Source organism: Rattus norvegicus, chromosome 2, assembly GCF_021556685.1.
Source record: "Rattus norvegicus strain SHRSP/BbbUtx chromosome 2, alternate assembly SHRSP_T2T, whole genome shotgun sequence".
NCBI lineage: Eukaryota > Metazoa > Chordata > Mammalia > Rodentia > Muridae > Rattus > Rattus norvegicus.
The window spans coordinates 70,779,971-70,852,059 of record NC_141535.1 but is presented as its reverse complement, the minus strand read 5'-3'; the positions used below and the strand labels follow the sequence as shown (position 1 = coordinate 70,852,059).

At 36.6% G+C, this 72,089-nt stretch overlaps 1 long non-coding RNA gene across 1 annotated transcript; it reads left to right on the top strand.

Moving 5' to 3' along the window:
• The first annotated feature begins 14,577 nt into the window (after window positions 1-14,577).
• Window positions 14,578-54,058, top strand: LOC102553734 (uncharacterized). The gene is made up of 3 exons (XR_015671186.1): window positions 14,578-14,771; window positions 21,037-21,079; window positions 53,839-54,058. It is a non-coding gene; the product is annotated as an uncharacterized LOC102553734 (long non-coding RNA).
• The last annotated feature ends 18,031 nt before the right edge of the window (window positions 54,059-72,089 follow it).

The following is a 72,089-nucleotide window of genomic DNA, read 5'->3' as shown; positions in this document are numbered from 1 at the left end:
TAATCTTTGCCTCTCTCTTCCCTGCCAAGGGTATTCTTGTTCCCCTTTTAAAGAAGGAGTGAAGCATTCACATTTTGATCATCCGTCTTGAGTTTCATTTGTTCTAGGCATCTAGGGTAATTCAAGCATTTGGGCTAATAGCCACTTATCAATGAGTGCATACCATGTATGTCTTTCTGTGATTGGGTTAGCTCACTCAGGATGATGTTTTCCAGTTCCAACCATTCCAACCATCTCAAAGTTTTTAACCCAGAAATGTTCCTGTCCAAAGAAAGAACGGGAGGAGGGGTGAATGTAACAGATACTGAAGGAAGGGCCAAGAAGGGACTGCCCCACCTGGGGTATCCTTTATTTCTGCAGACACCAAATCCAACACTGTTGCCATGGTCAAGAGGTGCTTGCTGACAGGAACCTAGTATGGCAGGTCGTGAGGAAGTCCGGCAAACAACTGAACAATGCTGATGTGGTTGCTTGGAGCCAACCATCAGACTGAGCTGAAGATCTGGAGGGGCAGGTAGGATTGCAACCCCACTGGAAGAACAGCATATGCTGGTCTGATCACCCAGTTCTCCAGCATCTAGGCCACCAATCAAGGAGTTTACCAAGAGGGATCCATGGCTCCAGATATATATGTATCAGAGGATAATATTGCCTGACAAGAAAGGGAGGGGAGGCCCTTGGTTCTGAGAGGCTTGATACCCCAGGTTAGAAGAATGCTGGAGCCATGATGCTGGAGAGTGTGGGTCAGTGTGAAAGCACTCTCATACAAGCAAAGTGTAGTGGGAAGGGCCAATAGGAGATGGGAGGGGCTGATGGAGGATTAACTGGGAAGTGGGATATTATTTGAAATGTTAATGAATGGAATGATTAATAAGATGATCTAAAACTACATTTTAAACGGAACAAATGAAGATTTGCAGCTTTCAAAGGGAAACTGTGATATTTATGAAAATTATAAATATACTTTGTACTTCATTTATAAAATTCCATATGGAGAGTTCCATTATTTCAAGCAGTTAATAGTTTTTACCTTCTGATTTCTTTTCTAGTATGGCAAATAGGCAACTGTTTTGCATCAGCCTGTTGCTTCTGAGTCATGGGAGCCTGTATCTTCTGAGACTCTTTTGCATTCTTAAGAATGTCCAGTTTTATAGCAATGGGCTTTTTAATACTTGCTTTATGTCTCTAAAACCATTAGAACATCAATGCTTCTTTAAATTGGTTTTTGCACAAAATGTAATATGCTTGATGAATTAAAGTAAGAAGTTGGAAACGTAACAGCATATTGGATTATGTCTTAATTTTTTTCTTCCCCAATGTTTTATATTGAAGGGGACTGATTTGTGGACGTATATTCTAAAGCAATTTCACCTTTGCTTCTTAAGAAAAAAAACCCTACATTTTGTCCTAGAAAGCTATTGACATTTCATCAGAGGAAACAGATTCAGATTTGCTGCCCAGTAAAATCTTTCTTAGCTCTACTTTCCTATCTTTCACCAAAGACAATGCAATTGACCTTGGGTCGGAGGATAAAAAGCTGCCATTATGAAGTGACAGAATAAATGGTCATCTTCCTCTGCGAAGACTTTCAGCATTCCAGAGATGCTTGAGTCATACTTTCATATATAAGAAGAACAAATCCAATAACCACAAAGACCCAAATTATAAAATTACTTCATCTCTGTTGATTTAAATTGGTAGACTTATCAGAAACAAAAACCTAACATCAAAAAAATGAAAAAAATAAAAGCCAAAAGAAAAACAAAACAAAACAAAACAAAAACCAGAGATCACAAATATGAAAAAAAGAACTTTCAAGTATCTTACCCTCAAACAACATCTTAGGTCAATCTCATACCACCAAACTGTTTATTTTGCACCCTGCCTAATTTAAGAATAGGATATTAGATCTATTTAAATTACTTACACTTCAAAATAGGAATTTAAAATTGCACCCATTAATATTCTCTTTCAAGTAATTATAAGAAGTAAACATTTGAACACCAGGAGCCACTTAATTCCTTCACAGAAGTAGAAACCTTAGTTTGATATGACCATAGATTTCTATACTAAGCAATCAGGATTATTCTGATATTTTGAATACTAGTGTAATTTCTTGTGGTGTCAGAAACTGAATTCAGGTTCTACCCCAGATCAAACAACTCTACTTCTTACATCTCTAGCCATTGTTCTCATATATTTTATATCCTAATCTTGCTAACACAATTAAATAAAGATGTCCAAAATAAAATAGGTACACGTGGAAAGAAAATGCTAAATATCAGGATATGTTGACATGTTTTCCATATATTCTTTATAGATATTGGCTTTAGCTTGATTTCAGGACATGATTTTGCAGATCAAAAATACAGCAGAGGTGAACCCTAGTTCTTCTGTGTACTTAGACACAGTATGCTACTTACATAAACCTGTGTTTCTCCTGATTTACAGGGTTAACTTATTTCTCCCAAGAAACCTCCCAGTTTTAATTATACTCACTATTTATTTAATTCTCCATAGGTACAATAATTTACATCAGCAGTTTATATACTCTATTAGTCTGAAAATGTATATAACCTAAGTATGCATCATGTGAAATCAGTATTGTTAACTAATATAGTAACTTCAGGATAAATCAAGAATTTTACTGATCTAATAACCTATTCTTAAATGAGGCAGGGTGCAAAATAAACAGTTTGGTGGGTATGAGATTGACCTATGATGTTGCTTGAGGGTAAGATACTTGAAAGTCATTTTTTTTTCATGTTTGTGATCTCTGGTTTTTGTTTTGTTTTGTTTCTCTTTTGGTTTTTATTTTTTTCATTTTTTTGATGTTAGGGTAGTGAGCAGTTTGCCATGGCAATGCTCTAAAATTATACGACTATTTTTGGTGCAAGTAATAGGCATGCTTTTATAGCAGGCAGCAAGTGACTTCCCAAAATATTTACATAATAATGTAGGAATCCATGAACTAACTAACTTTACATTAAAAATCTTTTAGATGGTAATAATTTTATAGATGGTAATAATTTAAAATGTTAATTTTAAAGTGGAGAGATATTGTCCTCATCCAGGTGGGACCAATGGAGTTGAAGGGCTATTATGTACGCTACCATACAGCAGCAGGCACAGAGACATCCATTTAAAAAAGACAGAGGACTTTTGGGAGATTTGAATATTTCCCATGAAAGCATAAAGGGCTGTTGAACCAGGAGCCTGAGCAGACTCAATAATTTTGAATGGAACAAAATGGGTTTAACATCTCTCCAACTCTCTCTAGTGCTGCCCATGGGATTTTCTTCCTCTCTTCTTATCCTTTAGTTTTCTTTAACAAACATGGATAACCCCCTTAGTCTAATCAATGCTTTGCATACATCTATATGTGTGTTTGATCATCTACTGAGGCATATGCCTGTGGTCAATTCACCAAAGGAGAATATATTTTCCTCCCTCTGCATCCATCACTTGTCAATAGAACATAAATTATATAAATGTATGACTCTTTTATTTGGAAAATGTTATTCGTATAAATTAAATTGAAAAAATATGCCAACTGAGGAAGTCAGAAGAGTCCTCAGAATGAACCTGGAGAGTGTACAATTAGAAGAACTTGTTATTGCTTTTTTGCTTTGTTTTGATTTGGTTTTTGCCCTATGAAACACATTTGCAAGCCGTTTTTTCATTAGGCTTATTTTATAATTACTTATGAAGATGTATGATGTACTATATATGCACATTAGTGTAGATAGTGTCTAGGAGAAAGCCTGAAAATAAAGTTACAGGTGACATGATTATAAGCCTCCTGACATGGGTGTTGAGAAATGATTTTGATGCTTCTGGAACAGCATCATGCATCCTGAACTGCCTAGCCATTATTCCAGGCCTATTTTGGCTTTCTTCCTTCAACACAATTTGTACATTAAAATTGATTCAAGCCATATTAGCTGTCTCATTTTTATTAACTCTCAGTAGTTAACTGATATACATGTTTTAACAACTAATGTTATTTTACTCTACCTGGAAACAATGAAGAGAAATATTACTACTCAGTTGAATTTCACTCTGTGATTGCTGTTTCATAGTCCAGTATCTCATTATTTTAAGGTTCTCAATGAGCATAAAGAACAGTACATGAAAAATTAAAAAAATAGAAATAGATATGCAAATTAATTATTACTCCTGTCAAATATACAATGTGAGTAAACTCTACTCCATTGTTGTCTATGCTCTTGGAGCTACAGTTTACCATAGTATTATCTTATACCTAATTTTAAAAATACATTTCTATAAACCTTCAAGTTATATATCAAATTCTATATCCTCTCCTTTACCCATAATATGTAAAAGCCCCCTGAAAGTGTTATCATGGCCAACCGTAGACCATTTGCCACCAGTTTCAGTCTATAGTAAATCAGCTTAGAATCTCAGATTTCCAATTTGGGTATCCATCTTAGAAATTTTAATACAGGAGTCACTGAATTGTTAAAAATGAAGAGAGTAGAAATGAATATTGTTGATATATACATTTCTAATCAGAAACACCTCTAAGACAGCTATTTCAAAATGTCTTACAGAAAGAATAGCTTACCCAGAATGTAAAGTTGGACATTTAGTGGTTATACTTGAGAAAATTATTAGTATGCATCCTGTATTAAAATTAGATAATAATCCAGAGAAGATTACCTAGTGTCCAAGTGAGGGTTACAACTGCTTTGATGAAAAACCATGACTGATAAAACTTGGAGGGAAAAGGGTTTATTTGGCTTATAATTCTACATCAGTGTTCATTGTGGAAGGAGGACAGGGCAGGAACTCAAAAATAGCAGGAATACAGAGGCAGGAGCTGATATAGAACCCAGGGAAGAGTTCTGCTTACTGGCTTGCTCCTGGGGACTTGCTCAGCCTGCATTCTTATAAATCTTAGAACCATCAACCTAGGGATAGCACCATTAATAATAGGTTGCACACTTTCTCGTCAATCCCAAATTAAGAAAATACCCTACAAGTTTGCCTAAAGCCTGATTATATGAAGATGTTTCCTCAATTGAGGATCAATCCTCTCTAATGATTTTAGTTTGTGTCAAGTTGATATAAAAGTATCTAATGCACCTAGTTAGGACTTGTAATCTAAAGAAGATAATTTCTTGGCCATAGGAGGGTTGGCAGCTTGAGGTTATGAAAAAGGGCCAGCATGGAGCCTGTGACTTAGCATCTGGTGAAGAAATAAAGCATTAGGTATTGAATGGACCAATCATTTTCACTGATGGTGTAATGAACAACTGTCCGAAATGCGGACAATGAGATAAAACTCAGTCTTGACCATAACTTATTAATGTAGAATTTTAAAAACCAAAGATACAACAAAACATGTAACATATATTCATGGTAAAAAATGAAAAGCAAGAACAAAAAGCATACATTGAAGTAAATGAGCCATGAGTTTCGTTTCTCTGGTTGTTGCTATTGTTGAAATAAAAGAGTTCCTAGCTTAGTGTTGCTGCCCAGTTGGTAATGAGAGGAAAACATCATTTCTAGTGTGAAGACAGAGCTGGAAAGACAGAGCATAACCACTGGTTAAAACCATAATATTTCAAGAATTCTAATTATTCCAAGAATTCTAAGAATTGTCAGTGTGAATGAAAATTTATGTACAATTGAAAGTGTGCGTGTAGAGCAATTGAAAAATATTTTATATTTATCTTTGATTTTTCAATTAAGAGTACTTTTAAAAGTGATGTAGGGATCCAAAGGCAGGCAACAGAGTCAGGGAAAGCCTTTGCTCCAATCGTTAGGAAATCCACATGAAGAACAAGCTGTGCATTTTCTACATATGTGTAGGGGGCCTAGGCCCAGACCATTCATGTTCTCTGAATGGTGGTTCAGTCTCTATGAGCCCCAAAGAACCAGGTCAGTGTACTTTATGCGTTCTTGTGATGGCCTTGATGCCCCAAGCTCTGTCATTCCTCCTCTTTCCCAGGATTCCCAGAGCTCTTCCTTTTCTTTGTCTCTGGGTCTCTGCATTTGTTGCCATCAGCTGCTAGATGAAGTGTGGAGAGCTCTTGGTGCCACTCCAAGAATATTGGCCAGAATATTTACATTTGGCTATGACAAGGAAATAGGCTCAAGATAAATACAGATGAGAAATGTGTTCCTTGCTATCTGGATCATCTTGATAAATTCGTAGATACAGTGACCAGAGGACTTTCTTTATTGCGTTATTTGTTCCTTGACTATTATGTTTATGTTTTGTTTGCTTCTTGATCTAGAACTGACCTGTTCTTTGCATTGTACGTAGAATGGTATAAAAGCAGACTGGGAAAGAGTAAACTTGCTATAGCACTTACTGGAGCATATTATAGTGTTGTCTAATTGTCTTTTCTGTCTTTAATCCTCATTCACTCCCCTGTGACCCTGTTGACTGACTTGGTCAGTGAAACCTCTCCAAAGACTATTATGCTAGACTCCTTTCTGCAAACATAGAAGAATATTATTAATAATGTCAGGGCTTGGCTCTCTCAGTGGGGGAAAATGAGCCTAGTCCAGCTGTATCTGGAGGTACCACGAGGAGGCCCTCCATTCTCTGAGGATAAGAGGATGGGGAAATGGGTGAGGAAATGTGAGGGTAGGACTGAGAGAAGTGGGAAAGTGGGAAGGGAACTGCAATCAGACTGTAAAGTGAATAACACACACACACATATAAAGAGAGAGACACAGGGAGAAAACAATCAATAAATAAATTAAATTGATATAAGATTAGGAAAAGGGGAAAGCTTTTGCGGGTATGAAAAGAAAATCTGAAATAACTAATGAAGAACTCGGGAAAGAGATTGTAGTAGAGATCCAGCACAAAGCACATTATGAAGAGTTATGAGCCATTCCTGACAATTGAACAAATCTTTATCAATTAGCAGAGTTCCAGGTGGGGAGCAGGCAAAGGGTAGCTTTTTCCCAGAACATATTGTCAGTAAGCAAATCAAAACGGAAATGAGTGTTGGAGATGTTTGCTAAAGCATGTCTCTTCTGGCAAACGTACCTAGATAGGAACTTTTCTTTGTCTACAAGTGTTTGAAGAGAGATGATAAACCAACTGTAGCCTTCAACCTGCTCATTCTGATTCTATTCTTGTCCCTCTAACATCGATATCCAACCCAGTAGCTCAGACTCTTCTGTCAAAATTTAGGTCATATCCTCCTGTCCTTAATTCAAAGCCCTGCCTATACCACTTTATATAACATGGACACCAAAGATCTGTCTCTTTTTTTCTTTGCTCCAGTTCTCGCTTTCTGTTCACTTTAAATCTTCTGCATATGTTTCTGCATTGAAAAATATTTTGGACCATATCCCATGCGAGTAGGTAATCTGACAATTATTCCCTTTTCTAACCAAACAATTTCTTCCATTGTTCTGCACAAATGTCCAGTGGTGTCTACCCAGTAACCTGTGTTAACCTTACATCTATCCCTCTTCTAAATACCAGCATTTCATATCTCTAAACTTGTACTTCGCCCTTTCATGTGTTTCATAGGTACTTGCCTATTGGGATACTTTGTAGACACTCTTATTTTCTATAATATCAGTTCTAGAAAAATCAGGTCTTTATTCATTAATAATGCATCTCAAGTGAATAGACATTAGAATGTGAAAATACTTAGCACACACTACTGTATTTTTATTATTGGGTATTACATTTTCTGCCCTGTAGTAGTTTGGCCTCCTCGGAACTGTTTTGTTAGAAATCTATTGTTTTGATACCATGTCAAAAGTCTCCACCCAAATTATTATCCCATGATTAATATCCTTCTAGAAGACCATTGTTCTGACATAACAAATTTTTTTATTCAGTTTTTTTTTTACCAAGGCTGATGTATGCATAAATTATCACACTTCAGTTAAGTTTAGGAGGTTGATGTGATTTGCATTCTCCTAATATACATGATTCTTAGTGCTTAGAAGTGTTTTAATCTACCAAGATTTGTACAAATGATATTCTTAGCTATAATAATTTGTACAATATGATATACATTTAAGGAATATTGAAGGATTATACAAGATATTTGCCAAACACTTAGGTGCAAAGTACCGAATCTATTTACTCTCCTCTTTATTTTACACTAGTTAAGGTAATTCAAATGTTTAGTCATCTTTAGCAAACATGCAAATATTCTGCATATAAGCTCCTTTTCTTCTAACAGCCATTTGTCTATAAAAATTGAGATAGCCTCCTAGTATAATAATGTCTCCCAAAATACTGGATCAAGGTAGATATTCTTTGAACTCTAAACACATACATTCAATTTAGTACTAACATTTTTTAGTTATTAATTTTTTTATTTACTTACATTCCAAATATTACCCCCTTCCAAGAACCTCCTCCTCAGACTCTTCAACCCATCTACCTGTCCTTTGCTTCTGAGAGGGTGCTTCCCTCAACTAACCCCTCCAACATCCTTCTTCCCTGGGGCATCAAGTTTCTACAGGATTTGGTATATCCTCTCACACTTAGGCCATACAAACTAGTCCTCTGATATATATGTGCAGGGGCCCCCAGTCCAGCCCATGTGTGCATGTTGGTTGGTAGCTTAGCCTCTGGGAGCTTGAGGGATCTGGGTTAGTTGATGTTATTGTTCTTTCTATGGGGTTGCAATTCCCTGCAGCTCCATCAATCCTTCCCCTAAGGCTTCCATAGGGATCCTTAATTACTTAGGAAGACCAGCAAACTCAACTAACCTGGACCCCTGAGATCTCTGACACTAAGCCACCAGCCAGGCAGCATACACGAGCTGGGTAGAGGTTTCCTACACATATACAGCAGAGGACTGCCTGGCATGGACTCAGTGAGAGATGAGGTGACCTAACCCTTAAGAGACTTGAGACTCCAGCAAGTAGAGAGGCTGGGCGGAGGCTGTGGGGAACATCCTCTTGGAGATAAGGAGGGGGAGAAGGAAGGGGATGAGGAATTGTAAGAGGGCAGACCCTGGAGAGGGGTAAGGATTGGACTGTAAAAAAAGTTTTATTCTTTACCAAACATTACATTAAATTGAAAACTACAGCAAAAAGAACAATAACAATAACAACAACAACAAAAATAGCAATCAAAGCCATGTCATGGCATCGCAGGAAGTTATATTTACATTATTTCACTATTTACTTTTCTTTAAATTTTATGTATTCTTTACATATATGTCTGTGTGTGTTCATTACTGTGCCTGTGTATACATATATATATATATATGTGTGTATATATGTGTGTGTGTTCATTACTGTGTCTGTGTATACATATATATGTATATATGTGTGTGTGTGCGCACACCTGCGCATGTGCATATGTGTGTATGTGTTTATTTGTATACACATGTGTGTGTGTGCTGATACATGAGCATACCTATGTGCATTGTTTCATGTGCGTGTGCATGTGTGTTGGCACATGGGTATGTGTTGGTGAGTATGCCCATGTTTATGTGTTGGTATATGGGCATATGCGCATTTGTGTGTTGGTGAAAGTGTATGTGTTATTGGTGAATGTACACAAGTGTGTTGGTTGCTACATGGGCACATGTGTGTATTTGTGTTTCTGTGTGTGTTGGTGTACATGAATATGTGTGTGCTTGAAGTCTAAACAGTCGTTTCAAGTATCTTCAACTGAGCTCCATCTTATTTTTAAGATAATCTATCACTGAGACTAAAGCCACTCATTGACTTGGTTCAATAACAAGCAAGCTTCAATAATTTCCCTATCTTTGAACACATAGCAGTGGAATTACAGGTACTTGATTCTTTATATAGTTACTGGAGCTCTGACCACAGATCCCCATGCTTACACAAGAAGCATAGTACCAGTTGAGCTATTTTCTCAATTCAATATTCCTTGTCTTTAAAATTTTGTATTTGGTAAATTTGAGAAACATTAGGAAAGAATAAATTATTTCCCACAACCTAGCACTGACATTTCATATGAAGGCTTAAAGGATCTTTCCAAATTAACTTGTCAGGAAAACATACATCTTACTTCCTTACTCTAATTTTCTTTTCTTCCAAACTTACTATCACTTCTCCAATTTAACAGTTTGTATCTCAGGAAAGAACACCTCAAGCCACTTACTAACAAACATTGAGGCACAGAGAATGTTTATAAATTTTACTTCTCTAAATAATCATACATACATCTTATCTTTCAATAATATTGTATATGCTCCCTCATAATCACCACAGCATAATTTTCTCCTCTTTTCATCTATTGTCAGCGTCTTGGCCTTGACTGAAACCTGGCATCCCCTTTGTTACTTCCACATTTTACTCCCTGCAACAATTGATTTACTCTTTCCCATTTATTCCCGAACTTTAAAACTGTAACTTTCAGAAACAGGTAACTAATTATATTGCTCTGCTTCAAAAGCATGTTTAGAGTAAAGTGAGAGCTAACGTTGGAATGGTGGCTTACAGAGAGCGAGGAAAAGACAGGACGTTGGTGACAGACATAGCAAAGTGCAAGCATTTGTGCTTTTCTATCATGAGATATAAAGATGTTCTCTGTGTACCACATATTATTCCAGCTGTCTTGTCAATTCTAACAGTGACCCCAAGAATAAATATTTCTCTGTCATTACCTGATTTTTTTTCTCTTTGGAGGTTTGTTTAAGGGTAGTTTTTTATCCATAACAGTTAAGGTTAACAACTTAGTAGTAATATCCAAAGACCAGTTTGAATGATGAGCCTATCTTGGTGTCTTTTCAACTTGATATCATTTGGTTTCTTTGGGTAGATTGTTAGCTGACAAATGAAGAGACAGAAAGGAGGTTTCATCTGTGTTGGTTCATCTAGGAAGACCCACAATAATGCTGGCAGAGCATTCTAATGCTATGGGCATGGTATTCACTGGAAAAGGAACAAATAAAGAGGGTCGTGGATAAAATACAGGCAGGGAATAAAATAAGGAAAACACTGTTAAAAAGGAAAAGAAAAGGGGGCACCTCCAATTTCAAGTAGGGTCAAGGAAGCTGTTCAAACAAGCAGTGTTCAATCTTTGATGAGCTATAAATTAAAAAGGAAAGGAACACCAAAGAACTCATGAAAGGAAACGCCAAAAAGGAGACAGCAATTCAGGAAAAACATCAAATGGCTGAGTGGACAGCAGGCACACTCAGAGCAGTGTCACGACAACTAAGATGGACAGCTGGTGAATATAAATGGCAGGATGGACACGGGAAAATGGAGCTTTCTGAGAGCACAGGATATAACAACTATCAGTGAGCGACCATCTGTGGGCCCCACTGTAGAAGCTTAGCTACCATCAACCCCCATCTTAAAGGTCTAATTTTTGCCTCCGACTTCTACTCCAGAGTGGTGTAGCATTTTCTTTTTAATTCCCCTTTTTGTAGTAGTCACCGTAGTTACTTTTCTATAAATTTACAAGGAATTTATCTTTCTTATAAAACAGCCAGAATTGGAAGATATCCTACTTACGCTGCTTTCTCTTCCCAGAAACCCTAATCCTAACCTTTTTGTCTAGCGTTGTCATGCTTGTCTGCTTTAGTTACTGGTAATATTCTTTATTTGCAGAAAAAAATAAGAAAAATAAAATGATTTGAAATATCCCTTTAAAAACTCAGCACATCACTGTTTTATCATTAGGGCTAGAATAAACTTCAGACTCTGTCACTCTGCTCTGAAGGTCTCTCCACACTCTCTTCTTTGTTGTCCCACAAAGGATTATGGTCAGTTCCCTACGTGCATGCCCCTGTTCTTCCCCCAGGGATTTGGCACCTGACATTTTCTCAACCTGTAATTCTCCCGGTCCTCAGACATGACTTGAACAACACCCCGTTCATTAGATGATATGGAAAATAGCATCTCTTCAGGAAGAGGCTTTCCCTTACCAAGCTGCCTGAAGTTGCCCTTGACTCTTTCAGGCTCAGCATGCTTCACCGCGGTCCTCTGCGCCTTTAAAGTATTAATGCAGCGTGTCAAACACACTGCAGAGCTTTTTCCTCAAGGTGACTGTGCCTGAGAGACACCTTTCAAACGAACAGAGTTTCCATAAAAAGAAGCAAGCTTCTGGTGCTCTACACGTGCTTATCAAACAAGACTTAATTCCTAATAGACAGGTAACCAACGTTAGTAACAATAGTACATTTTATGCTAAAATTCATTAATATTATTATTTTTTAAACACCTCCTTTTAAATAATAAAAACGATTTGACTTTTTAAAACATCATCTTTATTTTCCCTGAGGGTAAGGGCTTGTCTCTATTAGGATTTGAATTCTCTTACTGGATGCACTCTTCCACTGATCAGGATAACAAAATTAAAATGTAAGTATGTTTCTCTGATGTCATACACTTCAGTGGCTTTACTGGAATGAAAAGAGTGCTTGCGGCAGAGTAACAGACTGTCTTACATCTGTGCGTTTTCAAATTTTGACCAATATCAGTGTGTCTGGAGGCTGCTGGACATCTGGCAAGTTTCACTCCTCCATCTTGGCATACTCTTCTTTGCTATCTTTGGAAAAGAATAAATGTTTGCAGCACAGTCTACACATGTAAATTAGAATATTTGTGAACATCCTTCAAATATATTTAACGCTTTTAATAACTTAGTATCTCTCATTTTATTTCATTAAAATTATAAAATACTTCACATAGAGCTGTTTAACTGCTATCACCAAAACAGAATTTATGACAAGGGGTAGATTAATAAACAAATTAGATATTTTTCCTCTTATTTTTGTGTTAAAATGACTACAACATTTCTCTCTTTCCTTGTTCCAAATTATGCCATATACCCTTTCTTGCTCTTTTTAGTTTTTCAAATCCATGGCCCCCTTTTCAGTAATTGCTATTACATATGTAGATTGTGTGTGTGTGTGTATGTGTGCACGCACGCGCATGCACGCACGTGCATGTGGATGCACACACGCACACACAAGTTTGGGTGTGTGCAATTGTGCATGCATGTATGCTACATATATTTTCTGAAATATAACCAGGAACCAGGTCAGTCTATACAATATTTCTGGTATGTATGTTTTAAGGGCTGACTACTTGACATTGGATGACCAGTTGTGATCTTATAGAGAGAATAATTATAAAATAACCAGGAAACACAATCTCTTAGCACATATCTGGCTCTTAAAATGTTTTGGCCCCATGTTTTGCAACGTTCACTGAGGCTTCCAATGCGGTTTATATCCATTCTGACTGAGCTCCACAAGGTTGCATTTTGCTTAGCTTTGGTGTGGTTTTCTTTAATTGTCACTGTCTTTTCCAAAGAGGAATTTCCTTTTTCCCAATCTAGTTATAGTTATCTTGCACTCACAGCCTATCTAGTTTGAGTATTTTGCTCTGAAATGTAATGTTTTCTCAGGCTCCAGGTTTGCATTTGCAAAAGTTGGTTAAATTCTTTCCACTTCTGTTTTCTCTTCTGTTGCAAATCACACATCTTTTCCCCTGTTCAATCTACAGGTACCATGTCTGGATAACTCCAAGTACCACGTACACCGACTAACCTATTGGTATTTCAAGAATGCACTCTCTATGCTTTAAGGTTTTTTCCTTTGGCAAAGATCTAGATACTTCCTCCAATTTCTACTTTGATATGAATGTATACCTGAGTATAGTCTCATAATTCTTGTGTGTAGCTCATGAACTGATCCTTTTAAGCCATATTCTGGCCACTATGCTGACACATAAGATTGAGTTACTATATGGCCACTATGCTGACACATAAGATTGAGTTACTATCATTGAGTCTATGTCCCATTTGGACATTTGTTTGATTTCTGATCCTCCTAACTCATGCTGATATTTGGGTCATTTTGCATGAAATTTTTATTTTCTGTACAAGTACATGGCCTGGATTCACATCGAATATACTGCTAGTCCATAGGCATTACTGTTATATGTTATCCATTGTCTTGGGAGGCACTGAGTATTTCAGTTTTCTGCGGAAAAAAAAAAGTAAAAAAAAATCATAGAATCTTATATACCTTAACAAAAATCCTTTGATGTGCTCTCCTCTCCCTCCTTTCCACACAAATTACAGTGCCTTGGATAAATATAAAACTTCTTTAAAATGTATTAGAACTCTGACCTCATAGGTAGCAATGAATATCCTAGTAAGAGCACCAGTGGAAGGGGAAGCCCTGGGTCCTGCCTGCTAAGACTGAACCCCCAGTGAACTAGATTGTTGGGGGGAGGACAGCAAGGGGGGGGAGGGTGGGGAGGGGAACACCCATAAAGAAGGGGCGGGGGGAGGGGGATGTTTGCCCGGAAACCAGGAAAGGGAATAACACTCGAAATGTATATAAGAAATACTCAAGTTAATAAAAAAATGTATTAGAACAATCTACAATGCCTCAGATTCTTTCACAAATATCTAAGTGCAAATATCTACTATTAGTCTCTTTACTAGATTACCTTTTTTACCTAGATATGTGGTTCCTCTATAATTTTAACAATTAACTGTTCATGCTTGATATCATGGAACTTGAGGAAGGATTCAGAAATATGAGTAGAGGCATTTCCCACAATTGTGATGTCACACTGACACCAACCATCAGTGCCATGGCAACAGCTGCCACTGTGACCACAAAATAAATTATTATTTTAGATTTTTGGCTTAAAAATCTTACTTATTCATCTTTCATGGATTTACTGTGGGTAAAATTCTTTTACTAAACTGCTGGAAAAATCCCTTTTTATCTTTTTTTTGCATACCAAAGTGTAATCTTTCTGAGAAAAGTGTCATTACCCAAATCTTCACTGAAACAGATCAGGTAGGTTCTGAGGTAGTATGTAGCCCTTTGAAATGCCACCAATTTTACCATTCAAGTGTGTAGCTTATCTATAAATTTTCCAAATATCCAAACTACTATAACTCTTATTTCATTTATATGATGTCATTATTGTTCAAGATGGTCATGAATAAAGTATTCAGGTAACCAAGGGCTATACAATAAATTGGAATTTTAATGAAAAATAATAGTTTTTTGTACAATTATCTTTTAAAAATACATTTAAAATATTTCTTCAAGGGAAATCTCTCTCTGTCTCTGTCTCTGTCTCTCTCTGTCTCTCTCTCTCTCTTGCTTTTTCTCTTTCACACACACACGTATATAATTTCCATTTATTTAGAACTTTGATGTACATAAATAATGCCAAGCTTTCTTTATACATATTTTGAACTCATAGCTACAAAAGAACACTCTAGAATAGAAATAACATCAAAAGAAAATAATAGGTAATAATAGAGAAATCGCTTAATTAGCAGGTAACTAATTGTACTACAAAGATTATTAGGACAAGTTGGCAAAATTTTCATGTGCCTTTCATATGAAGCAAGCTTTTGTACACAAAGTTAATTTTCTCTAAATAAATGACTGAGAATTCTGAGAAATACCATGATATTAGGAGAAAGTCAAATTTATCCTCCACTCTTTCCCAGAATGGAAAATACAAAAGGTGAATAGAGGTTCTTATATCTAATCATATGCTACTTATTTCAATAATCAGGAGACAGCCATATGAACAAAATGAAAACAAACTTTATCTCATTTCTTTCTTTTTTTTTTTTTTTGGTTCTTTTTTTCGGAGCTGGGGACCGAACCCAGGGCCTTGCGCTTCCTAGGTAAGCGCTCTACCACTGAGCTAAATCCCCAGCCCCTATCTCATTTCTAAAAATGTTTTCTACTTCAAAATCTCAAATAATCTTATTTAAATATGGGGAAATGATATGTAGAGAAGACGGGTATGGATTGCTTTTGAAATTCTGCTTTAAACTTATTTATAAATTTTGTTTTAACAGTGAAATCAGGTTATCCATGGACAAGCATATGGATACCCTAAAAACAGAGACATGTAGCTATATCAATTTTTATTGGATATTTTATTTATTTAAATTTCAAATTGTCAACGAGGGTGCACAGGGTACCTGAAACAGAATGGGAGACAAGAGACATGAAGAATGACGCCAAGAGTCTGATCAAGGCGACAATTTTTTTTCCCCAAGGCTGAATTTGTACCATAAAAGGGGTAACAGAGAGAGGGGGAAAGTGGAAAACATTTATGCAGGCCAAGGACACAGTATTCATGTGGTCAGTTGATAAAAACAGTTGTTTTTTTAGAAAGGTTACAGGTTATCACATTGGGCATCTTGACGTCAGATGTATTTCTCAGCAACGTCACAACTTTATCATATCATTATTCATCCTGACCACCAGATTTGTATTAGTCTTCTGCAGCTGGCTGGGGATTTACCATGAAGCCAGTCAAACTTAACTCTACTATACTATTAACATCAATAATGGAGAGTTTTAAGGGCATGACTCCCAACATCAAATGTTATCCCCTTTCAGGGTTTCACCTCCTGAAACCCCCATTCCATCTCCTGTCCCCTGCTACTATAAGCGTGATTTCTCACCCACCCACACCCCTGCCTCCCTGCTGTGGTATTCCCCTACACTGGGGAATCAACCCTTCAGAGAACCAAGGTTATCTTCTTCCATCCATTCCAGACAAAGCTATCCTCTGCTACATATGTAGATGGAGCCATCAGTTCCTCCCTGTGTATTCTTTGGTCTGTGGTTTAGTCCCTTGCAGCTTGCTGACAGGAGCCTGATATAGCTGTCTCCTGAGAGGTTCTGCCAGACCCTGACAAATACAGAGACAGATGCTCACAGCCAACCATTGGACTGAGCCCTGAGATCCTAATGGAGGAGTTAGAGAAAGGACTGAGGAGCTGAAGGGATTTACAACCCCATAGGAAGAACAACAATATCAAAAAACTGAACGCCAAAGCTATGTAGATTTTCTATGGCTTGAATTTTCATATTAAATGTGTGAAGCACTTGAATTCAAAGGTCTATCTTGTAATAGTCTGATTGTAGGTATAAGTGTGGTCTCCTTGTTAGGTACAGAATGCTGCTATTTGAGAATATTTTCCTATAAAGAACCTTTATATAATGTTGCTTGTATAAAAATGATATACCTCCATGATGAAGAAATATTGTTAACCAATCTTGGTGTGATGAATTTGAATATACTTTACCATTACCTAGAAAGTAAAAATCACTTTATAGAGTTAACAGATTTCATTTCATCTACTGTTAGGAGCCTCTCATATAAACAAGGATCAAGGAAAAAACTCAATTGGAAAGGCTGCCACCTACACATTAATTATTAAGAGTCCTTGACAGGCCAAGAGCAAATGCAAGTTTCATAGACTTTTACCAAATGCAGAGAAAAAGATACTCTAGGAAGAAAAGTAAAACATAAAAACTCATTACCTATATTTAACTCATGTTTTGCATTTCTTCAGTTAAAGAAAGATTAATGTAAGCTGGTATAGAAAGAGAAACAAATAAGAAAATACAATTTTTAAAAGACAATGGCTATTTTCCTCAGACAATGAAAAAGCTACTTACCTATTCAAAGTCTTTATCTTTTCATAATATGAACGTTAATTTAATGTGGTTAAATTTTCATATTTTCTACATTGTCGTAAAATATGGAAGCCATGGTTTTATCAACATTAAAAAATGGTCAGACTGAATTCATAATAAATATGTAAATTGATATATTTATATATTTATTAACATGGTATCCACAACACTTATTATTTAAAAATCAGAGAGTACAATTATGAAAATAATGAAAAGATTTATTCCTAATAATTTTATATGATATATATTAATTAAACTGATGTTTCAGCAGGTAAATATGTCTGCAATGTATCCACCAGAACTGAATTCAATATGCAGCTCCAATAATGGGGGGGGGACTTCCAAGAGTCACTCTCTAGCATGTTCCTTCACATAAAAGTGCCCAGCCTCCCTCATCCCCACTCCCCGCACACACACAGGATAACACCATGGCTAATTCTTCTAAGATTGCAGGCATGGGTCTTGTTTCCTACTGACGTGAAAAATGAAAAGTCAAGAGAAACAATGTATCAGCACTCAAGCAAGTTTTATTAAAAATAGTAACACACCCCAGTGAGGAACAGAAAGAGACAAACTCTCAAGAGAGAATTTAGATACTGAAAGGAGAGGGTCTCCAGGGCATAAGGTAATGCCCCTTCCTCTTATTTTGGATTTATCATCTTAAACAAAGAAGAAGGAGCTGATAGACCCAGAGCTTCATGAAAGCTTGGACATGCCCAATACCATTCTTGGCAGGTCCTCAGTTATCGGGGTGTCTGCCAGTCTGGAGTAGGGAGTGAGGGCTTGCCAAGCCTTTATCCAGCATGAAGAAGTGGGAAGTTTGCCATTTTACTGTTTGTCTATGGACTTTTTCTCTATCTGTGTGCCTGCCAGAGCATTTAGCTGCCTTCACACACAATTTAAAAAAATAGAAATGTCAAAAGAACTTAACGAAATCTCTTTAAAAATATTCACATTTCACCCAGCAGTTTTTTAAGCAGTGGACAAGAGGAAAAGACAAAATTTTTTGAAATGTTCTTTTATGTTTCTCTTTATGTCCAAGACACTTAGACTCCTAGAATTGCAGGGTTGACAAGAGCAAACACAGCAGAGCCCAAAGCATTGTCAACTGTGTTCACACAGTTTATGCACACCCAGGCTTCTTTATGGTGACTATCAAGATTGGCTGCAACAACTGAACATAATATAAATACCATTCCCAGAAATAAATACTTACTTCTGAGAACAAGAAACATACCATTCCAGATTGAGCTTTTTATCCTAAACAAGTTTTAAAAAAATTCCGTTTCATAAAGTTTATTCGAACAGTGCCATTTGATCACTATATGATATTCAATGAGAAATATAAATTTGACTACCATAAATATAAGCACAGTAAATTACAAATGAGTGAAAATTTGAGAGGAAAAAATATTAGGCAAATAAAATATTCTCATCTACACAAATCTTCTAGTCTTTAGTTTGGTAGTTCAAATGATAAAATTTTGGCATTTGCAGTTTCTTTCTTCTGAAATATATTTTGTGAATAATCTACCTTATGGGTAAAGAATCACGAATCAGACTTTGATTTCTGGAGTCTGCCATGATAGCTACCCCACTTGTATGGATAATTATTTTCCAGAAGATATAAAACATGCCGCCAGCACCCATTCACTCTTCTAGTTTAAGACTCTGAACATCTTTTATAACACTTAAAAGAGCTTGCTTTACTTCTTATCCAGGATCACTCTTTCTTTCTTACAATAAACTGATATTCTAATTTACATTTCTAAGGGTTTTTTTTTACATTTCCCCTGAACATTCATTCTATAATTAATTCCTTTCTTATAGTAAGATGTTTGGAGTGGTGTGAAGGATAATCCTGTACAAAGTATGTACATGTTCCAGTGATAAAGGTAGAAGAGGAACACACTAAGTTACTTCCCTCTCATTGTGGCACTCTCTGACTGATAGGAATTGCCCAACTACACCCATACTCATACTTACCCATCATTAGAGAGACATCAAGAGACCTGAGTGCAAACAAGGCACAAGTCAAACCCTGGAGGTAGATGCTGTCCATGAACTAAGGATAGCATTACACAGACTGAGCAGTTTACATTTAGGAATACGTATGTGTACACATATACTTATGTGTATATGATAACAATTAATAAAAAAAGGAGGCTGTGGATTTGAAAAAGAGCAAGAAAGGATACTGGGAAGGACTGGAGTGAGGAAGGAGGAGGGAGGACAGTAATTATATTGTAATCACAAAATACAAAAAGAGGAACTATGGAAAATTTTAACAGTGTGGTGCCTCTTCCCAGATTGTTATTTTTTCCTTTATTCATGTGCTCCTCATATTTAGTCAAATGTGGACCAAGTGATTCCTCAGTAAATTCTGCCTTTCCTGCTTCTTAACTCTGCAGACAGGGAAGACACAAAACTCATCTAACAGGCTTGGGGTCTCCCTGATCAAGCATTTCATTTCGCCACAGTCAATTCTCCTGAGATGGGCTTCTGATATTCTCATTCCTGACAGCTTCTGCACAAACCATTCTCCAGGACTATTTGTCAAATTATTGCCCCTAGCTAGTTCATCATTCCTAACCACTCCAGAAGGAGGGAATAGATTCCCTCCTCGGCTTCCATGTATCCACACTAGGTTGGGTCACAGGGGGACAATCATCCATGCACCTCTTTCCAGCCTCTAAGACCTCCTGCTGCAGAGACCTGTGGTTCCATGCTTTGAGAGTGTTGATTTGTCACCTGCAGATTTGCTTAGCAAATGAGACTGCTGCCCTACTTCCCTGGGTACTTCCTGCAGTCACATCCAGCAGCCAGACACTTTTTAGAGCTGTAAAGGTTTACCATTAGGGTCTCAGTGCTTCTAAATATTCAGACCTGCTTCATTTAAGTCCTGCACTGCAAACCATTTCAGATTATTTCACACCTTTAAATGTTGCAAATTCTGAATTTTCAGAAAAGTGAATTTTCAGGAAAATGTATCCCTTTTTATTTTTTTTTCTGTTTGACCACTCTATTCTTCGAGTAAGGTAGGGCAAGATTATTCATGGAGTTAGGTGTCAGCTATTTGCCAGCCCATGGATTCTGGGAAACTATAATTGTGGTTAAGAATCTGACATAATTTTCTAGACAATTACAAAAATCAGTGGCAACCACCCAGCAAGAGGAAGGCATGAGAGGCAAAGAGGGTTCACATGGTGGTGGAAACTCAAAGGATATTTAGAAAGTCAAAATGCAAAAAAAATATCTAGAACCACCGGAAGCTGAGAACAAAAGCAAGTACTGACCCTAAGGTGTGAACTTGGCCCTGACACTACCTTTATTTTGGTTTTACGGCTCTGGAATGATGAAAGGTTTCATTCATGTTATTTTAAGCAACCGACTTTGTTGTAATTTCTTAACAAAAAATACAGCATTTATTTTTCACTTCATAGACTTCTATAGTCTATGCACTGACAACTTTCTGATCTCTTGGATGAAGGGAACAAATGCATTTCCCAATTCAACAAAATAGATCCAGTAAATACATTGTCTTTATTGATATTGTCTTTCCTCTCATAAATTAACTTACTGTCTGATTTCTAAAATACAGATCAACTTAGAAAACTCCCGTGATGAAGGCACAGAAATAAAAGGTGAGGTTTCTGTATTTTAGTCAACTATCATCTGTCTCTATAAGTTTGTAATTTAAACAAGAAGAAAGGCAGGAGAAATGTAATTACCTATTAATGAATTTGCATGGACTAGGTGGCTGAAAAAATGCAAGACAAGAAACTTAAATATTGCTTTTGGTTTGTATTTCCCAATGATCCTTTTATTAACACTACCTACTGTATCTATATGATATCTCTGTACTACTTTACATCTGATAGGCCCATAACCACAATCCTCCGGACACTAGTTTTGAATTTGGTTTGACTATTAACCCCATGATAATGATACTTATAATTTACTAATAATATTATCCTATCAACAGTAAGATATTTAAGTAATATAGAAGGCTGAGTGACAAAATGATTTAAAATATCTCTGCCGGATCTAGAAGCATGCCTTGTCCTGAACAGTCAAGCAAACTCATAATTCATTCATGAAAGTTCCAATGCATAATTTCTACTTAGCTGTATTAAAAGACGTTGAATTCTGTTAGAGTAATTACTTTTCAGCGATTTAATTTCACATGTCAGAACATGATTCTAGGGTGCTTTGTGGAAGAGGATAAAAGTCTAAATCAAAATGATCATGAAATTACTGCCTCATGCAGGCCTCTTTGTTGAAATTCATAATTTTTTTTTTTTTGTGCCCAAGAGAAGATGAAGCGGATGTTGATGCCAGTTGTTGTCTAGCTGGAGGAAAATTGAAACCGTGACCTTTTGAGTACTGTCCACAGATCTGTTTACTTCACTGGTCTGAGGCAGTTTGAGGAGAGAAATCCTAACAGTGAATTTCTACTTTAAGAAAAAGTAGGGCTGGAGAGATGGCTCAGCCGTTAAAGGTTAGGCTCACAACCAAATATATAAGAAAAAGTAATATGTACTAATGCTCAAAGATTTTAAGCTTTAATGTGATGGTATGCATATAATTGACATTTAGGACAACTATTAATCACAATACCATTTGATATAAAAATGTACTGTTTTGAAAATAATCATGTAAATCCAACTTGTGTTAAATTTAAAATAAGATTTTATTTCCTATTAAAGACCCAATTAACTTTAGAAAAAAATAGCGAAACTTACTTATATTTATAAAAAGTAAATTATTTTTATCTTAAGTGATGTAAAAAAATATAATTATTTTCCTCTTTGAGGTAGAATAAAACATATTTTCAAAGGTTGTAAGAAGCTGGAAGTAGAGCGATAACACAGCACTTAAAAGCACTAGCTACTCTTACTGAGAACCCCATTTTGGTTGCTAGCATCCACATAGTGGAGTGAAACCATCTGTACCTCCAGGTCAAGAAGATGAGATGCCCCGTCCTGGACTACTGGGGCAACAAACATACATGTGCCACACATACACACAGACAAAACACTCATATCAATCAAATAAATACATACATGTTTATGAGTAGATTATGTAGAATATAATATTTGATATATTTTTACTTGAAATTCTTTGTAAAACCTTCGTGACACTCTTTAGATATATTCCCTATAGTACATTAAAGTATACAAAAGATGGGAAAGCTTTCCAAAGTGTAAATGACTTAGCCATTTAAATGTTTGGAAGTATATTATCTTCTCAAACTTCTCTTAACTAAATTATACTTAGTTAAAGTAAAAGAAAAAAAATATTGTCAACATGTTTTCATAACATATATAGTAAATCAGGTGCCCAAAGTATTCAAGAGTTGATATGACCTATAAAAGAAAAAAAACCTGTAATTACATTATTTTCAATTATTATAAAAATCTTGTAATTAAGAGTACTCATAGAAGCTATTTATAAAAATATCAGTAGGAAAGTTACTGTGAATAGGTGCATATTACAAAAAATTCTGTTTCATTCATATGCATATTGGATGTTAATGGTAACCATTAGTATACAACAAATAATATTTTTTATATTTTGCAATTATTAGAGTAGAAAGTTTTATAAATGGCAACAAATGCACAATTTTCAAAATTTTATTCTATTTTATTCCAACTCCTGCAAGTAGCTTCCCTTTCCCCTCTCTCCTCATGAGAGTTGGGCACAACCTACCCTGTCAAATCTTTCTCTGATTCATCACTTTGTTTGCCACTCAATTAGGCAAGCTTTCAAAGAAGGCTGCTTCCTTCTACAAAGTAACTTTACTTTCATTGTTTGGGATCAAAGGTGTGTACTAAGAGTGTGTTTGTATTCCAGACAGAGGGATTAAAGATGTGTTTTAAGGGCTGTTTTATACCACAAGTAGAAACAGTTTTGTTTTGTTTTGTTTCCCCCAGTAAAGAGCGTATCTTAAAGTTCATCCTGGGATCAAATAGCTAAAATAGGTATGCATTCTGATGTTTCTAAATAATTATTTATTTTTCTTTTAGGTATACAAGCATTTATCTGAATGTATATATGTGCACATCATGTGTATGTTTGGTAATAATATAGGTCAGAAGAGGATATTGGGTCCTCTTAACTGTAATGATAGATGGTTGTAAGCAGCTATGTGGGTGCTAAGAGTTGAACTCAGGTCCTCTGGAAGAGTAGCTTGTGCTCAACTGTTGAGGCCTCTCCCATTATTTGGCTTTGTTTTTCTTTTAACCATTTACTTTAATCATGTTATCTCTTTTTATTCATTTGCATTTCAAATGACATCCCCCTTCCTGGTTACCCCTCTACAGACTCCCATCCCATCCTTCCTCCCCTATTCCCTTTGCCTCTGTGAAAATACTTCTCTAACCATGCACCACTCCCACCTCACCACGCTACCATCCCATTATGAGGGATCATCAAACCTCCACAGGACCAAGGGCTTCATCTCCCATTGATGTCAGATAAGGCCATCCTCTGCTACATATATATCTGAAGCCATGGATCCCTCCATGTATTCTCTTTGGCTGGTGTGGTTTAATCCCTGGAAACTCTGGGTGCTGGTTAGTTGATATTGTTGTTCTTAGTATGGATTTGCAAACCCCTTCAGCTCCTTCAGTCCTTCTTTTAGCTCTTCCACAGGGGGCCCTGGGCTCAGTCAGATGGTTGGCTATGATTATCTGCATCATTATTGGTCAGCTGCTAGTTATCTCAATATTTCCAAGTCATAACAACAACAGCATATGTGACTGATGTAAAGCACAGTTAAAAAGAGCATTTGGCAGTCCATTATTGTGTCAACAGTCCTTAATGAGTCAGCATAGTAGTCATTACATATTTCCTAGTTGACACATACACTCATGGTTAAAAAATAGCAACATCACTTAGTAATGACTTTATGGCATGCTAATTCATCATTGAACTCAATCTCATAATTTTACATATGATTCAGTATTTTGTAAGTCAATAAACAATTATTCCTGAAGGTTTTTGCTATCTAGAGAAATACAGAATCTGTCTCAATATGAGGCATTTTTCTTTTCAGTTGCAAGCTCATCTACCAATGTTTTTCAAGACTACATTTTGTAGGAAGATGACCAATCAAAACAAGCAAACAAGGAAACAAACTATGCTTCCTTGGATTTATTTAGTTGGCAGGATTTCTCCAAAATTTTATGAAGTGAGGTTGTCACTTCAAAGAAGATGAGGCTCATATCTGATGCCAATGATAAAATTCAACTCCCAAAAGAAAATTGTAAATCTGGAAAACTTGTCTCTGTCACTGTGAACTTGGCAGCTTCCAAACACATATTTGTCTGAGGGGATAAGCCAGAGAAGTTTAAAATCTGGGTTACTTGAGAGCATAAGAAAATGTGTCAAACTAAAAAAATGTGTACATTAGAATAAATAAATATTTTCAAATTAATAATAAATACATGTATTTTAAAATCATGCATGAATAAAATATTCCCCATGTCTCAATGTTTTAGTGTAGCAGGGGTAAAAAAAAGGAAAAAAATTCAGATTTCACACTGTAATTAACCTTTAAGAAAGTGTTCCTTGCCAAAATTGCTGTAAGATCAAAATTATGTATCTGAAAAAAATCTACTAAAACACTTTCATTTTTCAAATACATCCATGTAAATTCTGATTTCGTTCCTATAAGTCAAGTCAAAGTCATATCACAACACCTGAAGTTCATAAATACAGAAATTCATCTCCTTTTTGTAAGACATATATTAAATAGAACTACAAAATATGCAAAACAATGTTACATTTTTATTTCATGTATATAAGATATTTGCCTAAATGCATGTTTGTTCACCACTTGCATGCAGTGCTCTATGAGGCCAGAAGAGCTAGTTATCTCCTTGAACCAGAGTTCCTGAGAGTTGTTAGCAACTGTATGGGTGGTGAGAACAGAACATAAAGTCTTTCCAGTATTATCAAGTGTTCTTAATTGTTGATCCACTTCTCCAGCACAAAATGATGCTCATTATATCATTAACTTTTTGACATTGTATCATGAATTAATTTTCATTAAATACTATTGATATTAACATGGATTGTTTGTTATCATTAATTTAAATGAATTATTAAATGGCCCAAGTTGTTTTAAGTCAATTTCTACAATCTCTATAAAACTCATAAAGAAGTCAAGCTCTAGCCTACATAGAGCCTTCACTCTTATACTCTAGTGTCTTTGGTACAGGAAGGTACTTTCAATGGTATCAAAGAAGAAATATAAACACCAACCCAGCAAAAACCATTTGAAAGACTATGGTATCCTGCCTACAAGATATGCTAGGATAACAGTGGCACAAACTTGTGGATGTAACCAATTACTATTTGATTACTATTTGACTTAAGGCCCAATCTATGAGATAGTACCTATATCAAACCTGCTTGGTTGGCCTAGAACCAGAAACCAAATAACCTAAGAACTTTGGGCAAAAGCAAACAATAATTGCCTAAAATAATTCTTTTTAATGTACTGATAAAATGACTCCTAATGACTGCTAATTTTTTATAGTCACACATCTTGTTTAGCTATCCTCAGAGAAGCTTGCTCTTGCAGGAGATAGGAAGAAAATACAGAGACCCACAGCAAGACATTATTGATTCCTTCCCTTAGGGTTCAGGGAATTCCCAAAAGAGAAGGTATGAAGAGTGTAAAAACCAGAGATGATGAAGGACATCAAGAAAGCAAAACCCTCTAAATCAACATGATTGAAGTTCATAGGACCTACTTGGGTCTGTCCCAGGAGATCTCTCTCCCTCCCTCTCTCTCTCTCTCTCTCTCTCTCTATATATATATATATATATATATATATATAGATAGATAGATAGATAGATAGATAGATATAGATATAGATATAGATATAGATATAGATATAGATATAGATATAGATATAGATATAGATATAGATATTTTTACTGGATTTCTGAATTTCTGAATGAATGGGTCTATGATTCTTATGCTTTTCCTTAGATTCTTTTCCTTCTGTTCATTTGTCGTATTCCATTTTGATAAAGAAGTGTTTGTTTTATCTTTTGTTGTGTTTCATTATTATCCCTTTGAACCCTATTTTTTTCCATGAGATAGAGAAGGCCATGAACATGGATGACAGTGATGGGTGAGGAAGAAATAGGGAGAAGAATCTGTAATCAGTATATACTGTGTGAGGAAAACAGTCTATTTTCAAAAGAAGGAAAATTGTGTAGAATTACTGAGTGGTAGATAATTTTAATATTATTTCTTTAAAAATTTATTTTGGTTTCCTTCTTCCTCATAGATAATTCTAGATAACAATGCTCCAAGAGTCTCAAAGTAAACAATGAAAATAGTTAGAAACTGCCTTTACTCTATTTTTTTCTCTAATTGCTCTACTATGGTTGTTTGATTCAGTGATTTTTCTCTCTTCTCCAAAGATAGGAAATTCATTTGCTGATTCCATGGTGAGAGGACAGAGACAGGTTGACTACATGACAGGCTTCAAACTGGAGAATGTTTTAGTTCAGGAGACTAAGCCTAAATTTCTTTTTCCTAGAGTTGGTCTAGTTTGGGAAAGTCAGATACTGGAAAAACATAGACCAGGGGCAACTATTCAGAAGCTCCCCCACCGCCTGACCTAAGGCAAGAGCAATGAGTCTGCAACAGTTTCCAAGCTTCTCCAAAAAGAGTTTCCAGTTCCTCCATCCCACACACTAGCAAAGGTTCTAGAATGTTTCCAGAGTACTGCCATAACCCTAGAGATTAAACAACCAATCAAGATAAACGCTATCTATCCCTCCTAGGAATTTTAAATGGGCCTATGAGTTCATTTGGGTATCTCCATCTTGGTAAACAGTAGACTCCCTCCCCTGCCTTCTACCCCCATGCTGAATTTCTGCACAATAAAATGCTCTTTGATTTAACATACTCTTTTAATCAGGGCTATCATTCTTCAGTGAATCATGGATCCTTACACTGGAGAAATGGTTCAAAACAATTCCAATTTCTGTACTTTAGCTTTTATTATATAATCTTTCTTTAAAACAGTGTTAGTTGCTTGGCTGTAGTACACTCAGGAGGAAAAAGCAGGTGAATCTCTGACTTCAAGGCCAGCCTAGAGTGAGTTCCAGGAATACACAATCTCGAGAAAATGAAACAAATAAAAGAAGAAGAAGACATAAACAAAACACAAGCAACAATAATAAAATACAAAACAAAAATCTGGGCTACTTTCCAGGTGTTAATGGCAATATTTCTTTAGCTAATAGCCAAATTATAAATGTACTTAAAGCTTATGCATATTACTCACTCAGAATAAAGTAAAAATTACTCACTTTTGCATGGCAAGGGAAAAATAACAACTGCTGAAAAATAAAATTTGTAAAATACACTCATGCGAAATATGTAGAGGAAGCAGCTAAGAGTGGTTATATGAAAATATTTGTTTCAAAGTGCTTATTATTAATGAGTTAAAAATAATATTTCTGTGAGATTCATATTGCAATTCAAATCATGAACTTTACGTTTCAGTTCAGACATTGGCCACCTATTCACAGATAGCCCTTACTAGTGTTAACTTTAACTGTCTAGGAGCCTTTTGTTCTACCTTGATTGGATTAGAAACAAAAAGAAATATTTCCGGTAGTTCTTTTGGTAGTTTCTACAATGTTACCTCCTAGTGACAGGAGCAGGCAGATGCAATCAGCTATAATGTAGCTCTTACACACTCAACAAGTCCTAGGACTGAGTTCTGTAGTAGCCCATGTTTTGTAACATTCCTTGCACTGTGGGCTGTAAAGATGCCCATCCCTTCATGTTAGCTAAATATTAGCTCCCAAGAGCAGGATGTCCTTAGTGCTTAAGGCTTGGCAGCTCTTGGAACTCTAATCTTTCCTCCTCTTTATGGCAGTCCACTAATCTGTAGGACCAGTATTCTTCCCTGTAAGGTCTTCTCTTACTTCCGCATTTCCTCCATGTTTCTGCTGCTTCTACTTCTTCCTGCACGGACAGCTTGGGCAGAGCATCAAAGCTTTGCTTTCTTGCATTATTTTCACCTTTGTCCCCACTGCTGCTTCTGTTGAGTTTTCTGCTGATGCTTTCTTCAGCCTCAGGGTTATCCTAGCCCCCATTCTATTAAGAGGAACCTTAAATTCAGAATGCAGTGTGGAGGTGAGCATTGGTGGCTCACAAAGGAAGGGAGAGAGACCACATTAGATATGCTAAAAGAAGTGCCTGCACCAGTTACAAAGACAGTGAATAGTCTATTGTCAAATATGAATTTTAACAAAAGGCGAACTGTAGAGTCATAGTATCTTTGTCTACCACCCTCGCAAAGTGCATAACCTTCTCATATTGGAATGGCAGTCACTCTAACGGACTAGAGTAAAACCTTAACTCATTAAATCAATACCATTAAAGATTAAAGTTTAGCTTCCATCAGAAATTTATCTGTGGCAGAAATCAGAATAGGCAGAGAATGTGGCAAAGAATATCTGATTCTCAGAGAGGATTCCAGCTGAAGCAAATTGATCTTCAGCTGTGAAACTATGCAATCAAATTAGCAATGTTCTTCTAAAAACCTGTGGTAGGACATGAATGGTATAGATATTGCCATATCAAAAAGGAGAAAGAAGTGAAGAGTGGCCATCATTAACAAGTCTTAAACTTAGCACTGGACAGTAATCTTTTCAGATTCAGTGCTGTTTTGTGGTACGGTCTCCCTGGAGCAGAGGCTCAATTGATCCAATCAGCTTCAGTTCCACCAGGTAGAGGTTGAGATGATAGGTCTCTTGGATGTACATCCACCTTCCTTTGCTGCCCACAACACAATTCTGCATTGGTTGTAATTGTACAAATCTGTCCCTTTCAATTTATAAATCAGATATTCCAGATACTGTATAGTTTATTGAAGAGATACACCTTAATAACTTGACTAAGTTATTAAACACAGCTTATGAAGGGCCTAAAGAGTCACAGAGATATAAAACTAAGACAACTGAAACAATAATGAATGAATACATGAAATAATACAGTTTCTGGTGGTAATTGCTACTGATTAGTGCTTAGCATTGATGCATTGTCCATATTATTTGGAACAGAATATATTTATACTTCCCCAGTGTATATTTTAATATGTTTTAAAACACATTATTTGACAAACAGCAGGGTATTCTTTTTTTCCACATAGGGAGAGCTGTCTGTATTCATAAGTTATTCCCATTTGCATAGGTTCAGACAGGGCAAGGTTAGCTCCCAGTAAGAGGAGCAATGATAACCAGGAATCTTCAAACCTTGTGCTTTTCTTGGACAAATTCCCCCTAGAATATTGAATTTTCCACTTTTTGATTGAACATATAAACCTAATTACTACAATGTCGTTGTTACAAAAGCACTTCAGCGGTTTCTCGGCCACCGAGGAGGATTAAAACATTTGTTGAGGACAATAATCTCCACTAACTCCTCTACGAAGCTGCAGATCTTGCAGGATCATTGTCACCGGAGAGAAACTGGAATTAGTTTTTAGAGGCACAACGTTTGGTTTCTTGGACTGAATTTGCTCATTCTTCTACAAAGAATCTCACTAAGGATGCTGCAGCACTTGTCAGAGGCTGCGAAATTTCCAGCAGGTATAACTCAACACGCCACAGAAACCTCTTTCTTAATCATAACTCACGCTTCGTTCCCTGATAAGCACCTGACAGGAAGTACATTTGTGCCCCTCCTGCAGCTGCACAGACTAATCACCATGCGAGTCAAGACCCTGTGATTTTCAGAACATCGGAAGAAACTCTGGAAGATGAAATTGGCTTTGCAAATGTGACTTTAGCATCCCATGATGGGCAGGCCATTTGCCCTCCTGAAGGAACAGAAGGTCACCAGGGATTGACTTCAGCAAGTGTTATCTGTACATAGCTTATGGGATAAGAAACAAGGAAGCGACTTCCTGAGAAAAAAGTTATTGCTAAGTCGTGAGGCCAACTCCTGTGCTGTGGGGCTCTGAAATGAAGGTTTCCAAGGAGAAACCTCTGAATATGAAATTTCTTTGGATTCTCCCGAAGGCCAGATTTGGCCGCAGCTTTGAATTTCTGGACATTTTTACGTATGTAGCTTCGGTCCAGCTAATTTTTAGCACATGAATAAAATATTGCAAATCTCAACTTTTGTAGATTATCAAAATCAATCTTAGAAATGATTTGCCATTACTTAGGGGTAGCATAAAGTTTAATTTTATGCTGTTTAATATGTTTAATAACTCAGGAGGAGAAGTGAGAGGCACAGTCAAAAAAAGATATTAAAAATTTACAGCAGAAGAAATTTATAGGTTTTCAGTAGAGTCATTTCATGCCTTAATGTGGCAGTGAGTACCTTCCTTGTATATTTATTCTAAGGGAGGGGAATTCATCTTTCAAAAAAAATTTAAATGATCATGTAATGGTTACTATTTATCTCTATTATAACACTTTTATCTATAAAGAGACAGTCATGCAATCTCAGTGTAAGTTATAGTAGAATTATTTATAGCAAAATAAATATCATGACCCATTAAAACAAATGAAAAAATAAAACATTACTGGAATTGCCTTCCTTCCCATACTTAATCCTCTATTTCCTTCTCGAGCACCTCTGCTTTTACAACTTTCATTTTCATTATTTCCCATATATTGGTTCCTGTAAACAATATATTATTGTTGTTATTACAGTTGATTATATTTAAAAATATTCGGAGATGGATCTATTTACAAGTCCTCAGGGATCTGAGATCCCATTCTCATTTACAGACTTTACTCTCTGTCTGTGATCAGAACGAAGAGACAAACCCCTTCTGACCCAAGCAAAGCATCAGAGGCTGTGAAACATCCATGGAATTTGACACTTTGAGGTGGAGCTGAAGACTATGTTTTAGGAGATAAAATGGAGACAGGGGATATGAGTTTCATTGAGTCCCTTGACAAGTAAAATTTTGCATGGAGAAAAATAGTGATTTGTTGGAATGATTTTATTTATTTAACAAAACTTATCACAACAGCTTCTCTCATATGACATTTTAATTCCAGTACTCAAGGCAAAGGCAGGTGTTTCTCTGTGAGTTTGAGAGCTGTCTGGCTTGCAAGTTGAATTCCAAGACTCCCAGGACTACCTAGAGTGACCCTGTCTTGAAAAAAGCAAAACAAAACGAAAAATTACAGTGAAAAGACTTTAAGAAATTTTATTTCATTACATATTTCTATAGAATTCTTCGATATTGATGGAGCTACAATCCGTTCCCTTTCTTAGCTAAATGTAATCCGCTTTTCTTTCACGTTGCACTACTAGAAACAACCTTGTATTTTCAGCTGGTGAACATCGGGCCGTGGTACTGTTAAGGTGAAGCTTATGAAAATACTCAATGCAATTTCGATTGTCCATGACAATTCATTTTCATATCTATTTTGTATAAAGATCTTCTTTGTTCCATTCCCTTGCCAACAATGTGACTGTTACATGTTTTCATGACCTAGAGATCAATTAGATCTTGTTAAGATTTTTTTCTTTCTTCAGTACAAATTAGTTTGGGTAAATTTTTGGATAATACACACACACACACACACACACACACACACACACGCGTGCACACACATGCCTATTTTTGTGTTATAATAGAATAGTAATATAGAACCATAAGGAGCTATTCATGCACCTTGATCGTTAATGATGTATTAGATTTTCCTCATTGAGGTATGTTCCCTCATATACTATAAATGCTAATCTTTGCTTCATTCAGCAAACAACTTCCAGTTCTTTCTGTTTTACTTTTAATTATATTGTCTGATGTAAGAAAGTTAAGTATATTAATAGTTAGTGCTTTTATGTCTTGGTTTAAAAATTCTACTACATTAAAGATATAAAAATATAGACCAAGTATTTCTCTCTAATGATTTTAATGATTTACACTCATATATCATGTTTTTCCTTTTGTATGGTATGAATATGCTTATCTAATATAAGGCAGTACTGGGTTATCCTTTATTCCTGTAAATGACTTTTTCAGCATTTTATTGGTATGTAAAATAGTAGTTTATGTTTTTTATTGATTGTAACTTGTGACATATAACCCTTTAATGACCAGAAATATTTTTCTTGCATTTATTGCTATGTATTTTGTGGATACATTTTACTCTCTTATTAACTAACATAGTTAATTTCATTTAGTCAACTAAGCAACTTCATCTAATTATTGGTTAAAATTCTTTCAGATGGAATAATTTTTATTCTTTCCCCTCAAATAACTTTGAGGAATAGGCTCTGTAACTCTACAAAAAATCGGTGATATCTGACTTGGTTATTGTATTAAATACAATTCCATAATTTCCCATGTGTAACTTTTTTTAAACTGTACCAAGGCATTAATTCTATTTAACATGATTTTTTTTAAAACTCTTAACAGATATTCTCGTCAGATTAACTTCTAACTGTTTGGCACAAAAAGAACATCAAAAGCTTAAAAAGTTCTAAAATGTTAGAAAAAAATCTTTCTAAAAGATTTGTTTTTAAAAATACAACCATTGACTCATTTATCCATTTATCGTCATCCAAAATGACTTGCCAAGTTCTTCGCATTGTGATTGATCCAAGTCTTATGTAGTCCCCAGGCTTACAATGCTATGAAGCTACAGTGTTATTCAAAACTGAATCCTAAGGTCTATCTACCAATCACACTCAACTAACTCTTGAATATACAGAGTTATTTGCATTATATTTAAAGAAAAAGTATAATGGATATTGAAAGCATATCATGTATTCTTTTTTATCTTACATTTTCCTATGCCTTTTGGATGTTGTATAGAGGTGTACTTTATTTTAGGTATTTGTTTTTTACAAATACCTTGCAATAATTCACAATTTCCGACATCACTTTTGAAAAAAATTTCTTCTTTAAATTTAAATAAATATGACTGAAATTTTAGATAAGTTCTTTGAGTTTGAAAAGAAGCTAGGTGATTTGATCATTATCTCATGCTCGTTGAGGGTTTACTTGGCTCCAGATGGAGTCTTCAGACACCTAGGTAAATGCTCTTTCATCTACAAAATACTCAAATGGAAAGATCAGATCTTCACAAATTCTGGAGCTTCCTTCTTTCCTCAGACTATGCAGTGCTCTTTCCATTTCCCAATGTTCTCACTGTGACTAAAGAAAAACAAGAGACTTCAAAATAGAAACTTGGCATCAGCACAGTAGCACAGAGGAAACTTAGAAGAATACATATATATATATATATATATATACACACATACTCTGTATGGAATTGATTGGTATACACATTTTGATCATTTTAAAGATTTTATTTTTAAATTAATAAGACCCATGGAGCAGAGTGATAAATGAGCAGGGCTCTGTACATGCCTTCTCCTGCTTCCTTTCATCATGACACCCTAAACACCAGAGCACATTCGTTGAAACTATAAATCTCACCCTGGCACAATAGGAGTAAGTGAACTACAGATGTGATTCGCATTTCATCCAGAATTTAAACTCATTTCTTTCTATTAATATCCAAAACACAAAAATGTGGAATCCATTGAAGCAGTAGTTCTAAGAAGAGAAGCTTGAGGACTGTCTGTACTAATATAGAACTAGAGTCTTTGGGGGACTTTATCATAGACATCCTTTGTAGTGGGCTGGTATTAAATATCTAATGAGAGACGGAATTGCAGGGGGCAATGGATACACTTTATAGAATGATAGAATTCTGACCTGCAGATACAGAGGGAAGCAAATGCACAAGCCCTGAGGTAATTGGTTTTGAATGTCAGGGTTTTGTAAATTATTGCCAGCATTATCACTACCTCTCACTTCAGCTCACGACCAACCCGAAAAAGTAAATCATGTATCATTCCTCTTACTCTTTCTTTCCCCCAACTTCTCATCACAACTTCCACTTCCTTCCTTGATCTATCATTCCCTGTTCACATCCTGATGATAAACATTGTTTATAAATTAGCAGATTATGCATTAGATGTAACTTTGACCTATTTGTGCTCCCTTGGTGGTGCTCCTTTCACTCATCTCTCCCTTCTTATACTACCCCTCTTTTCCTCATGACTGCCCCTTTCCTCTTTCCTCTTTCAGGAGCTATGTTTAAGTTACCTCCCCCATCCTTACTCATCATATTTTTTGATTCATCTGGACTATTTTCTAGTTTTTATAGGTTTTACCAACACACACACACACACACACACACACACACACACACACACACACACACGAATGTCTAATAGTATCCAAGAAATAAGGATAATCTTGCTTATTACCATAATTTCCAGATCTACCTATATCATAACTTTATCTTTCTATAGAAGTGAATAAAGTTCATTATGTATATGTACTCATTTTCATTGATAATTCATCTATGATGGACATATATACAGGCTTTTTTCTATATATAATGAACAAAGGTAAAGGAAATATGATTTGAAAGGATCCTCATGGTAGAGTATGGAAACCTTTAAGTATATGCTTAAGAGTGATATACTTTAGTCTTATGGTAGTTCTATTCTTGATGCTTTGAAATATCTCCACAAAGTTTTCCATAATGGTTGTACTAGTGTGCACTCCCACAGACAGAGAATAATAGGTTTTTTCCCATATTCTCATTAATGTCTGTTCTCTGATTTCTTTTTGTTAGCTGTTCTAAGAGCACTCTCTCAAAGTACTGTTAATTGGTATTTCCATGATGGTTAGTGATGTTGATCACTTTAAAATTGGAATTGGTCATTGTGATTCCTTGTTTTGCTAATGTCTGCTTACTTAACACCCACTTGATGGTTGGCATTTTTTTTTGTTTTGGGGAGAACTGCTGAATTTTTAATTCTTTCTAAATTCTGCATTTCAGCCCCATCTGAAATTTAATTGTTGAAGAATTTCTCAGACTTTGTGGGTGTCTGCTTCATCTGCGGATTGTTTCTTTTTCAGAAAAGAAAAAAAAGTATGTAGTCCCATCTGTCAAGTCTTGGGGCTCATTCCTGTGCTACTAAAGTTGTGTTCAGAAAGCTCTCATGTGAACTTTTATGTTGAAATTCACTCCCTATATTTCTTCTCAGTTGTTAACTTGATGAGATTTTAAATCTCCTGCCATAACCACTGAATTGAGAACAGGACTCCCGTTGAAGGAATCAGAGAAAGGATTGGAAGAGCTTGAAGGGGTTTGAGACCCCATATGAACAACAATGAAAAGCAACCGGAGCTTCCAGGGACTAAGCCACTACCTAAAGACTATACATGGACTGACCCTGGACTCTGACCTCATAGGTAGCAGTGAATATCCTAGTAAGAGCACCAGTGGAAGGGGAAGCCCTGGGTCCTGCTAAGACTGAACCCACAGTGAACATGATTGTTGGGGGCAGAGCAGTAATGGGGGGAGGGTGGGGAGGGGGACACCCATAAAGAAGGGGAGGGCGAGGGGATGGGGGATGTTGGCCCGGAAACCGGGAAAGGGAATAACATTCGAAATGTAAATAAGAAATACTCAAGTTAATAAAAAAAAATCTCCTGCCATAAAAATTTCTTCAATGCCTGTGGATCATTACCTTGATTAGTACAATAAGGGCAGAGAATTCCCAGATTATGACTAGCAGTATTCCATGGTATGGAATTCTGGACAGTAGTAAAAGGAGAAAGGGAGTGAACACAAACACATCTCTCTACTCCATGATTAGTATATGAATATGAAGGCTCGCTACCAGTACTTGCCAGCCATGTTGGACTGAGCCCTTGAACTGGAAGTCAAAATAGACACTTTGTTTCTCACATGGCTTTCACAGAATATTTTACCACACAAACTGAGAAAATCAATTAAAATTCTCCTGTACCTCCATCACATATAAGCAATAGTGAGTGACTTAAGTTGATTCTGTTCCTTTTCACTTGGGTAATCTTAGTCTATTTTGATAAAATATGGTGGTACATTAAAGTGAACAGAGCATGCCTATTAATAAAAATATAGCAGTATTTTCAACTAACCATAAATTAATTTATAATAAGATTTTTGAAAAATGCATTAGAAACATTGTTATTTCGATTAACCCAAATTTTAATCATAAGTACAGGCTCCAAGTTGGAAAAAAGGCAATAAATGACAGCTAAACCTCTTTCTATCCTAATAGAGATCCTTCTACACAGTCTTACCCAGATATCTAGCAAAGGAATTGTATTCATTTTCAACAAGCGTTAAGGATGCTTGCTTTGACTTCACATAAAATCATACTGCATCATTGGAAATAAATTAGATCTGAATTATGAATCAGTAATATAATGTAAAAATATTTATTCTAGCAGCATGACTGCTCTGACAAGGGACCACATCCAAGGTTCTGATCCAGATGTGTAGACATGTCCTGAATTATAGTACTATCTGGGCAGAAATCAAACATCCCCTTAGTACACAGTTTTAAGGTAAAATTAGTTTGAAGAAAGAAATGGCCCAGTGACAGGAAATGAAAGAAATGATATCATATCTAGGAGCAGACAAAATGACACAGCAGAGAGAGATTTAACAGAATGAGTCAGAGATAGGATATGGCCAAGTCTTCTGAGAATAACATAGGAAAGAGAACCCATTCAAGAGCAGTTCAGTGAGTTGGGAGTTGAGTCAGCTGTGAGTGGTGTTGAGTTTGTTCATGAGCTCAGAAGAGGCAGATGAAGCCAGAGAATAGGAAGGAAGCAGAAGATTAGAACGAATTGCCAAAATTCATTTGAGGCCAAGCAGAGTAATTCAGTGGGGAGCTGAGAGCAGTCAGATTGAGTCAGTCAGCATGCAGAGGAGTTTGAGCCAGAATAGCTGAAGTGACCCAGCAAACCACAATTCAGAAAAAGTTACAAAAGCGTGTGTTTATTCAGCAGTAAGGCTCTGAGATAATATTGACATAAGGTGAATAAAAGTAGTTTTACCATATAGATTAAACTTATTAACAGAAAAAATTCAAAACACATTTTGAAAATTATTTACCATATATTGCTTTATGTGTAGCCTTGTCAATAGCAAGAGTTGGGTTTTGGTAGATATTGGAGTATACAGTCTTAAATGTCTATATTCTTTAGATTATATTTTCTGGATAATTATATAAGCTACCTCTGTCATTTTTCATAAAACTGCAATGATCGTCGGACAGCCCAGTGAGTACAGATGTTCCACAATAGCTCTCCTTTGAGGCCTAACACATTTGCTACCACACATGCTGGTTAGTACATTTCTTTTGATTCTATTATGAAAGTTTCATAACATTTTGACAAAATATTGGATCTCCAATACTATCACTTGAAATTGCGACAGTGCATTTATTTGTTGAACATGTACTTTAAAATAAAAAAAATTATCCGGATATCACAAAGCACACATGAGGTTCTCTTGAATTTCATTGATTTACACAAATTTTTAAGCTGGAGGTGCAAATTTGGAAGGAACTCTAAAGAATCATAAGCTTTGATCTTTATATTCAGAATGTATGAAATAAAAAAGTAACCAGTTTCTAAACATTTTAAGGACAGTGAAATATGACTATGGTGATGGAAATACCAGGTATATTTGGACTCCAAAGACTATTAAAGATTGCATAATAAAACATTATTGAAAATAACATAAATGTCCCTCGATTTAAGAATGGATAAAGAAAATGTGCTACATCTACCCAATGGAATACTATTCAGCTACTAAAAACAAAGACATCATGAAAACTGCAGGTAAAAGGATGGAACTTGAGAAAATCATACAGAATACACATACCCAGAAAGACACATATAGTATGTACTTACTTATAATTAAACATTAGCCAGAATGTGCAGGTGCTACAAGCACAGATTCAAAGAAACAGGGTAATGAAAAAGGCCCAAGAAAAGATGTGTGAGTCTCACTCAGAAGGGGAAATAAAACAGTCATCACAGGTAGATGGAGAAAGGGACCTGTGGAGGGCAGTTGAGGAGAGAATGTGAGGAGTCTGGGGATGTCCATCAAGTGTGGTAGGGAGGGAAGGAGGAGAGGGGTAGGAGTGAAAGTGGAAATTGATGGGTGGCATCTCCAGGACCAGCTGGAGACCTGGCATGGGAAAGATACAGAGAATCTATGGAGATAATTCTGTTGAGATTCCTGCCAGCAGCAGATTTAGAAACTAAAGCAGCCACCTCCTGATTCCAGGCAACACTTCCAGTGGAAGGAGAGTTATATCAGTCCAACCATATAACCTTCTACTCCAAATTTGCATGATGCACAGGAAAAGATGGAGTAGAGACTGAGGGAATGGCCAACCAATGACTGGCCCAACTTGAGACCCATCCCATGGAAAACAGTCAACCTCTGACACTATTAATGATACTCTGCCTTGTTTGCAGCAAATAACTTAAAATTAACTCTGTCTCCTGAGAGACTTCCAGTGCCATATGGAAACAGATACACAGACCAATAGCCAAACATCAGGAGGAGCTCAGGGAGTCTTGTTGACACCTGGAAGACGGAATTGAACAGGGCAGAGGGCTCAAGGACACCACAAGAAGACCTACAGAATCAACTAACCTGGGCAAATGGGGGATAACAGAGACTGAACCACCAACAAAGAGTATGCAAGGACTAGACAGACCTAGTACTCTCCCCCAACATTTGTAGCCTATGTACAGCTTTGTCTTCATGTGAGTCCTGTAATAATTAGAGCAGGGACTGTCTCTGACTGTCTTGACTGACAATGGAAACTCTGACTGGTTCTCAGTAGGACAGGAGGTGCTTAGTCCAGCAGGGACTAGACTTGCCAGGGTGGGTTGGTTCACAAGAGTGCTTCCTTTTCTCTGAGGATAAGGAGAGGGGTTAATGAGGGTAGAGTTGTTTTTTTTTTATGTTCATAACCACCTTATTTATTTTTACTTGCACCACTCTATTTATTTATTTTTTTATCTTTATTAACGAGTATTTCTTATTTACATTTCAATTGTTATTCTCCTTCCATGTTTCCGGGTCAATATCCCCCTAACCCCTTACCCTCCCCTTCTCTATGGGTGTTCCCCTCTCTATCCTCCCCCCATTACCGCCCTCCCTCCCAACAATCACATTCACTGCGGGTTCAGTCTTGGTAGGACCAGGGGCTTCCCCTTCCACTGGCTATTCATTGCTACTTATACAGTTGGAGTCCAGGGTCAGTCCTTGTATGGTCTTTGGGTAATGGCTTAGTCCCTGGAAGCTCTGGTTAGTTGACATTGTTGTTCATATGGGGTCTCAAGCCCCTTCAAGCTCTTTCAGTCCTTTCTAAGATTCCTTCAACGGGGGTCCCATTCTCAGTTCAGTGGTTTGTTGCTGGCATTCGCCTCTGTATTTGCTGTATTCTGGCTGTGTCTCCCAGGAGCGATCTACATTCGGCTCCTGTCAGCCTGCAGTTCTTTGCTTCATCCATCTTATCTAGTTTGGTGGCTGTATATGTATAGACCACATGTGGGGCAGGCTCTGAATGGGTGTTCCTTCTGCCTCTGTTCTAAACTTTGCCTCCCTATCCGGGGAGAGATTTTTTAAGGGCAGGATCTAAAGTACAGGAAGATGGACTGTGTGATTAGGATGTTTTGTGAAAAAAAATTATGTGAAAAAACTTTACATCTTTACACAACTTAATCATTTTATTTTTGCACTCAATTTTTAAAAAAGTTCTATTTTTGTATGATTGTATCTGTGTATTGATGTGTGTTCACGAACACAGATGCAAGCAAATGCCAGAAGAGACCAATGAGTTCCCTGTATCTGGGGTTACAGGAAGTTGTAAGTCATTCAACTTGGGTAGTTGTGACTGCAAGCTGGTTTTCTGTAAGAACGTCAAGTATTATCAAATACCGAGCCATCTTTTCAGTCACTGTGTTGTGTCTGATGTTGGTTTTATCCAAGTTGATTGGCAGAAGGTGATAATGTAAATGAGAATAAGAAATTACTTACAGGAGTATTTATTTAGCATGACTGTTTGTAAGAAGTAATATGAGAACATGGTGGTACAGAATATGCTCTATACTGGAGAAGATGTTATCTGCTTGTCTGTTAATAACTTGAAATATAAAACATACTTCATTCTGGAATATTTTCATGGTACACAATATTGGGTTCCAAAAGGGAAGTTCTTTTGAATATAACATGGGCAATGACCATATTCACTTCCCCCCCGCTTTCTCCACTAGTTCTTCATTCTGCTAATCTTCTATTCCCGTTTAATTTCTCTTTTCACATCATATATATGCATGTATGGAAAAATATCATTTTAATTATAAATCTATAATATCTACAGATTTTAAATTTAATGAAATCCCATTTGTCATCTATTTGTGTTATTTCTTGAGGTGTTGGATTCTTTTAACAAAGGATTTCCCTGTCTTTACATAATCAAAAGTTTCCCTTATTTTGTCTTAGGGTTTGAGATTTTCTCGTTTTCTGTGAGTCTGGAGTCGGTGTTAATTTGAGATTGTAAAGAGAGAAAGATAATGATAGGTAATATAAAGTTTTGAATGAGAATGGTCCCCATCATCTCATATACTCAGTTGCCCATTAGTGAAACTGTTCAGGGAGAATTAGGAGGTATGGCCTTTGTGGAAGGGACAGGCATTGAGGATTCAAAAGCCCGTTCCTTTGCCAGTTACCTCTTTCTGTATCCTTCTTGCAGATAGTTATGTAAGCTCTCAATTACTGCTACTGTACCATGCTTGCCTGCCTCCTCCCTCCCGTGATGGCCATGGGGACTTCCCTCTGAAACTGTACGCCCCCATATACATTATGGTGTCTCTTCAAAGCAACAAAATAGTAACTAAAACAGTTAGCTGCATTGTTCTATAAGTGAATACTCAGCTTTCCTAGAAACAGTTGGTAAATATCTGTATCCCTAGAGAATATTCTTGTCAGTTTCATTTAAAAAATTCTATTGTATTGAAAATTGTTTTGTATTGTAAAAATGCAATTGTATTTCTTCAATTTCTTTTTGTTCTTTGATTTGTGTGTCTTCTAAAATATTTTTATTTAGTCTTTGAAATTTTTATATATTTATAAAACGCATTAGGATCCTATCTCTCTACTATTAGCTCTCAACAATTCCCTCCAGTGTCCTCTCCCTATCAATTCCAATGTTTTAATTTATAACTAAACTTGAGTTCATTTAGTGCTAACCATGTGTACATGGATTTGGTACTAGCTATTAGGGCAGGAGCAATCTAACAGCTAGTAAATTCCTAAGGCAGCTCTTATGACAGTACCATATTCTTTTGTAACTATAGATCTATAGAATAACTTGAAACAAAAAAAATCTTGAGTTTTAGTAGAGTTTTGGGGGTGTTGTCGTTGTTGTTGTTGCTTTTGTTGTTGTTGTCCAAAGATTTCTTTTTTCTACCTGAGCCTTTTCATTATTGCTATATAGCAAACCTACTAATGATTTTAGGTTAATTATGTGTCCTTATAAATTGTTGATACAGAAGTAATTTGACTTTTTCTTCTGTTTGTATTCCTTCTATTTCTTTTTGATGTATTGGTCTAGCTCTGATTTCAGGTATTGTATTGAATGATAATGAAGAAATAGGTCATGCATTTCTTTTCCATTCATCAGGAGAAATGCTATGACCACCCCTTCATTTAACATAATGTTGTTTAAGGTTTAGCCTTCCCCTACTCCTCATATGGGCATTGTGTTATGGAAGAGCTGGCACTAGAGCCCTTAGAGCAGGAGAGCTGACCCTGTCCCTAGCCAAGTTAAGCACTCGGAAGCATGGCTCCACACATTGAGGGCATTGTGGGTAAACTGGCCAGGAGGATAGGAGTGTGGGGGAGCTGGCCCTGACACTCATCTACTGGGAAGTGACATTGATGAGAGGGGTATACTCATCTCCCACCTTTCCCCTCATCACCTGCAGCAGATGGGAGAGCAAGTCCTGTGGTCATGAAGCCAAGACAGCTAACCCTGACCCTCATCAGTTGCAGTACTCAAAGAGTGATTCCTGCACCTCACCTGGGAAGCACAATAGAATTGACCCTGGTGGTGGGGGCAGAAGCAAGCTTGCCCTGAGTGCATGAGCTTAGGGGAGCTGGCCCTACTCTTGTGTGTCCTGAAGCACTGTGGGCAAGGAAGAAATGGCTCCATACTCTTGTCCCTTGACACCTAGCTATGGTCAAGCAGGAGAGCTGATGCCGAGGACATCAAAGAAGGAAAGCTAAATCTGCCCCCACCACACCACACTTACTGCTGCATTTGAAAAGTGGGCTCTGTACCTCACCTGGGCAGCATTAGGGGTTAAGATTAGGATTCAGGTTATGGGTTTACGGTTAGGTTATGGTTAGATTTTATGGTTAGGATTAGGGTTAGCTGGCTATAAATGTGGGGGGGTTTGATGAGTTGGCAACTTGGCGGCAACAAAAAGGTAAGAGTGCTTTCTCCTCCATTTCAACCTTGCCACTGGCAGAGGGCTCTGGAGAATTGGCCCCAATTGGTAATGAGAGCAAGAAAGCTGACTCTGGCCCTCACCATGTGCAGCACTTGGGCGAGCAGGCACTGGATATCACAATAGAGCTGGCCCTGAACATAGGTTTCTGGCCTTAATGATGTGAGCACAGGAGAGCCTCCCTACCCTTATCAGCTGGGTAGTTGAGTGATAGTGCTGACAAGGAAGAAGAAGCCTTCCTCCCTTCCCTTATCCCCAGCCACCTATGGCAATCAGGAGACCTGGCTCATGATAATGAAAGAATTAGCCATGTCCCTTACTGGCTGCAACACTCAGGAGAGTGGGCCTTGCCCATAGTTTGTTTGGGAGCTGGGTTGTGGGGTTTGCTGTTGAGCCTACCCCAAAAGAATGAGAGTTGAAGAACTGGTGGGATCATATACCTCCCAGGTCCAGATCCAGGCATTTGAATTGACCCACCCCAATATCTACCCAATCGATAAACTCCTGGAAGGTAAGAAGGGGGCCTGCCCTGCAGATCCAAATCTACAGGATCTCCAAGACAGAGGGTAACAAAAGGAATCCCAGTGAGGATCCAGTATTAGCAGTGTGGCAAAAGTCAGAAGCCTCAGACCAATCATTGCAATATTAACATTTAGAAACAAAGAACTGTGAACAAAACAATACACTGTGGAACACTAGGTAACACAACCACAGCTGTCACAGGGAGGATTTTTTTGTCTGTTTTTGTTTTTGTTTTTCTGTTTTGGGTGAGGTTGCAAGGGTGAGGGATGAGTACATGGGAAGGGGGATTGTGACTGGGGTACATGATAATACACACACACACACACACACACAAACACATGCACATATGAAAAAGTTTAAAAGAGAATGTTCCTATCTATAAGCTGATGACATAAACATTTAAAATTGCTAAGATATGCTTCTTCTATTTCTGTATTTTTAAGGATGTTTTAATTTTTATGTTAAACTACATTTGCATCTCTGGAACAAATCCCATTTGTTAACACTGATATAAGGTAAAATTTAGCTAGCTTAACTTTTATTGAAAGTGTTAGCATTCAGGTTCTTTAAGAGATTAGCCGCATTTTATTTTAGGGAGGAGTTATTGTCTGACTGCCTTTGCAAAAACAAAACAAAACAAAAAAAATCAGACAAATTCCTCCTCTTCCTATTTTATTATGTAGAAATTTGTAGTTAATAGCTGCTCTTTTGTAAATTCTGGTAGATTTCCAAAACAAATCGCCAGGGCCATAGTGTTTTTTAGTTAATGCACATTTCAATAATAATATGCTCCTATGGCTTGTTATATATATCTCTAACTTGTCTATATTTTCTTCATTTAAATTCAATAGGTAATATATATATCTAAAATTTTATGAATGTCTTCTAAATTTTCCAATTTATTTATTTTTTTATTAACTTGAGTATTTCTTATATACATTTCAAGTGTTATTCCCTTTCCAGGTTTCCGGACAAACATCCCCCTCCCCCTCCCCTTCCTTATGGGTGTTCCCCTCCCAACCCTCCCCCCATTGCCGCCCTCCCCCCATAGTCTAGTTCACTGGGGGTTCAGTCTTAGCAGGACCCAGGGCTTCCCCTTCCACTGGTGCTCTTACTAGGATATTCATTGCTAACTATGAGGTCAGAGTCCAGGGTCAGTCCATGTATAGTATTTAGGTAGTGGCTTAGTCCCTGGAAGCTCTGGTTGCTTGACATTGTTGTACTTTTGGGGTCTCGAGCACCTTCAAGCTCTTCCAGTTCTTTCTCTGATTCCTTCAACGGGGGACCTATTCTCAGTTCAGTGGTTTGCTGCTGGCATTCGCCTCTGTATTTGCTGTATTCTGGCTGTGTCTCTCAGGAGCGATCTACATCCGGCTCCTGTCGGTCTGCACTTCTTTGCTTCATCCATCTTGTCTAATTGGGTGGCTGTATATGTATGGGCCACATGTGGGGCAGGCTCTGAGTGGGTGTTCCTTCAGTCTCTGTTTTAATCTTTGCCTCTCCCTTCCCTGCCAAGGGTATTCTTTTTCCTCATTTAAAGAAGGAGTGAAGCATTCACATTTTGATCATCCATCTTGAGTTTCGTTTGTTCTAGGGATCGAGGGTAATTCAAGCATTTGGGCTAATAGCCACTTATCAATGAGTGCATACCATGTATGTCTTTCTGTGATTGGGTTAGCTCATTCAGGATGATATTTTCCAGTTTCAACCATTTGCCTACGAATTTCATAAACTCGTTGTTTTTGAGAGCTGAGTAATATTCCATTGTGTAGATGTACCACATTTTCTGTATCCATTCCTCTGTTGAAGGGGATCTGGGTTCTTTCCAGTTTCTGGCTATTATAAATAAGGCTGCGATGAACATAGTGGAGCATGTGTCTCTTTTATATGTTGAGGCATCTTTTGGATATATGCCCAAGAGAGGTATAGCTGGATCCTCAGGCAGTTCAATGTCCAATTTTCTGAGGTACCTCCAGACTGATTTCCAGAATGGTTTTACCAGTCTGCAATCCCACCAACAGTGGAGGAGTGTTCCTCTTTCTCCACATCCTCGCCAGCATCTGCTGTCACCTGAGTTTTTGATCTTAGCCATTCTCACTGGTGTGAGGTGAAATCTCAGGGTTGTTTTGATTTGAATTTCCCTTATGACTAAAGATGTTGAACATTTCTTTAGGTGTTTCTCAGCCATTCGGCATTCCTCAGCTGTGAATTCTTTGTTTAGCTCTGAACCCCATTTTTTAATAGGGTTATTTGTTTCCCTGTGGTCTAACTTCTTGAGTTCTTTGTATATTTTGGATATAAGGCCTCTATCTGTTGTAGGATTGGTAAAGATCTTTTCCCAATCTGTTGGTTGCCGTTTTGTCCTAACCACAGTGTCCTTTGCCTTACAGAAGCTTTGCAGTTTTATGAGATCCCATTTGTCGATTCTTGATCTTAGAGCATAAGTCATTGGTGTTTTGTTCAGGAAATTTTTTCCAGTGCCCATGTGTTCCAGATGCTTCCCTAGTTTTTCTTCTATTAGTTTGAGTGTGTCTGGTTTGATGTGGAGGGCCTTGATCCACTTGGACTTAAGCTTTGTACAGGGTGATAAGGATGGATCGATATGCATTCTTATACATGTTGCCCTCCAGTTGAAACAGCACCATTTCTGAAAATGCTATCTTTTTTCCATTGGACGGTTTTGGCTCCTTTTTCAAAAATCAAGTGACCATAGGGGGGTGGGTTCATTTCTGGGTCTTCAATTCTATTCCATTGGTCTATCTGTCTGTCTCTGTACCAATACCATGCAATTTTTATCATTATTGCTCTGTAATACTGCTTGAGTTCAGGGATAGTGATTCCCCCTGAAGTCCTTTTATTGTTGAGGATAGTTTTAGCTATCCTGGGTTTTTTGTTATTCCAGATGAATTTGAAAATTTTTCTGTCTAACTCTTTGAAGAATTGGATTGGTATTTTGATGGGGATTGCATTGAATCTGTAGATTGCTTTTGGTAAAATGGCCATTTTTACTATATTAATCCTGCCAATCCATGAGCATGGGAGATCTTTCCATCTTCTGAGGTCTTCTTCAATTTCTTTCCTCAGTGTCTTGAAGTTCTTATTGTACAGATCTTTTACTTGCTTGGTTAAAGTCACACCGAGGTACTTTATATTATTTGGGTCTATTATGAAGGGTGCCGTTTCCCTAATTTCTTTCTCGGCTTGTTTCTCTTTTGTATAGAGGAAGGCAACTGATTTATTTGAGTTAATTTTATACCCAGCCACTTTGCTGAAATTGTTTATCAGCTTTAGTAGTTCACTGGTGGAACTTTTGGGATCACTTAAATATACTATCATGTCGTCTGCAAATAGTGATATTTTGATCTCTTCTTTTCCGATCTGTATCCCCTTGATCTCCTTTTGTTGTCTGATTGCTCTGGCTAGAACTTCAAGAACTATATTGAATAAGTAGGGAGAGAGTGGGCAGCCTTGTCTAGTCCCTGATTTTAGTGGGATTGCTTCAAGTTTCTCTCCATTTAGTTTAATGTTAGCAACTGGTTTGCTGTATATGGCTTTTACTATGTTTAGGTATGGGCCTTGAATTCCTATTCTTTCCAGGACTTTTATCATGAAGGGGTGTTGAATTTTGTCAAATGCTTTCTCAGCATCTAATGAAATGATCATGTGGTTCTGTTCTTTCAGTTTGTTTATATGATGGATCACGTTGATGGTTTTCCGTATATTAAACCATCCCTGCATGCCTGGGATGAAGCCTACTTGATCATGGTAGATGATTGTTTTGATGTGCTCTTGAATTCGGTGCCAGAATTTTATTGAGTATTTTTGCGTCGATATTCATAAGGGAAATTGGTCTTAAGTTCTCTTTCTTTGTTGTGTCTTTGTGTGGTTTAGGTAAAAGAGTAATTGTGGCTTCGTAGAAGGAAATCGGTAGGGCTCCATCTGTTTCAATTTTGTGGAATAGTTTGGATAATATTGGTATGAGGTCCTCTATGAAGGTTTGATAGAATTCGGCACTAAACCTGTCTGGACCTGGGCTCTTTTTGGTTGGGAGACCTTTAATGACTGCTTCTATTTCCTTAGGAGTTATGGGGTTGTTTAACTGGTTTATCTGTTCCTGATTTAACTTCGATACCTGGTATCTGTCTAGGAAATTGTCCATTTCCTGAAGATTTTCAAGTTTTGTTGAATATAGGTTTTTATAGTAAGATCAGATGATTTTTTGAAATTCCTCTGAATCTGTAGTTATGTCTCCCTTTTCATTTCTGATTTTGTTAATTTGTACGCACTCTCTGTGTCCTCTCGTTAGTCTGGCTAAGGGTTTATCTATCTTGTTAATTTTCTCAAAGAACCAACTTTTGGTTCTGTTGATTCTTTCTATGGTCCTTTTTGTTTCTACTTGGTTGATTTCAGCTCTGAGTTTGATCATTTCCTGCCTTCTACTCCTCCTGGGTGTATTTGATTCTTTTTGTTCTAGAGCTTTTAGGTGTGCTGTCAAGCTGCTGACATATGCTCTTTCCTGTTTCTTTCTGCAGGCACTCAGCGCTATGAGTTTTCCTCTTAGCACAGCTTTCATTGTGTCCCATAAGTTTGGGTATGTTGTACCTTCATTTTCATTAAATTCTAAAAAGTTTTTAATTTCTTTCTTTACTTCTTCCTTGACCAGGTTATCATTGAGTAGAGCATTGTTCAATTTCCACGTATATGTGGGCATTCTTCCCTTATTGTTATTGAAGACCACTTTTAGGCCGTGGTGGTCCGATAGCACACATGGGATTATTTCTATCTTTCTGTACCTGTTGAGGCCCGGTTTTTGACCAATTATATGGTCAATTTTGGAGAAAGTACCATGAGGAGCTGAGAAGAAGGTATATCCTTTTGCTTTAGGATAGAATGTTCTATAAATATCCGTTAAGTCCATTTGGCTCATGACTTCTCTTAGTCTGTCTACATCACTGTTTAATTTCTGTTTCCATGATCTGTCCATTGATGAGAGTGGGGTGTTGAAATCTCCCACTATTATTGTGTGAGGTGCAATGTGTGTTTTGAGCTTTAGTAAGTTTCTTTTACATATGTAGGTGCCCTTGTATTTGGGGCATAGATATTTAGGATTGAGAGTTCATCTTGGTGGATTTTTTCCTTTGATGAATATGAAGTGTCCTTCCTTATCTTTTTTGATGACTTTTAGTTGAAAATTGATTTTATTTGATATTAGAATGGCTACTCTAGCTTGCTTCTTCTGACCATTTGCTTGGAAAGTTGTTTTCCAGCCTTTCACTCTGAGGTAGTGTCTGTCTTTGTGTCTGAGGTGTGTTTCCTGTAGGCAGCAGAATGCAGGGTCCTCGTTGCGTATCCAGTTTGTTAATCTATGTCTTTTTATTGGGGAGTTGAGGCCATTGATATTGAGAGATATTAAGGAATAGTGATTATTGCTTCCCGTTATATTCATATTTGGAAGTGAGGTTATGTTTGTGTGCTTTCATTCTCTTTGTTTTGTTGCCAAGATGATTAGTTTCTTGCTTCTTCTAGGGTATAGCTTGCCTCCTTATGTTGGGCTTTACCATTTATTATCCTTTGTAGTGCTGGTTTTGTAGAAAGATATTGTATAAATTTGGTTTTGTCATGGAATATCTTGGTTTCTCCATCAATGTTAATTGAAAGTTTTGCTGGATACAGTAACCTGGGCTGGCATATGTGTTCTCTTAGGGTCTGTATGACATCAGTCCAGGATCTTCTGGCCTTCATAGTTTCTGGCGAGAAGTCTGGTTTGATTCCGATAGGTCTGCCTTTATATGTTACTTGACCTTTTTCCCTTACTGCTTTTAATATTCTTTCTTTATTTTGTGCGTTTGGTGTTTTGACAAGTATGTGACGGGAGGTGTTTCTTTTCTGGTCCAATTTATTTGGAGTTCTGTAGGCTTCTTGTATGTCTATGGTATCTCTTTTTTTAGGTTAGGGAAGTTTTCTTCTATGATTTTGTTGAAGATATTTACTGGTCCTTTGAGCTGGGAGTCTTCACTCTCTTCTATACATATTATCCTTAGGTTTGATCTTCTCATTGAGTCCTGGATTTCCTGTATGTTTTGGACCAGTAGCTTTTTCCGCTTTACATTATCTTTGACAGCTGAGTCAATGATTTCTATGGATTCTTCTGCTCCTGAGATTCTCTCTTCCATCTCTTGTATTCTGTTGGTGAAGCTTGTATCTACAGCTCCTTGTCTCTTCTTTTGGTTTTCTATATCCAGGGTTGTTTCCATGTGTTCTTTCTTGATTGCTTCTATTTCCATTTTTAATTCCTTCAACTGTTTGATTGTGTTTTCCTGGAATTCTTTCAGGGATTTTTGTGTCTCCTCTCTATGGGCTTCTACTTGTTTATTTATGTTTTCCTGGAATTCTTTCAGGGATTTTTGTGTCTCCTCTCTATGGGCTTCTACTTGTTTATTTATGTTTTCCTGGAATCCTTTCAGGGATTTTTGCGATTCCTCTCTGTAGGCTTCTACTTGTTCTCTAAGGGAGTTCTTCACGTCTTTCTTGAAGTCCTCCAGCATCATGATCAAAAATGATTTTGAAACTAGTTCTTGCTTTTCTGGTGTGTTTGGATATTCCATGTTTGTTTTGATGGGAGAATTGGGCTCCGATGGTGCCATGTAGTCTTGGATTCTTTTGCTTGGGTTCCTGCACTTGCCTCTCGCCATCAGATTATCTCTAGTGTTACTTTGTTCTGCTATTTCTGACAGTGGCTAGACTGTCCTATAAGCCTGTGTGTCAGGAGTGCTGTAGACCTGTTTTCCTCTCTTTCAGTCAGTTATGGGGACAGAGTGTTCTGCTTTCCGGCGTGTGGTTTTTCCTCTCTACAGGTCTTCAGCTGTTCCTGTGGGCCTGTGTCTTGAGTTCACCAGGCAGCTTTCTTGCAGCAGAAAAGTTGGTCTTACCTGTGGTCCCGAGGCTCAAGTTCACTCGTAGGGTGCTGCCCACAGGCTCTCTGCAGTGGCAGCAACCAGGAAGACCTGCGCCTCCCCTTCCCGGAGCTTCAGTGCACCATGGTTCCAGATGGTCTTTGGCTTTTTCCTCTGGCGTCCGAGATGTGTGTGCAGAGAGCAGTCTCTTCTGGTTTCCCAGGCTTGTCTGCCTCTCTGAAGGTTTAGATCTCCCTCACATGGGATTTGGGTGCAGAGAACTGTTTATCCGGTCTGTTTCCTTCAGGTTCTGGAGGTGTCTCAGGCAGGGGTCCTGCCGCTCCTGGGCCCTCCCCCACGGGAGCCCAGAGGCCTTATACAGTTTCCTCTTGCACCAGGGATGTGGGCAGGGGTGAGCAGTGTTGGTGGTCTCTTCTGCTCCGCAGCCTCAGGAGTGCCCACCTGACCAGACGGTTGGGTCTCTCTCTCTCACGGGGTCTGGGAGCAGAGAGCTGCTGCGGGCCGGGATCCGCGGTTTTCAATTTTCCAATTTATTAGAATATATTTTTATCGTTTTTTATTTTTGAGGTAAATATGGTTGCATAAATTCTTCCTTCCCTTTTATATATTCCTTAATATATCCCTCCTTTATCTCTTTTTTTGTTAGATATTTCTACACACACACACACACACACACACACACACATTAATACAACCTGCTCAACTTGTGTGATGTTATTTGTATATATGTTTTCAGGTTTAGCACTCAGTATCACATAGTCAATTGGTGTGTTATTTCCTTGGGAAGACTATTCTCTTGCTCTCAGCAAACTTAATTGTCAGTAGTTCTTTGTGTAAGTTTGAGACTCCTTGTGCTTTCCCTCGTTAAAATATTAAGTCCATTTCCTTTTTCATTTCAATACTTCTGATCTACCCTTGTTGTTTTGATTTTGTCTATATGTCCTATCTATTGGAAATATTAGAGCATTATAGAAGCTAGTATTGTGTTGAGTTCAACCAATGTAGTCACATTCAGTAGTGTCCATCAAACCAAGTCCAATGCTCAATGGATAAGTGTTTACTATTTTTGTAGCCACTGGCTGATGAAGAATTCCTTTAATATGAAGTGATCTTCATTGTCATTCAAAAGCAAATTCTTCAGGATTTGTGTGACTATACCTTCTTTTCTTCTATTTCTGCCTGCATGTGGATTACACAGGAGCACTTCCTCCCTGGGATATTTTAACATGGCTTCTGGGGTGAAGCTCAGGGCTTCCTTCTGACTTGACAAACACATTACTGAATTATCTCCACAGTCCTTGAGTTTGCTTGCCATCATATTACTGACTTCTCTGGCATTTCATGCTATAAGTGATTTCCCATGAAAGCCAAGGTTAAAAATACAAAATAGAGTCATGAGAGAAGAGTTCAAGATGCTGTGACATCACAAAATCACTGACACTGATAAAGGTGGAGAGAGCAGCATAGAAGAGTGTTTACTAGGATTTACTGTTGATCTAACACAGGTTCATTTACACATGGAATTTCTCAGAAGCTTAAAGAAAACCTCCCAGGATGATAGACCGTAAGCAGGAGGAGACACATAGCCTTTGCACTAACTTCCTTCACCCATCAAGAGATTTTTTTTGCATGTGTGCTCCCTCTTCTCCCACCCAGAGGATTCTTGTCTAGGCTGAGTTCCTATAATATTGTGGAATATTCCAATCCATAAAGCAGAAAAGTGGCATATGTGCCCCATTGAGAGGAAATCAATAGTCAAGGGACAGGCAATCTGCACTCTCAAACTGCTCATTGTTATTCAGACATCTGTGTCCATGGAGTTAAAAAGCTGAAAGCTGGTAGATATAAAACTGCAGACAACTGGAAACTGGTGAGTTGTTAAAAGGCAAGAGACCAGTTGATTTAAGATGAATGACTAGGAGAAGCTAATTTGTTTCAAGATCCATCTTCTAATGGCATTGAATCCCTCTTGTGGAAGGAAATGTTTACAAGTTGCTACTGTAAAGTTCAAGCAAGTGGTATGAACTCAGAGAAGTGGGGGGTGGGGCAAGTAAGAGAAGCAAAGGCCTCAAGTGGCGAGATGGGGACACCAACTCTGACACAAAACCTTCAATCCGCAATTAGTTCTGCCTGCAGAGTGGTCTGGGAATGGAGCTGAGCAGAATCCTGGTCAAAGAGACAAGAGAGACTTCAGCCAGCAACTTATGTGAGCAGATGTAGTATGCCACAGGGAAGCATAAGGTAGAGCTCTCGAGGTGGAGTCCTGAGATGGCAGGAGAAGAATTATCAGAGGAACCAGAGGGATCGGGAACACAAGAACAGATCCCATAGAATCAGCAACTCGCGGAGGTCAGACAGCCTGTATGGGTCTTACCTGGGTCCTCTGCATATATGTTAGGGCTGAGAAGGTTGCCATTCCTCTGGAAATCCTAACTGTGGGAACAAGGGCTATCCCTGACTGTTTTGCCTACTGGTGGGACCTTTCCTCTGCTGGGCTGACTTGTCCAGCTTTGTAGTGATAGTACACGTTTAGTCTTATTGAAGTGTGTCAGTTTTGCCTTCTATGGTTGTTATCCCTGGAAGTGTTGCTCTTTTGTGAAGGCGGTCAGAAGAGGGTGGATCTGGGGCACAGGGGAGGTGGAAGGAAAAGACTGGGGGTTGGAAAGGAAGGAGATCAGTGATGTAGTATATGAGAGAAAGAAAAAAGCCAGAAAAGGAAAAAGACTAGGTAATTAAATATGCAAAAAGAAATATACAAACCAGAAGCAATTGGAAATTAGGTGAACATAATGACAATAATGGGAAATGTATTTGTGAAATAACATTTTTCTCTGTCTGCCAGGATCCCATCTAGTTTTCTCCAATGGAGTGTCACCGGGTGTGTCAACTGCAGTCCTGGGCAGGCCCAACATCCAAACGGGCCAACCCAAAATGAACTCCATGCTGGGTTTCCTTACAGACTTTTGTGTTGTTTGTATGTTGTTTTGTATTATTTGTTCCCTTTTGCTTTTTGCTTGTTTGTTTTTGTCTCATTTGCCTTTTGCTTGTTTACTTTGATTTTCAGTTTTTGTGGTTGTGTAAGTTATATTTTGTTTTTGTGTGAGTTGTTTTTGGTTTGGTGGGGTGAGGTATATAGATGGATGCGTAGGAAGCTTGGGAACTGAGAGTGTGGGGTAAGGGAAAAAACAGGATCAAACATTGTGTAAAAAAATTTTAACACAGCATATATAATATACCTTGACACATCAAGTGATACGTCTCTTCTAGTGTATATTATTGTATGCAAACTATGGGATATGAAGATTGTGATTGCTTATCAAGACTAAAAATTCAAAGTATTATGTGACATATCAATTTGCCTAGGAATAAGTAAAGTCTAAAATATCTTTACTTTTGCTCTCGGCATTTTCTCTCTTTCTTAACCTTTGGAATATTTAAGGTTCTTAAAAAAGAGTAAGTCCAAGGAAGACATTGAAGTGTCTCAGCCTTTCATTTGCTCCCTAGAGGCAGTTTTGCTAAAGAATAATGGTTTTGTTTTGTTTCCTAAACTAGGTGTGCAAATGTACTGAGCCACCAAGCAGTCTGCCTACCGGAGCTGGTCCTCGGCCCCTGACACACACAGCAGAGGATTGTCTGGTCTCAGAGACAGGGGAAGGAAGAACAGGATGAGGAAATGTGGGAGAGAGAACTGAGAGACAAGGCAGTGGCTGAGTTGTAAAACTTTAAAAAAAGAAAGAAAGTTCTATAAAATACCTGTATCAAAACAGCTGTACATCCTGTGCCTACATATCTTATATGCTGTTATGTATGGGCAAAATGATGCAAAGACTACATAAAATGATGCATTCTAATTATTTCACACAAAAAAGTATGTATGCAAAATAATATTGGATGCAATTCAACACACACCTGAAGTACAACATAATTAAATTATTTTAACTCATTACATTTAAAATATTTAATAACTTAAATTGACTTATAATAATATTGCTACAACAATTTAAGAACTAGGTTTTCATTTAATTACTGAATAAATGAATTATAAAATAATTTAATGCTGTTGAAAGCAGATACACATATTTCTTCCTTTTCTTTTTCCCACTTCTTTTTCTTTTGCTGTTCTAAATGGTACATTTTGCATTCCTGATTTCCTTCTAACAGAGGTCCTGACAATTAACTAATCCTACAGTAAAGGTTAGTAACATACATTTCTAAAGAGTGAATAAGATTTAAAACAAAAACAAAACCAGTACTATTCAAGATTAAGGGCCACTAAAATAAATGCTTCCCAGATACAGGGAACAAAAGTTATCTGTTCGATTTGAATCAGGTTTAAAGCAACAGCAGTACACACCTGAATTTCATGTAAAATGTCACACCTTCTTAAGGACACACATTCAAATCACACTGAAATCTATTCAGGCTCTTAAAACAGAGCAAAAATAAGCACACACATACATTTTTTCACACCTATGCATCACATTTGCACTGCTTATAATAAATCACAAGACCTCTGAGGTGTATTTTCATGAGCATTTACTTCATTGAAACATCTGAAAATTTATAGTGGGCTTGGTCGGGCTATCTCATGTTTCTGAGATGAATTGGCGTGGAAAGAACTTATACTCTGGATGGGCTGGTTTCCAGTGCTCTTTGCTGTGACTTGTGTGGTATGAATTATGTGTCTCTACATTTGGCAATAGTATACACAGAACTTGAGATAGATGTTTTGAAATATCTGGTTTTACATTACTGGCAGAGAGGATATAGGAATTTAAAGCAAAGTGGTACCTGCTTTTCTAGGGTAAGTGATTAGGGAATTCTTATGTTTAATACTGACAAACCAAACAAATATATAAAAATAATGACTATGAAATTATTATGGCATTATTTTCTAGAATCTTAATTTGTACATACCTCATTTTTTAGATTTAATTATGTTGTTATTTTGCAGGTATGGTATGTATGTATGTATGTATGTATGTATGTATGTGTGTGTGTTTTGCATGCAGGTATATATGTATGTGTACTAAGTGAGGTCAGAAGAGGGAGTTGAATTTTCTAGGCCTGGAATTAAAGACCATTGTGAGGTTTCATGCCAGTGCTGTGATTTGAACCCAGGTCCCTTGCAAGAGCAATGAGTGTTCATAATTTGGGCACGCAATCCAAACTCTAAAATGGATATCTATGCAACATGCATCAGTGTCTGGCCACCTTAGAACAAGAATTGCCATGGTGATATTTGTGCCCTCCTTTATCTATAGCAATATTCATTGGCATTGTGGTAAGTGAGGAATTGAATTAAGATTACAACAGTGGGTAACAGTTGTTAGTTCTCTGATATTCTCTTAATTTTCTAAGGCTGAACAGAATAAAAGAGTAGAGCATAACTAATTCTTTAATATTTCATTCAATTTGTCACTTTCTTCTTAGAATTTATCAAAGAAAAGAAAGTAAACGAAAGGGGATTAAAGGATAAACTACATGAACTTTTGAAGTTGTAAGATAAAACAGAAGTCTAAGTTATATATTCAATAGGCCTTTCTATTTGACCATACATGCTCTGCGCCCTGCTTTTCAGGCATTCATTTATCTTAAGGAATTCCTTTATCTTTCTGTTCTTTGAGGGCCTTTTGTTAATCTGAGGACAGGTGATTTTTCTCAGAATACTCGATCTTCATAAGTAGCCAAGTTCAGACTCCCACTAAATATTTTCATCACCTTAATATTTTGGTTACCACAATATTGTCCTTTCTAAACAGTAAAAGAAAAACATTTAAGTGTAACAAACTAGGCTGATAATTTGTAATTATCATATGAAAGTCATTCAGCTCTACTATAAAATATAAGATAATAAAATAGTATAAAATATAAGATAAAATAACAATATTTATATTATTATATGATTTATATATGCATATGTCATATTTTTAACAAAAAGAAAATCAGCCTAAATATATTAATAAGATTTACACAGAATTCTTCCTCATAGAGAAGCAAAATATTTTATTTTATGAACAAATAAGAATATTTGTTCAATTTTTTTATCGTTTTTGAGAATTTTATAGAATACACGACTTTATCAAATCCATCCCTTCCCTATCCTTTCTACTTCTTCAATATGAGCACATCTCAGTAAGGTATTCATAGAAGAAGAGGTTCTGAATTAAAAAGAAGAATTGGGAGAGACACAACAGGAGTTAGAGAGATAGGAGAGGAATGGATATGAAAACTTAACACTGGAAAATAAATTAGATATTTACAAAATAAAACATGATCAAACATATGTCAAGTCTTACATTTGAACCCAAAGTACCTAATCCAAGACTTTCATCTTGGAATTTCAATATAATACATTTTCTTTTATTTTACCTTATTCTATCTACTTATATCTTCGTGTTAGATAGCATCAAGATGAGGAATGTAAGTCAAATCCAAACAGAAAAGAACATGATATGGATGTTTTGTACTTTAAATTACAGGCTTGATAGTTACATGATTAATAACAAGGTACACAGGAGCGATAACTTTAAAAATACTGATGAATTTTTATACATTTCTTTGAATATGGTATATCTGGTTTGGCAAACACAAATATGTTTTACATGTAGATAAAAGGAAAAACTTGCTTATATCATTCATTCTGGAGAGATCTATCATGGCATATGTGTTTGGTGGTCTTTTCTGTTTGAATATTGCCTGTGGTCAGGCTCTATTACTCAAACATGGTGCACTCACTAAGGTTGGTGTTACATTACTGAGCACATTTACTGCAGAAAACCTCAGGTGCCCATTCAATGAGTACATACTTTTCTGATACATATTTTTTTAATTTGTACAGATATTAACATTATACATTTGAAAATTCTGCAGACCACTTGATAAGTATACACAGGTTAGCACCAGGTCACAACAAGGAATTTTTCTAGTACAGGCTTTGGGGAGTCATGAACCATTTTATTTTCAAAGTGCGTGACTGAGCCTAAAGGGATTTCCAAAAGCCTATTGGCTTGCTTCTCCTGGCTGCATTCACACTCTTCAGACTGTTTTGTTTTTGTGGTTGCTACATGTAGCACTGAAACACTGAGGCTGATGTGGCTCTCCAAAGGCAAGGTATCTCTGTGGCATCCATTCAAATGCATTGTTTCACTTGGGATGTATTTTAAGAAAGGGCAGATGGTAGCATTTCCCAGAACATCTGTTACCCATCATTCTTTCACAGAGCAACCCAGATGCTGTTGACAACTAGTATGTAAATCATGCTGACAATTTGTTCAATGTCTTTCCTGCTGAGACTGAGGTTGTCCTGGTAAGGCCATTTATCAGATGTAGAAGACACAGGGTCCCACAAGAACAGCTCCGACTGTGTTTTGACCAGGGAACAATAGCAGACATTAAATCAAAGGAACAATCTATATACCTTGAACTTATCTCCACTCTACCTCAAAGATTTCCTTTCCCTTGTTTCTTACACTTATCCCAAGATACACATGAGATATTAAATGTTCCACAGAATAAAACATGCAAAATTGCTTCCTGATACGTGTCTTAAGCTTGTTTTATTATTATTTGTTAGGGGCAATCATTTTTTTGACCTTGCATTTTAAAACTACTTTCATCTCAGGAAAATGACATATAAGAGGTAAATTATGCATACATTGCTGTATAAATGTCAGATTTTTAAGTTTGAAAATGCCTGCTATAAAATATTAATGATATTGAAAGAAAGTTGATTTACCATCCATTGCAGTCTGCTATATATTATATATCTTATTCTAATTTGTACCTTGTATCAGACTTCATTTTATACAATTGTAATAAGACAACAAAAAGAAAAATATAATTATTTCTTTAATTAACCTTCCTTTGTGAGTGATAAGCCCAAACCATTGGTATTTATTAGATGATTATAGCTTTTCTAAACGAATTTAATTAGACTATAATACCAGTTATGAAAGAACAAAAATGTCTAATTAAACTTGAAAGTATCTGAGCTTATGAAGGCACCATAGACATTAATCTTCCTGTTAAAAATAATGAAAATGAAAACAAAAAAATGTATTAGGCAAAGTAAATATGAACTTTGCATATCAAATAACCATTTAATTTGCAAGGTAAATAAACTTTACTTTGGGATGTAAATTAATCTGCATTTGAAAGTAATTTCTCTGACAAATACTATGTTATGCAATTATAGATTAATCAAAACTTCCAGAAAATATGCTGTTAAGAGATTCTTGGTTTATGTTGTATTTATATAACTTTGCCAATTATAACATTTGCATAAAATATGATACATATACAAATGTAAAACTGCAAAGTAATAAATAGCATTCTATTCCTCAATTTACTAAAGTTGGCTCTCAATATGAATAATCATTTTTATAATAAATATCCTTACGATATGTTTACTGTAAGTTTTGTCATATGCTACAGCAGCTTTTTTAACTTCCTGTACAGAATTAGGAGGAAATGCATGTGCCTTTTTTGAAAGAGCATTTTAGTCTTCTTTTTAAATTGAATTTTTATAAAAATAAAAACACTGCAACTTCAAAACACTGGTCTGAAAACAGAAAAATGCATCACTGTGGCCCGTTTGCTTTGTACAAAACAGTGTGATTCCAATTCAAAACTAGTAAGGTCACAGGCCATTGAATGAAGCAGATGTACACATGTCTGCACTACATGGGGCTAATGTTACACAAAAATATGTGATTAAAACCTGAGAGGAAATAGGTACCATCATAGTAAAAGCACATTTTTAATTTCAGTGTGTGGAAAGTTTGAAATTAACTATCAATTAAACAGTTCAGAGGAAACTTAACTGGAAAGAGATCATTCCCAGAATCAAAAAGATGAGGATTCTCAGAGGTTCACAGGAGTTTGGCGTCTTAATTGGCTCTGACCTTTCTATACCAATTTTTAGTACACACTTCAAGATTCAGACAATCGTGTCTCAACAGAATGAAATCACTATATGAAGGTGTAACTTAAAATTTGGGTAAAGAAAATAAAGCACAATGAACATCAACTCAACGTGTGTACCCAGGAGTTGGAAAGTCTAAGTTTCCCTTAAAGAGTAGTTGACGCCACAATTTTTAAAACCTATAAATAATCAGGGGCCAAACCGCTATATTAAAACAGATTCTCTGACAAATCAAATCCTTGAAGTTTAAATGTATATTTTCTTCCACTTTAGATATAAGACATTCATTCTTTATCTTGGCTCCTCCCTGGCATTCGTAAGTTTCCCTATTATAGAATTCTTAACAATCTACCTTTGCTTCATTTCCCTGGTGCCACATGCTGACATCTTAAGTCTCCAGTTTGATTACTGCATAATGTTAGCACACCTGCTACCCACTGTTTAGGTTGGTCTAGTTTACTTTAGCTTAACTTAATTGAGTTTAGTTTAGTTTAGCATAGTTTGATTTTTAAGTGATACAAATCTATTAATAACAATTCTTTGTCTAATACTGTTAAATATCAGTTGCATTTAAATATTAACAACCTGTCCCAGAACTGAGGGATATTTTCCCATGTAGAATGTCTGAGTTTAGATACAGTCTTGTTTAGAAGATTCCTAAAAAGGATTGGAGTATGAATTTATCTTTAATTTGTATTTACCACACTTAATTAGTAACATATATGCCTAAAATTGTTATATCATAATTAAGTTAAAAAATATTAGTTTTTGAAAACTCTCAAGTAAATTTAAGAAAGAAATGTTTAGAAACTTTTACTGTACATTTACTTTGTAGGTCTATTCATTATCCCAAAGGATATTAAAGACAAGAAGCCAAGTCAGGTTTATATTATTAAAGCAGATTTTAAATAAAAAACATCACTTTATATTATTACACACATATTCTAATCATATACATATATACTATATACATATTCTAATCACATATATGTATCAAAGTATTTAATGAGTTTAAGTAAGCAAATGTAAAAGTTAAAACAGCATTCACCGTACTTATTTGCACTGTCCAGGTTTCGTCAAGGCAGTCTGCTTTGCATAGTTCACAAAAGGGGACGACTTGCAAAAGAAGAAACTGTATAAAATAACTGAATTGAAACTCTTTCCTCACAAGTACTTTTTAAAAGACCTTGTGGATCTATTTGCTAAAATAAAAATCGTTATGCCAGTCTCTTACGTTTGCCAAAACTTATGATGTGACTTATTAACTTTCACACTGTGATTTTAACAGCAAACCGTAGATACCTCCCTCCTCATATTTACATTAGAGAGGCTCACTGTTTTAGGATCATAAAAAGCATTATATGAAGGACTCGTGCTTTCATTTTACCTGACAACTTTATTAAGTACCAACACTGAGAATGATAATGGATGTGGAAAGCATTTAAATGCAAGCTCTCCTTTGCACCTGGATTCACCAGCAGCTTTCATTAGTAAAAGTACAAAATTTCAGGAGCTAGAGGGCATAAGTTATTGATCAAACTTGACCTCAATATCAGTTCTTATATGATTGTTAGATCATCTCTCAAAAATTTATTTAGCTGCATATCATTTGGTTTGGATGTGTGCTGCATTTTTCTAAATAACAAAATAGTTTTGTCTTGTTGATTCAGGTTAATTGAAAGCATTTGTTTTTCTTTTCTTTTTCAATCCAATTAATAAGATATAATTGCCCACCTAGATAACATACAGTTTGCCCATCTAGACACACAAAGTCCTGTATACACCATCCCTTAAGAATATTTATATAAACCTGTAAATGTGCAGAGAGGAATCATAACATCCACCTCCTTGTTCTCTGGGCTTCTCTCTCTCAAGTCTCCTCCTCTCTCTAAAACTTTTTCTCCTGCCCATCCTTCCTTCTCATCCAATGGCCTCGTTCTATCTTGTACCTGCCTTCACTTGTATGACATCATCCTACATTTTACCCTTTGTCTAATTAAAACAAAAAAAACAAAAAAAAAACTTTTACCTCAAATATAAGCACAACTATTATCATTAAAAGCATAAAATATACCTAACATACCTAACACCTAGTCCAACACTTTATCAGTTAAACAGAACACTTAGTTATCCATTTTAGCTTAAGAAAAGTTTAAAAGTTATTATATCCTGGCTAGATTGTACACTATCTGATAGCTTTCTAATAAAATAGGTATTTTCAAAGTTAAACAACCTGATAGGCCATGAGACTATAATCAGTCTTCAACCCTGTCAGAAATCTGAGAATGATCAAATATCTATAAACATAGGAAACATACCATGGCTTCCAGAACTGAGAGGTTGTAGCGACAAATCTCCACTAGCACAGTCCTCTGTTAACAACATGTGAGTGCAAATCTTCAGCCTTTTGGGCCAAAATCAACTGACAGACTCTCAAAATGCAGAAACCTCATAGGGCTGACAATTCTGGTTCAGTAGCGATTATCAGTCAACAACTATTCTGCATAAAGTGTACCTTTCTGGACTGTATTAGTCTGAAGACAAAATGGGCAATTTCTGCCCTGTGGCTGCCCAGCCACAAGGTATTGCCTCACCTGGAGTAGAGATGCTCAATTTCTTCATTAAATCTGCTAAAGGGGAACTGTTAGGAGCAGTTATGTCTTAACAAAAGATAAATAACTTTAAATCTCATTTTTTGTGGATTTCTCACATTTCTGAAATCCTTCTATCTATATAAGGTAATCTGGACTATTGTCCATTAACTTATCTTATTATATTACATTGAAAGTACTCTAACAAACTAAGTGCCACGAATTTGCTATTTGGCCCTTAACACACATGTGTAATCAACTCAGAAGTTTGTCATGGCTTCAATAGAAAGACTGGCCCTAAACATTGTACTTATAATTTTTTTAACAAATAAATTCAATACCAAAATAAAGCAATGATTTTAGCTTAGTTACCAAATGAGATTATGTCTGTACAACTAAATCTAACTAATTCCCCCTTGCTAAATTATGACCATTTCTAAATTATTCATAAAAACAACCTTAGAATAACCACTTTCAGACCCCCCAAAAGTCCAGCGAATTGGGGCCATGACTCTTCAATAACTTCTTCAAGCTCTATGCAGGTGTTGAGATATACGTGGGGGTTAGGGCATATGTAAAATGGTAGGTAGCCTGATGTGTCTGTCTTGACTGGACCCAGCTGAAAGTCTTTGAAACCAAGAATCCAAGTAGGTACATTCTGTAAAATATAAGTCTCATGCCAAAAGTTTAGAGTAGAGATATCTTATTGTTTCATTCTCTTGAATCCAGTTTTTCAGGAAGTCTCCTGTGATCAAATCTAACCAATATTACTCTGTAAAGTGTTCTGAGCCTAATTACAGAAACAAAAAGATAAAATTTTTCTCCCAAAATACTGTGTTCCTTAGTCTGTAACCAGAAAAGCTTGTATCGTGCACTCTCTCCCAGAGTAATAATATAGCCATAAAACTCAAAGTCACACCCATTATGAAGATTAAAGAATTTAAAAAGAAGAAGTATGCTAAACAATAGTGTTAAACAGTGACCCTGTTAGGCTTTTCTAATCTGTCATATCAGGAAATTAACGTAAAATTCCTATGGAGCTCACCTTAAGAGAATCTGAGATTCCTATTTTGGTAAATATCAAAAATAACCACAAACCCTCACTAGCTGGCATAAACGAGCCATATGGCCTTTAGTGGGGTAATTCATAAAACAAATTAAACATCTTTTATCAATTCTAATATCAATAAATGAGTAATTTATCAAACCAGGACTTTAGCCCAAAATTAATCGATCTGTCAAGCTCTCTACCTAGAGCCTCAGATTATTATTTATTAATAACTTCTATGATATATGTCTGCATTCACTTTGCCTGGTGTTACAGACTTTTATCACAACTCTCTATTTGGAGTCAGTGACGAATTTTCCTTATGTTCTGAACCATGGATGAAAATACCCATGTGATTCGGGTAATCTTTTTACTCTCTTCCTCTTAAAAACAAACTTAATCACCTTCTAATAATACTTATCATTAAGAAGTAGCTTGTCTAATTAGGATTTTAACCCAAAATTTCCATAGAGCCCACGTTAGAAGGAATATGAATATCCTGAAAGACTTTCTAACCAACTTTCTTTAAAAAAAAAAGCAGCTTTAAATCTCTACCTTTCTGAGTTGCAACTACTTATCACACAGGAGGGGGTGTACAGCCTGCCAGCCAAGGATGTTTCTGTGTTTCTTTGTTTAAAGTTCCTGCACTTGAGATATCACTTGACTCAACATGGTGCTGGCCTCCTCAAACTTAGAAAATAAAACTTTCTCTTAACTCTTAGGAATACTAGTGGATTCTCACCCACCATATTGGTTTGCCATCTGTTGCCATAAAATTAAAAATTTAAAATGCTGTCCTTTGCCCTGCATTAGATCCGGCACCTCAGTGCCCCAAGATATTTGGTAGATATCTTCATCTCAGTCAGCAAGTTTCTCACCTGCTGTGCTCCATCCCATATCACACTGGTAATGGCTGCTCTCTGAGCCTGGCAACAATCTCTCACCCATCTATTTCCCAAGGCAGGTTGCCACCATGCCAGAAATATACATCCCAGTTCCATGGCAGACTTGTGTCTCCAGCCACCACATACTTTCTTGAACTTAAATTCCCACATGAAAGAACACAAAATACAATAAACTCTGCTCCAATTGATAAGATATAATTGCCCACCTAGACATACAAAGCCCTGAACATATCCATCCTTTAAGAATATTCATAACAACCTGAAAAGGTGCAGAGAATAATCTTAACATCTGCCTCCCTGTTCTCCAGGCCACCTCTCTTTTCGTAGATCGTAAAAAGCCAAGATAATTTACAAAAGACTGCATATAAGTTAAAGCATAAAATAAATAAAAAGGAAAACAAAACAAAACTTCTTCTTAATCATTAACTTTTATTTCAGAACTCAGATAAAATATGCTACTTTATTATTCAAGAATAACTCCTTTACTATAGAAACAAAATACTTGAAAAAAATTAATAAGATAGATTAAACACTTAGCCAGACTAAACAGAGGCCATAGGGTCAGTATCCAAATTAATAAAATCAGAAATGAAAAGAGGTACATAAAAACAGAAACTGAGGAAATTAAAAAAAAATCATCAGCTCCTACTACAAAAGACTGTACTCAACAAAACTAGAAAATATGGATGAAATGGATAATTTTCTAGACAGGTAACTGATACCAAAGTTAAATCAGGGTCATATAAGCAATCTAAACAGTTTCATAACCCCTAAAGAAATAGAAGACTTCATTAAAAGTCTCCCAACCAAAAAAAGCACAGGAGCAGCAAATGGTTTTAGTGCAGAATTCTATCAGACATTCAAATAAGACCTAATACCAATACTCATCAAACTGTTCCACAAAACAGAAACAGAAGAAACATTACCAATTTCTTTTATGAAGTCACAATTATGCTTATAACTAAACCACACAAATATCCAACAAAGAAAGAAAACTTCAGACTAATAATCTCTCTTATGAACATCGATGCAAAAATACTCAATAAAATTCTTGCAAACAGAATCCAAGCACACATCAAAACAGTATCCATCATGATCAAGTAGGCTCCATCCCACTGATGCAGGGATAGTTCAGTATACAGAAATCATTGAACGTAATTCACTATATAAACATACTCAAAGGAAAAAAATATGATCATCTCATTAGGTGATGAAAAAGCATTTGACAAAATTCAAAACCCATACATGTTAAAAGTCTTTGAAAGATTAGTAATTCAAGACCCCTACTTAAACATAGTAAAAACAATATACGGCAAACCAGTAACCAACATCAAACTAAATGAAAAGAAACTTGAACCAAATATCAGGGACTAGAAAAGGCTTCCTACTCTCTCCCTACGTATTCAAAATAGTACTCAAAGTCCTATTGAAAGCAATCAGACAACAAAAAGAGGTCAAAGGGAAACACACTGGAAAGGAAGAAGTCAAATTGTCACATTTGCAATGATATGGTAAAATACATAAGTGACCACAAAAGTTCCAACAGAGAATTACTAACCCTGATAAAAAACAGCAAAGTGGCTGGATATAAAATTAACTCAAACAATGATTAGACTTCCTATACTTAAAGGATAAACAGGGTGAGAAGAAAATTAGGGAAGCAACACCCTTCCCAGTAGTCACAAACAATATAAAATACCTTGGTTTGACTTTAACCAAACAAGTAAAAAATTTGTATGACAAGAACATCAAATCTCTCAAGAAAGAAATTGAAGATCTCAGAAAATCAAAAGATCTCACATGCTCATGGGTTGGCAGGAATAATACAGTAAAAAAGGCCATTTTGCCAAAAGCAAAACTACAGATTCAGTGCAATCCCCATCAAAATTGCAACTCAATTCTTCATAGAGTTGGAAAAAGCAATTTGCAAATTCATTTGTAATAACAAAAAACTTAGGAAAACATAAACTATCCTCAACAATAAAAGCATGGCTGGGGGAATCACAGTCCCCAACCTCAAGCTGTATTACAGAGCAATTGTGATAAAAACTATATGATATTAATATAGAGCCAGGCATGTAGATCAAAATGGAATAGAATGGAAGACCCAGAAACGAACCCATACACTTGATCTTTGAAAAGGAGGTAAATCATCCAGTCGAAAAAGGAAAGCATTTTCAACAAATGGTGCTGCTTCAACAGTAGGTCAACATGTAGAAGAATGCAAGTTGATCCATTCTTATCTCCTTATACAAAGCTCAAGTCCAAGTGGATCAAGGACCTCCATATTTAACCATATACACTGAAACAAGTAGAAGAGAAAGTGGGGAAGAGCCTCGAACACAAAGGCACAGGGGGAAATTTCCATAACAGAATACCAATGGCATGTGCTCTAACATCAAGAATCAACAAATGGGACCTCATAAAATTGCAAAACTTCTTTAAGGCAAAGGACACTGTCAATAGGGCAACAGGGCAATCAATAAATTGGGCAAAGATCTTTACCAATCTTACATCCTTTAGAGGGCTAATATCCAACATATACAAAGAACTCAAGAAGTTAGACTCCAGACAGAACTAAACGAGGAATTCTCAGCTAAGGTAAATAGAATGGCTAAGAAACACCTAAAGAAATGTTGAACATCCTTAGTCATCAGGGAAATGCAAATCAATAACAACCCTGTGATTCTGCCTCACACCAGTCAGAATGCCTAAGTTAAAAAAAACAGGTGACTACAGATGCTGGTAAGGATGTGGAGAAAGAGGAACACTCCTCCACTCTTGGTGGCATTGCAAGCTTTTAAAACCACTCTGTAAATCAGTCAGGAGGTTCTTTAGAAAGTTGGACATAATACTACCTGAGGATTCAGCTATACCACTTTTTTTTCCTATCAATTAATTTTTTTTATTAACTTGAGTATTTCTTATATACATCTCGAGTGTTATTCCCTTTCCCGGTTTCTGGGCAAACATCCCCCTCCCCCCTCCCCTTTTTTATGGGTGTTCCCCTCCCCATCCTCCCCCCCTTGTTGCCCTCCCCCCAACAATCTAGTTCACTGGGGGTTCAGTCTTAGCAGGACCCAGGGCTTCCCCTTCCACTGGTGCTCTTACTAGGATATTCATTGCTACCTATGAGGTCAGAGTCCAGGGTCAGTCCTTCTGAAGATATACACAAAATATGCTCCAAAATATAATAAGGATACATGTTCCATTATGTCCATAGCAGCCGCATTTAAAATAGCCAGAAGCTGGAAAGAACCCAGATGTCCTTCAACAGAGGAATGGATACAGAAAATGTGGTATATTTGCACAATGGGGTACTACTGAGCTATTAAAAGCAATGACTTCATGAAATCCTTATGCAAATAGATGGAACCAGAAAATATCATCCTGAGTGAGGTAACCCAATCACAGAAAAACAAACGTGGTATACACTCACTGATAAGTGAATATTAGCCAAAAAGCTCAAATTACCCAAGACACAATCCACAGACCACATGAAGCTAAAGAATTTGGAAGACCAAAGAGTGGATGTTTCAGTCTTTCTTAGAAGGGGGGAGGACTAAATAATCACAGGAGGAAATATAGAGACAAATAGTGGAGCAGAGATTGAGGGAATGGTTGTCCAGAGATGGCCCCACCCGGGGATCCATTCCACATTCAGTCACCAAACCCAGACAATATTGTGGGTGCCAAGAAGTGCATGCTGACAGGAGCCTGATATAGCTGTCTCCTAAGAGACTCTGTCAGAGCCTAAGAAATAGAGTCAAATGAGCTCAACCAATCACTGGAGCGAGAATGGAGTCTGCAATGGAGGAATTAGAAAAAGGATTGATGGAGCTACAGGGGTTTCCAACCCCATAGGAAGAACAACAATATTAACCAATAAGACCTTCCAGAGCTCCCAGAGACTAAACCACCAACCAAAGAGCACACATGGAGGGACTTATGGCTCAAGCCAATATATAGCAGAGGATAGCCTTATCGTGCATCTATGAGAGAAGAGACCCTTGGCCTTATGAAGGCTCAATGCCCCACTGTAGGTGAATACCAGGGCAGGGAGATTGGAGGAAATGGGTGGATGGGTGGAGGGAACACTCTCATAGAGACAAGAGGAGGGGGTGAAGCAATAGGGGGATTCCAGAGTTCCAGAGGGGAAACCAGGAAAGGGAATAACATTTGAAATGTAAGTAAAGAAAATATCTAAAAGAAAAAAGAAACAAAATATATGTGACTTAATTCTCAGTAGATTTAAGTAGTATTTTATTCCCTAGTATAATTTGTAGGTTGGGTATTTATACACTAATTTTTAATCTAATTTGAGTTAATTTTTTCATATAATGATATCTTGTTATCAAATCAATCTTTAACTCCTTTCTCACATTTTCCAGTTAGCAATAAAGTAAAATAAAAAGGACATGTTTTCAACATTTTGCTTAGGAGCTTCCTCAGGTTCAAGGTAGCTTACTGGTTTTATTTTTCTATCAGCATCACAAGAACCCCATCTACTATCTTTTCTCCATTTAAACAAATGTAACCTTTTCTCCAGTTTCCAATAACATTTTTTTCATTCCACATTGAAACTTTTACCTTTTTCCCTTTTACCTTTTACCCTTTTTTATAATATTCTGATCAGGAATAATACTAATGATTGTATTAAAAATAAAATAAATAAATAGTAAGATTGGTACAGTTTTACTATGATTGGAATGTTGTCATAGAAGTGGTTTTCATTACATGTTTGCTCAGATTTTGTGTGTATGCATAATTGAAAATAGTCTTGGAAAACTACACAACCTATCTTGGTAGGTTTGAGGATGCCTGGAGTATTAACAAGTACTGATTTTCTTTTTAAATTTCAAAATACAGTATTTAAATCATTTCTTAAGTAACTCGATGACTTAATTCACATAGATTTGAGTGAGTTTATTAAATCTATTTAACTAAAAGTACCCTATATGCAAAGAAAATTTGAGATCCATAAGGATTACATTGATTGTAAGAAGTAACCTACTCAAGATTCAAATGCCTAACTTCTTACACTAATGGACATGGGAACCACTTATTGGGGTTTGGCACAATAACAACAAAAATAGCTACTCTATCACATCATGCTAAGTGCTAGTCTAATTCAATAATGATATTTAATTCAGCAGATACTTGACATATTGAAAACTTATTTAAGCAGAGCTACTAGTTAACTAAAAGAGACACTACTACAGTACAACCCTTACCAATGAACATTAGCTGCAATCTGCATATTTGAGGCTTTCTATTCTTATAATTTGGTACAAAATGGTTCTGTAGGGTAGATTTTTTTTAGATAGATTGATATATTTAACATTATTCTGAACATAAAATTTCATTTCAAAGATTATAAAGTTATATTGCTCTTCATTAATTTTCTATTGCTGTGAAGAAACACCATGGTGAGGGCAGCTTAAAAAAGAAAGAATGTATTGGGAGCTTTGCTTACAGTTTCAGAGGGATAGAACCAATAACCCTAAGGGCAGGGAGCATGTTAACAGGCTGGAAGGTATGGTGGTAGAGCAGCAGCTGAGAGCTATACAGTCCATAGGCAGGAAGTAGGGAGAGTTATAACTGGAAATTGTGTAGGCTTTGGAAATGTCAAAGGTCATCACCAGTGACACATTTCTTCCAAACATGTCACACTCTATAATCCTTCTCAAACAGTTCCACCAGCTAGAAGCCATGTAGCATTCAAATTTATTAGTCTCTAGAGTCTATTCTCATTCTTGTAGCAATATTACTGAATGATTTTAATTGGCTATAAAATATGTTAAAACACAAATGGTAAGATACACATGCAATAACAAGACCATGTGACTGTATTATTGTCTCAGACTTTTGAATAATGATGTCATTAAAGATGTAATTCCAAATTCTGTTTTAAATTATGCAATGGCATTTCTATTGCATTTATTTTATGTATAAAAATTAAAAAGACATATTTTTGCATTCTTTATGAGGAGCTTAATACAACTTTCCAAGGTAGTTTACTTTTTTTAAAATCTGGTTACTATTTTAGTTTGAATATAAAATGTCACTTATATGCTCATTTTTACAAATCCTGGTCCCTAGATGGTGATAATATTCTGAGTGTATGTTGCTAAGTTAGAGGAAATAGTTCACAGGATATGCTAATTGGAAAGTTGTCTAGTGTCCCACACTTTACCTCCTCACTTTTCCCTTCCCTTCCCTTCCTCTCCCTTCCCTTCCCCTTTCCTTCCCCTCCCTCCCTTCCCTTCCCCTCCCTTCCATTCCCCTTTCCCTTCCTGACCCTTCCCTTCCCCTTCCCTCCCTTCTCTGTGCCTCCTCCCATCCCATTCTGCCTTCTCTCCCTCTCCCCTCTTCCCTCTCTTCCCTTCTTCTCCCCTATCTCCCATTCTACCTTTACCTTTATCCTCTCATTTCTTCTCCTCACTTCTTCCTTCCTTTTCCTCCCTTCTCCTCAACTCTTCCCTTTTTTCTTTTGTTTCATCTTTCTCCCTCTCATTTTCCCTAATGGCTATAGTGAGCTAACATAAGCAAACTAAGCCTACCACCTACCCAATTTGTCATGGTAATTTTGCCTCATTACAGCCTAGAAACAAACTAGGCTAGAAGATCATTGAATGGAACCATACACGAATATTTTCTTTCCCCTTACCGTTGGGTATCTGTCAAAATAATTTAAGAAGAATGAAACAAATGCATTTTAAACACCTAAAATGGCTTAAACTGAAAATGCCGAATATGAATTCATAAATAAATAAAGGAGAACTCTATCCCTATTATCTTTCCTATGTTTTTCTTAGTTGTTGGGTAAGATCAAAAAACTAGTAATGATAAATATCACTGTTTATTCTAAGACAAATTATATTGGTTTTTCAGATAGAAAATTGTGTTTATCTTATGTATAAAAGTAATAATTTAGTTTATATAATTTGATTAATATATATGTCAACTTATAACACCTCTAATGATACAAAAATAATTTTGGGGTGTTTTGATAAAGGATCTATAAAGCTGTTTCGTTCTGGTTGTTAAAGAAAAAGATGGAATGGGCCTGTCAACATTTAAATTATTAGTTCAAAAGTAAAATATAATCATCCTTTTTTAAAATTTGTACATTCAAATTACTGTCATGGTGAAGTGTTTGTGCACTCTTGTAGTGGAACGATTACAGAATTTTTACATTATTCAGAGAACTGCTTGTTCTCAAAACTATAGAGATGGCTACTCTCTGTAAGTATTTTACTGAAATAACTGAAAAATAGAACAGAGTAGTAAAGACACTTTCAGAGAAAGCATTTGTTAATCTCAGCAGCATATGCCACTGCCTTGATTCCGTCACGCTGTGCTGTTCCCGGACAGCTTTCAACCAGATCCTGTGTCTTGAAACTGACTTGTAGCCATGTCACAGAAATCGTCCACTCCAGCCATTCATGTGTATCAGGATATTACATTCTCTACCCTCATGTATGTCAAGAGACATGACTACGGGACGTGACTACGGAAATGTTTTAAAAGAGAATACAGACGTGGTAAGGGGGTGTGGATGTGGTGGTGGGGGACACCCTTATGGGAAAGGGGCAGGGGGAGGGGATAGGGGTCTTATAGACAGGAAACCAGAGAGGGAATAACATTTGAAATGTAAATAAAGAAATGTATCCAACGAAAAAATTTAAAAAAGAGAGAATACAGAAACTGAAGAATTTTCCTGAATTATAATGATATGTCTGAAAAGACTGTGGCTAGTATAAACTCATTGCTCCAAATATTCCATGGCACTATTTTTTAGGCCATCTATTACTAGAGACAACCTAGTTTGTTGTGGATTATGTATCCAACAGAAAGTGCTTAATGTGGTTAAATCACTCCACATCTTACAGTTTTGGAGAAAGTGACCTTTCTGTCTTGCTTTGCTATTTGAGGTTAAAGATGAGGTGAATGTCATGATAATTTACTGAAGAATTCACTATTTGGGGGGAAAACTTCATGAAACTTTCCATCAATAATTGTCTTCACTTATTAGCACCCAGAACACCTTAGAGTATACAGCTAACCTCAGCGTATGCATTAGAAAGCAGTTACACAGACTTTAAGGAGATAGGTGCCATCTGAAACACCTCCGCATGAAGTCCTTATGCACATCTCTATGCCTACGACAACCAAGAAGGGAGATTGAGGTGACAGCTTCCATTTCATTTAGAATTCTTCTTAACCTTTCCAAGTACATTTTTTTCTTTTCTTTTTTTTTTTTTATTAACTTGAGTATTTCTTATATACATTTCAAGTGTTATTCCCTTTCCCGGTTTCCGGACAAACAT